Genomic DNA, 70,916 nt, shown 5'->3' on the forward strand with positions numbered 1-70,916 from the left:
CCAAGTCCAATGTCAAGCTCCAGGGGCGGAAACTAGGCCCAACCCCAGCTTTCCTGATGGATAGATAGTAATGGGCTCATGGGCCAAAGAGAAGCTCAGAACACCATGCCAGTTTGTTTGTATATGATTTTAGGACACCATATAATATATGAAATATGAATATATTATAATGGATTGGTAATAAATAACTTTTGGCGATGTGATTGACGGAAATGCCATAATTGATTGAAAATGGTAATCTCCTAATGATGCCTAAACAGCAGTATCGAATTCAGTTTTTATCTTAATTTTGCTGATGTTATCTTGGGATTATAGCATAATGACCCTTATTCACTCATAATTTTAAAAAGAATTTAATAATGATATCTTTTAAACACAATCATGGATCATCATTACTATCACGATTATTACCCTTTTGCAAGGATATTGTTGTCACACATTGGATAGTAAGTGTTTCTAATTGTTCCCCAAAATAAATATTTTTTTACATCAGGATATCTGATATCTGTAAGTCCCTGCCACTAGAGGGTAGTGATGTCCATCCTGATATCTGATGTGCTACAGTGCTGATATTTGTCCCAATATATGATATCAGCATTGGATGTCTTATTTGTTTCCTAAAATTGTATATCGGATATTGGAATGGATGCAAAGGTCAACTTTAAGGGTCTGAACGTGATGATGTACCTCTTTGAGAGGAGCTTAGAAGAGTAATGCCTTAATGAGTCTAAAAGGACAGCTGAAGGGAGTGTCTTCCTCATACCATCATGGAGGAATTATTTCATACCTTTATTTTAGGGTTTCAGGAAAGCTGATCTCCAAAAGGAAGAGAGGGGAATGATTTCAAATCCCTGTTAAAAGGGTTGTGGTAGCTTTCAACATTCACCACATAGATGGGATCTTGGAGGGGCTGCAAAGTGCCAATGGACTTTATCATTTTAGGGGTTAGATATGCATTAAAATTTTAATGGACTTTCTCCCTATTATAAATCCAATACTTAAGCTATAATAATGTGTTACGTTTGAAAGTTTTATAAATAAGTTTTAAGATATAGATTTTCTCAATTGACTTGTAATAAAGGATATGAAAGTTCCCTATAATACCTATATAATTTTAGTGAATCTTAAAAGATTGAATTTATTGCTCAAAGCACAAATTAAATGGTCAAACATTTTTCAATGCAATCTCATCTTGAAAAAATTATGCTCTATTATGGTTTTATTTAGAGAATATCAGATGCATATCTAATAAGAAATAAATAACTTTGGCACTAAACATATTTAGTACCTCCTTCACTCATCTTTGTGAAGATAGTCTACCATTCAAATCATGATTAGAGGGTTCTACACATGATTTTTTGAAGTTAAAATGTCATGGATATCTTAATAGGTTACGATTTATAGACTAAAATATATATTACTTTTGATTAATTTTATAAGTCAATGTTCTGGCCCAAAATCCTATATCTCTATTAGTCTATATTAAGAAAATCATTCAGTTAATTCGTATTATCAAATTATTGGGATGTAAATTAATAATGGGGAATGCAAAGATGGTAAACATAACATTAGAAGATTTTTCTGGGAAATTTAAGATCATTTGAGGATGCGCTCAACAAAGGAGGAAGCTGAGGAAATGAGGATGGTTATATATTTTTTTGATGATACTTACGATATTTAGATGTTATTTTTTATGTTTGAGGTGATTATTTTATTAGTAAATATTTTGATCATCATATAAACATAATTCAAAGTCATAGAGTTCTTGATGAACCTCAAGATAATTAGGAATCATTCGCTTGATCTTCATTTAGATGACCAATATCCAGTAATGATTGTTTCCAGATTTGGTTTCCCCTTGACATCTATTCTAATTTCTCGATACGCGAGGCAAATTGTTGTGTGGAGGAATCAATATCTCGACATGAGCAAAGAGGGAGATCTTATGCCACTCCATCAGGTCTTATGAACATGACATGCATCTTGGCTCATGGAACTCCCTTGGTTATTTGAAGAGAAATACTAAAAGAGAAGTGGTTCAAGAAACATTAAATAGAATAATTTTTAATAACTTTTAAAATATTTATTATAATGAGAAATGGAGCTCTCAAAAGATATATTTTAAGTTAGGGTTGTTTCGAGTTGTTACCTATATTTTCACTAATAGGCTGACAATCTCTATTAGTAGTTTTATTTGAAATCTACTTTTTGTTATCATTCTTTAATTTAATAAATGGTTACATAGCCACTATTATATCATGACCCCTCTCTACGGATTTTGTTTCAGGATTAGAAAAATGTAAAAAAATAATTTAATAAGCACAAGGATTTAAGGAAAAAACATTTGGGATACCGGATGTTTTAGGGGGTGGGTGAGAGGACAACATTCTACTGTTCCAAACATTTTTAATGTGTGCATCATTGCAAGTTGAGTTTATTAACTTATTAAAAATAGTGAAAATTTTTAAACATTTGTAGGCTCTCCAAAATTTCCTACATGAATTTGATCATGCCCACCTTGGAAAGCCCATTTACCTTGAGCCCTAGAAGCAAGAGGATTAAATGTGGCGCTTGTAGCCAATTGCATGCATCTCTTGATGGTATGAGCTATGGGTTTGGACTCATGTGGTGTTCTCTAGTGTGGATAGGATATTTGGTAGCATGATAAAAAGACATCAAAATCAAAGGGCTCAAGTATTCTCTTCCTTGAAGGGGTTCTGAGTGAATGACTCATCTTACCACATTCCAGTAACCAACCCTACTAAGTTATTTTGGATCTCCGTGGATTGGAATATTACTTAGGGTAATGTGTTCATTTCTTCAAGTCTTAAAGCACTGAATCAATTTTCTTTCAGACACCTACAATATCTTTGAAACCTATCATGTATCCAATTCACCACTTTCTTGGCCTACCTTACGCAATTTCTTCTATTTTTGCTCATTGCTACTGGATCATATCTACACTTCATCATCCCTTATAATTAAGATATGCTTTACTCTCAATATTTCTCTTATTTCCCTTTGTAATAACATTTTTCATCATACATATTCTTTCTTCACTACCCCATTGTCCTGATCTACAAATTCTCATTCATTTTGTCATTTCCTACTAACGCTGCATGAGCTTTTTACTAAAAGCCTAATTTTATCAATACTGACTTTTTCTATTATCAACATTCATAAAATTCCATCCCTTATTCAATGCAAATATAAAAAAATACAAATAAATCTAAAAAATAAAATAAACATAAAATTCATAGAAGTATTAAAATTAAAACATAATTTTTTAAAAAGTTAAAAATAAATTTAACAAAAAAATTAAAAATAATAAATGAAAACTAGATAAAAAAATGAATGTAAAAAGGAAAAATAGATATATAAAAATAGAACCAATATAATTAAATATGGAAATTAAAAACTAAAATTTGAAATATAAATCTATGAAAATATAAATATAAATATATATATATATTATTTAAATATAAATATAAATAAATTACAAAACATCATAAAAAATAGAAATTTAAAAATAAAAATAAAAGTAGAAGTATAAAATAAATACAAAATAATATAATAAAAAATTAATATTAAAAAATTAATATATAGTTATAAAGTTAAAAATAAAAATAGTTTCAAATAAAAAATACATACAATTGAAATAAAAAATAAAAATAAATGGAAAAAATTAATCGAAGTATAAAATAAATAAATAAACAAAGTGTCAGATAAAAAAATAAAGGTGGAGTTAAAAAATAATAAAAGGCAGGTATAAATATAAAATAAAAGTATAAAATAAAATTACGAAAAAAATGAGAGATATAATCATAAATTTAAGAATATGAATATAAATTAATAATAAAAATAAATAAGAATAAAAAATAATACAAAAAAACATTTTTTTTGGGTTTGTTTGTATTTTTGAAGAAATCATGGTGGTTGTTTGAGGACCTATTGATCATTGCATTTATATATCTTTGCTTTGGTAGACACACACAACTATAATCCATTTTTTAAAGGATTTTACATTCTCATTTTTTTCTACACCTTTTGGTGTATTCTTGTATTTTTTCTATCATTGGAGTAAGTTTTACGCATTTATTTATCTAATAGTCGCATTCACCTATTGTAACATTTTATAATAATTTATCTATCATTGAATTAATTGAGCCATTTTTTAAGTTTACATTTTTAGTACAAATTTTACATAATTTGGAGGCCCAATACATTTCCCATTAAACTTATGCTTATTTAGAAACTGTGATTTTGGGCCTAAAAATATTTTGGCACTAACTATGCCACAAGATTTTCATGATATGAGAAGAAGCAAAAATACTTAAGTCAGCTGTAGACCAACAATCACAGAATGCTCAAGCCAGCCAACAGCTGGTGAGTGCAAGCAAGCAAGCATGCAAAAGAAAACCAATGAATCAGCAACACATAGAAGGTTCAAGCAACGCAAGCCCAAGGGGCCCACACAGAAGGTGAAGTAACAAGAGGCAGCATGGTCTTGCGCGCAGAGAAAGTAATGTTTAAATTTGACAAAGATCCAGGATCTGCAATTATTCATAATTTCTTTGACATGAGATCAAATTGTCTTTGTTTTATTTCATCTCTGCACCGGGCTAGCTGACCAAAAAAGGAAATAAATATCAAGTATGTTAAGTTTATTTAATTTTCTTTTTATTGCAGGCTTCTAAATGATGAGATGCCCCTGAGACCAACAGTGGGGCTGTAGGAAGTCCAACTAGAAGGTTAGATGTTGATTAGGGGGCTGACATGGGGAGCTGACATGTGAAACAAGGAGCATCACTATGATTTAATTACATCTGTTGACCCTATTTTAAGTAGGTCGAATGGCCAGGAGCTGGGGGTAGTCTTGTCATTCCCCTCCTCCTTACCATCTACAAATAAAGATAGCTATCTTTTAATTACTCTTATTATTTTCTACTATCTTCAATTCCCTCTCTCTTTCTAATTTCTTAACTCCCAAAATTAAAATAAATTATGTCCTTATGTATCTAATTGATTAATCTCCTACCATAGATATATTCCTCCTCCATTTCATTGGTATAAATATAATAATTAATCTCTTATTCCAATATATGGTTTTCTTATTCACATTATTCTCTATTATTCCCCTTCTCTTATAATAAAACGAATATACATTTTCACTATCTCCCTATATATTAATATTCATTTAATTACATCTATATCTCATATCTTACATATAACCTAAATATCAAATAAAATAAATATTCAGACTAAGAATATATCCTATTAAGCATACTATATTTATTAATTTTTTTAGCTTAATAATCTTATGTTTTAACTAAAATTCTAAAAATAACTCTTCCACTATCTATCTTACTCTATTCCTTTGTTATAATACTACAAATAAATTACAGTACCCCACTTACTCATTAATCTTTATTATTAGGATTAGTATTTATAAAAAAATATCAATCCAAATAATCAAATAAACAATATCTTATCTTATATAAACCACACTCTAACTTTATCTAGTTCTCCCAAACTTACCTATAAAAAATTATTTTTATACATCATCCTAAGTTATAATTTACTCTCATTACCTGCTTCTACTTATTACCTATCTTCTCGCCTTTCATTATCTTCTATTTTATCACACTATCCCTTCTTTTATTCTGCTACATAACATATTCCTCTTATTAGCATTATTTTCACTTTACTCCTCTTAATCCTAACTCTAGCATTATATCTACCTCTAAATGTCTATCCCTGGGGAGACAATCATACTTGCCACTATGCATATTAGAGTGATTTTAGATAATGAATTTTATTTGATCTAAATTTTTTTAATTTAAAACAACTGTAAAATTAACACCCTAATTTGTGCTCAATCCTTACACTGAGATATAATTGCATAGAGTTGTAACTGATATATTTAGTGCATCATACTCATGTTTTTGGTTTCACAAAATGAATGGAGAATCCAATTGAAATTCAAGGTCATTGTTAAGGGGCTGGCTACAATTTAAGTGGGGGATGTCATTATTTATGAATCACGAGGTTAATATCATGAAATTTACAGGTTGCAAAAAAATGATTATATATTTAGGTTATCATGCTTGAAAATGATTCAATATATTTTTCGATAAATATTCAATTTTTGTGAATTTTTCATATATTTAATAATTTTACTGACATCATATTCACAAAGAAAAAAGTTTTAAGATAATATTATATTTTACTAGAATTTCATGACATTGAACTTGTGGATATATTATTTATCTTAATTAGTTTATATAATCTATATACTGTTTGAATTATCATTTATTTAATGAAAAATATTTTAGTTTTTTCATTGTTTTTTTCAACACTACCACATGTTGCCATTTGCTTTGATCGAATGATGACCAATTACATTTATCAAGCTGTTAAAGGTAAAGATGCTGTGGTGTTGATGAGGATCGAGATATTATTTAATCAAATCAAGGACCAGGATTTCTCTAATTCAAACATTGTTGAGATTTTGACAGCTTTTTCTTTCTCCCCTCTTTTCATCTGTGCTTGGATCTGTTAGATGAGACACAAATCGCTACAGAAATTATCCTTAAACTTGCTTCCTATAGTTGTATGCATTTTGAAAAATAGTAAGTTTCGAGATTTACCAAGCACGTGCCTGGTTTTCAAACGTGATTGAGGACGAGCAATGGAGAAATGAAGAAGCTTACCTGTATCTAAAAATATTGGAGTCCAAGCAAAATGTAATGGCTGCGCAGAATATAATGGTTGCGGGTGAATCTTCTTGACTAAACTGTTCCATCCTCATCATTTCTATGAAAATTCATTATCACTTTCTTCATCAAATCACTTCTACTATCTCCACTGCCTCTTAAATCTTTCTATCACTTATTGCATTGTCCCACTCAAGGATACTGCGTTAAGTGATATGGAAAGATTTTCATCCATTATGTATACATACTCATCTATCTCTAAATATGCCTTCATATCTCATCATCATCACATCACTCCGCCTCTCTAAATAATATTTGTACCATCTTTGTATCATCTTCCTACTCTACTGTTACTCTCGTCTCAGTTTCTTATATTTTATAAGTATCCAGTCTCACCTCTTAAATCATCATAGAAAGAGTACTAAATTTCTAATCACCGTTGCATGTGGAGACAATCCTTACTCATCGCTAGCTAGATATAGTTTCATTGAGTAAAGTTTTTATAAGTGTTGCTGACTAGTATCAATTTTCCTAGATCTACCTGGCCAAGCAAGCAAATACTTTAAATAATAATATTTTGTTGATGGATAGGCCATAACCATACTACTTAAGTGGAGTGAATTTTCTCAAGAAAGGGCTGTGCTGGCTGAAAGGGAAAATATAAAGTTCAAGATCAACTCAAGAAGCCTTAATGACAGGGGCAAGGGACATGAATCTCCAAGTTTTAAGGTAGTATTTATTGGGTCTCTTGGATTTTTTTCCCCTGGTAGAACTCAGGCCTTTGTGGCCTACAGTATTGAGAGGGTCAAAGTGAGAGAGGGGATGTAAAAAAGGGAGTGCCCAAAACATGATAAGGGAATAGTCGGAATTTGAGCAAAAAAAGTCATTTTGTATCTCTTACTCTCTACAATTTTAGATATATAAAGATCAGTACTTGGTGGATAGCTAGATCTACCATTGATAAAAAAATTAAGTACCTTATTCCTCCCCTTCTTAGTATAAAAACATACCAAAACCTGAAACTTGGATCTATCTAAATCAACCCAAATTGCCAAAAAATGATTTATAATGATGAAGATAATAATAAAATTTTCATTTTTTCATTTTTTTCTTTTTTATTCTCATTGTTTGTGTTACTACCAGGATGCAAGACCTATTAAGCATATTATTTAGTCAAAGAGTTTAAAAATGCTTAATTCATTTTAAACTTTCCAACCCCAAAGGACGTACATGAAATCCTTCAAATGAAGTCAAGTTTGTAACATGAGCAGCTCAGAAATATTGCTACATATGTCAAAGCAACACCAAAAGTTTGAGAACAAATTTGTGCCACAAGTAGGGATCGGGGTTTGGATCGAATCGAATTCATCGGTTTTTGATAGATGAAAGGGAGAGAGAGTTATACCCTGCATCTCCACCATACGACTTCTTGTTCTTCTTCTTGGTGCTTCTTTTGACCTCTGATTCTCATCGCTCTTCACTTGATCTTTCTGTCACAATTTCAACATACTATCAGAGCACGCTCTGACGAGCCTTGAAGACGCGAAGTCAGATGTAGGAGTCATTCAACGTCAAAGGCGATGAAGAAATTGATCGCCAGAAAAGCCCCTACGCTACATATTCCTCAAGTTGGGATCAAGCTCACCCGGACAAACTATCTGGTGGGGAAGCGCTGCGTGCAGGCCACCGTCACAACCCAAGGCCTTGGTAAGAATCTCACTCACGAAAGACCATCGTCCAAACCTATGTTTTCAGATCTAGAAAGCGACTAGTGGAAGAAGGATATGATGGTCATTGCCATCTTGATGTCATCCATAAAAGATGATGTTCTCCCTGTCATCCAAGACAACGTTACTGCTCTGGAAGCTTGGAGAACTCTCAACAATGAACTTTCCTCCAGCTCAGAGGCAAGAGTCATGGAGTTAACCAATAAACTCCACAATATCTGGCAAGGTACGCGCACAGTCGACAACTTTGTTCAAGAAATATGCAATATTTCTACATCACTTGACGCAATAGGATGCACAGTCCATGAGCACACATTGAAGTTTGTTTTTCTTCGAGGATTAGGCCAAAAGTATCAAGCCTTCATAACTAGCGTAAATACACATTCCAGTTTTCTGTCGTTTGACACCATTTTTACTATGCTTCGAGCCAAAGAAAACTTATCGACATTTGATGACGACGAGGAATGGAAGACCAGCATCCACCAGAAGCAAATCGAACCCACACTGAACAACCACCTAGGTAAAATCAAGGACGAGGTGGCTGTGATAGAGGGCGTGGATGACAAGGAGGAAATCAGTCCACCATAACAGGTCCAAAATACTAAATATGTGGGAAAATTGGTCATCCTGCTAACATTTGTTACGATCAATTTGGCCCCGGAACTCTACAAAATCAGTCACCAACTCCACTCACAAAATTTAACTATCCACCTGTTCAAGCTTATTTTCTATCTCCAAGCAGACCAACATCAACCCCATCAGCACCAACTGCCAATATGACACACTGGTACCCAGACAGCGGAGCCACCCATCACGTCACTACATATCTGCAGGTCGTGAATCCCTTAACTCCTTATTCAGGCACAAATAAGCTCTACATAGGAGATGGATCAGGTTTGTCTATTAAAGCCATTGGTGATTCTGTCTTATCTTCAAATACGGATACAATACAACTGCAAAAAGTTCTATATGTCCCTAAAATCATTAAAAATCTACTATCGGTCAGACATCTTACGCTTGATAATAATGTATGTGTTGAATTTATCCTCATGCTTGTTTTGTAAAGGACCAACAGATAGGAGAAACCCTTCTCAAGGGTGATGTGCGTAATGGACTTTATCATTTGGCTACGACCAGATTACCACAAGTTTTTGCTTCGCAGGCATCCTCAGAACTATGGCACCTAAGACTTGGTCATTCTGCTTTTAAAATTTTGCACAATATCATCTCTCATTTTGGGGTTCCATTAATTGACTTGCCAAGAAATAGCACATGCGAATCATGTGCCATGTCTAAAGCAGAACAATTACCTTATGAACAATTGAATCATATTTTGTCCAAACCTTTGGAATTGATCTACTCGGATATTTGGGGACCTGCCCTTGTTATTTCTCAGTTTCATTTCACGTATTATGTTACATTTATTGATGCATATAGTCGTTACACATGGTTATATCATCTTAAGCGAAAAAGTGATCTCCTCAACACTTTTATCGCGTTCTAAAAGTTAGTTGAAAGACAGTTGGACTGCAAGATTAAAGCCTTTCAGTCAGACTGGGGAGAATAATACAGGTCCCTTCATCGACATCTGCACACAAACTTCATTCACCATCGAGTTTCCTGCCCGCATGCCCATCAACAGAATGGAGTTACAGAACAGAAACATAGACATGCCATCGAGACCGCCCACTCGCTCATGCATCACGCCAGTGTACTGCAATGCCAATGGGATGAAGCAACTGCCATCGTAGCATATCTCATCAATCAACTTCCTATGGCCAAACTACACTTTCAGTCTCCCTATGAGGTACTATATTCTCAACCCCCCAATTATACTCACCTTAAAAGTTTTGGATTTCTGTGTTATCCAAACCTCAAGCCATATGCTTCCGTAAAGCTAAGCTCACGGTCTGAAAGAAGTGTCTTCTTTGGATATAGCTCTCGCCACCACCGGTACAAGATGCTTCAACCTTCGTACAAATAAAGTTATTGTTTCCAGAGATGTTATTTTTGACAAAAATATATATCCTTTCAAATCGAATTTCATCTCCACGCCACTTTTATCAAATACACCTACTCCCATCTCCTCCACACACCCAGATAATCTTCCTCCATCAAAGGAACCTGAGTCACCATGCCCTCAAATACAACCAATCAAAATTCAAACTCCACCCATGCCTAGTGAAATATCACCATGCCCTTCGCCAACAAACACTTATTCATCAGCACCAACCTCTACAACACCTAAACGTTTTCGAAATATTTCAGGTTTATATTCACCATCTACCAGATATCCTCTCCCTTCATGTTACACCTTCGTTAAACTCCCCTCGAAGCCTCTCACCGTGGCAGCTACACTTGATGATCCGCTATGGCGCCAAGCCATGTCTGACGAATATGAAGCCATCATAAAAAAATCCACCTGGGATCTAGTGCCTCCACCAAAGAATATCAAGCTTGTTGGTTGTAAGTGGATATCTAGAACCAAACTTCATTCCGATGGCTCACTTGATCGCTGCACGGCTTGCCTTGTAGCACAAGGTTTCAGTCAAACTCCTGGTGTTGACTACCATGAAACTTTTAGTCTTGTCTTAAGAATGACATCTTTGCGAATACTTCTCTCCTTGGCAGCTAGCAATTGCTGGCACATTCATCTACTGGATATTTCTAACGCTTTCCTTCATGGTGACCTTGTTGAGACCAAATACATACGTCAACCTCCGTGTTTCACATCTCAACACAAACCAAATCATGAATGTCGCCTCCGAAAATCTCTTTATGGACTCAAACAGGCATCCCGAGCATGGTTTGAAAAGCGAAGTTCCTTTTTTCTTACTGAGAACTTTAGAGGCTCATGCACTGACTCTTCATTATTTTTCCAATAAAGTACCACTGTATATTCTCATCTATGTCGATGATATGTTACTCCTAAGTCCTGACAAACCTTGCCAGTAGTTGAGGCAATCGTGGAGGAGACGGTGAGTTATGACTTATCTCAGTGCTGTTCTCTGAGCACGTGTCATTAACAGGGTCTCCCTCTCATTCTCTCTCTCACTTGCATGTTCTCTCTCTCTCCCTTTGGGTCTCCATCTCGTTCTCTTCATTCTCTCTCTCACTCGCTTGTTCTCCCCCCCCCCCTCTCTCTCTCTCTCTCTCTTTCTCGCTTGTTCTCTCTCTTTTTCTCGCTTGTTCTCTCTCTCTCTTTCTCCCTCTGGCTTTCTCTCGCTTGTTTTCTCTCCCTCGTTCTCTCTCTCTTGCTTGTTTTCTCTCTTTCCCGCGTGCTCTCTCTCTCTGTCTCTGTCTCTCTCTCTGAGGCGTTCTCTATAGAAAATATCATCAACGAAAACGTACCAGAGTCCATCTTCTTGGATGGCTTGGAGTGGATGTTCTGGATCAAAGCAGTGGAGACCGAATCCTCTTCTGCAGATGGGGGCTGGAGGGTCTTACGTCTTTTCTTGATCCAAGGACCACAACTATTCTTTTATTGGCCTTCATGGGCATATCAGTTTACAAAAATACAATCCTAACCAAATATAATCAAATCTTACTCGGGTCTAATCGAGGTTTGGATTTGATTGAACATTCTAACGATCAGATCAAGTCCCCTGATACCTGACGTCTCAAGACGGGTCATTTGACAAAAAGATGAGAAATTGACAAGTCCCCATCTCAGAATGGACCTCGGCGGAGATGGGTCTCCGTCCCGTTCTCCATATATCTTCCGCAGAGATCGATTTTCACCGTCAAACCCAATTTTCTCCGCGGCAGGGGAAGCTGGAAAATGGGAAGGAACGCCAGCTCAGCCATTCAGCGGCGCCGTTCCGTTCTCTCCTTCCTGGGTATCGTCTTCTTCTCTTGCGTGATTCTCTGGGATTTGGGATCGGTAGCTGCGATTCCTGCCCAGTACGATGGATTTGCTTATCCTGTGGGGAGTCCTGTGAAGGATGACTCCGTCGTTGTGGAGGCCTTCTTCGATCCGGTCTGCCCAGATAGCCGTGACGCGTGGCTCCCTCTCAAACGGATCATCCACGAGTACTCGCCCAGAATCTTCTTAATCGTTCATCCCTTCCCCCTTCCGTGAGCTACTACTCTATCCCGCTTTTTTGCTCTTTCCCAAACGAGTTGAAGTAGCTTGGGTCCGTGACAATTTCTGCTCGTCTGATCTATTTTTGTAATGAAATTTCCCTGCGTGCTATGATCGTAGGTAGAATTTGAGTTTGTTCGATCTTCCTTTTTAAACTTTTTGGTAAAACTTTCGTTTTTGTGCTCTCTGAAGGCCTGTTTGGGTTTTGATTTTCACGATTTGGTTATGAAGTCATGATAGTAAATCACTGCGCTCCTGGTTTTCTATGGGTTTATTTCAACTTTCTGGGAAGTTACTGAGAAAGTCGTTTTATTTAACTTTTTCTTCATCCGTCAATACAGTTATTTCTTCGGTGTTTAATGGTCTGTGTCCGGATTTTATTCTAGCTAATAAGGCTTTTAATATTTTTGGATGCAGATACCATGATAATTCTTTTTTCTCGTGCCGGGCCTTGCATATTTCAAATAGTCTAAACAAATCTTCGACTTACCCGTTGCTGGAGTTGTTCTTTGACCGGCAGGTAAGAAAAAACTGCATATCTGGAAGGCTCAATCTTTGCTATTGCATTTTTTTTGCATTTTTATCTGCCTTTTCTCACCGCCTGTTCTTTTCAAATAGTTATACTTTTGTCCCAGATAAACTGCTTACTTAATCCAATAAAGCCCTATATCTTATCAATCGGTGAATTCATGATGGGTTTTAATAAGTCCACTGAAAGAACATCAAATTCACAAGAAAAAAATTTCATCTCTCTTTTATACTTGAGCTTAGTTCATTTCATCTTTTTGAAAAATTATTTAAGATTGTCAACCGACAAAACGGTAACCACCCAAAGGTACATGTGAAGAGGGCTAAAGCTCTCCTCTTATATGGTCAACCCCTCCCTTATCTGTTTACATCCAAAGGTTCATTTTCATCTTTTGATTGGATTAGGTCAAGGGAGTGGTAGAAATCATTGCTGTCACTGCTTAGCGTTGTTTATCCTTCTGTTTCCCATTCTCCCTCCTTTGTTATTTTTAACTTGCCGTCTCTCTAATCCATACGCTGGATCAGGAAGAACTCTATAACGTCCCCACCAGGGCCATGTCTAGGGAGAATATCATCAAGCTGATTGTTGAGCTTATTGCTGAGGTCACTAGTGACAAATTGGCCATAGAAAATGGCTTCAAGGACGTGGAGACTGATTTGGCAGCCAGAACATCTTTCAAGGTTTGTGTTGCTAACCCGCGTTTTATGTGAAATTACTGGTACTTTATCAGTCTTTAATCGTGCTTAATTATCCACTCTTGGCAGTATGGCTGTTCAAGAGGGGTGATTGGGACCCCCTTCTTCCTTGTAAATGGATTTGCACTGCCAGGGGCTGGCTCAGCTCTGGACTATGAGCAGTGGCAGAGTATCATCAGCCCCCTGCTGGTTAAGTCCTCGGAAGAAGAGGAGAAGGCCTCATTTGCTTTGTTTTAGGTGCCTTTTGTAATTCTGGAAGGGCCTATATTCTTGCTTTCGGTTGTTTATGGTGTTCATATTCCACCGGGGAGGAGCGCTTTTACTCTGTTAACTCTCTGATTGAACCCCAATTTATACTATCAATAACGATGTGATTCTCAAAAGGATTCTCAAGATTTAGTGACTAAAATATTTTCTCAAATGTCTCACAAGAACGACAGAGAGGGAAGAGAGATTGAGAGGAGAGATGGGAGGATCATTGTCTCTGAGAAGGTAAGATCATCTTCATGAAAGATGTGTGCGAGAGAAAGAGAGATAACCATTGAGGGAAATTGGGACTCTTGGATGTCCTCCCTGAAGAAGTTGAGTTTTAGGGATATCAATTTGGGCCTTCTTTCTGGGCCCATAATCAGGTCAATATCCTCCCCCCCCCTTCTTTGACCAGCTTGTCCTCAACCAAAAGTCCGGAAACTATTGGTGGATGATGGCAGCGAGTTCCCATGCAGCTTGGTGTTTGGGCAGATCCTTCCATCATGAGGACTCGTAAGCCTCTTGTAGATGGGTGAAATGTCATGATTGCCACGGGTACTGGGTGCTACAGTCCAGACATCGGATCCAAAAATGGATATCAGATGTCGATGTTGATACGGGTTTCTAGCAAAAACTGTTATGTGATATCCATTATTGAATAACAGATCTGGATAACTGGCAGTTTTATATGGTACCTTTATTGAACCTGTTATCCACGAGTGTTTCTTATATCCATTGGTTGTCATGTTTTGATATCCAATATCAGGAAAAGGATATCAGACATAAAAAGTTTGAACTTTCTTAATTTTTTGACAGAAAAATTGTACTTTCTTAATATATTGGTATATTTTGTATGTTGACTTGATACTGGAAAGGTTGAGAGCTTCTTCTCAATCTCCTATGAGATAGTGATGACGCAATTCACCCTCAAAGATGAGGAGTCTTTCTGCATCTTTCTGAAACCATCATAAATTATGATTAGGTTAATTTTCATGATTAGGTTAAGTTTCATGATTAGTTTAAAAGTTATTCTTTATCAATCTTATGTCCATTTGTTATGCGATCTTGAATGGTTGGTGACATGTGGAAAAAATTACAATGAAAGATAGAAACTAGTCCTGCATTGATAGGAGCTAACTGGAGCAGTCAACCGTGGTTTATAAGGGAGGGTTCTTCCTCTATGACCTCTCTTTGTGAAGGTTCTTCAGCTAGTCAAATACTTATAAATTCATATATTTCTTCATCTATGGGATTGGAGAGGTGGAGAGCGATGGCAGTGGCAGCGTTAGGCAAGCTGTGTCCAGAGGGTTGCGGGGGTGTGAGGCAACGTTAACGTTGACCTGTGGGTCGTGGCAGACAAGATGGTAGCAAGTTTTTTCTTGTTCACATTATGTGTTATCTATTATGTTCAGATATCATTACTGTTAACATTATCAGTTCACTAACACTGTTCTCATGGTATTCTTCACATAGGGATGGTTTTGTGGTGTGGTACGAATTTTTACACCAAGGGTGCAAAATTGATTGCACAGTAAATCTGTGCAGTCTGCAGTGTGTAGTGAGATTTTTGTGAAGAATTCAAACCACACAACATGCAAAATCTCACGTCCACAGGAAGAAAGATGGAGAAAAAAGGGGGAAGAAAAGATGGCATGCGGCTATGTTGATGGCGCAGGGACAGTGCTTGATGGGGGAGGTGGAGAGGGCATAATACGCGGAGGGACTGTGATTGACAAGCTGGTGCTTGTGTTCATCAATACGCGGAGGACAGTGAGCCAGGCTGAGCTCCCCATCAAGCTCGTGCACACGAAGAGAGAAGGTGTCGTCACCGTGGAAAATGTTGTAGGTCCACGAGTACATGGAGAAAGCCTCACACCAGTCCTGGTATGTGCCAATGAAATCCCTCTTGTAGATTATGGTGAGAGTGTCCACACCGATGACAGGGATGACATTCATCACCCATATGCGCACATATCCACGATATTCTGGTGACATCCTTTTGCAAATGCCAGGATGATTTGCTTCTAGTGGGATACTTTGAGCTGCCATTGCTCATCGTCTTCAAGGAGCTTAACCGGCATGACATCAGGGTCAGAACCATGCTTTATGCGAGGCAGCATGGCAAACAAATATGCCTGTGGGGTCCCAAGCTCACTCCCAACAGTGGGCTTACACAGTAATCCATTGTTAACTATTACAGGTACTCTCCGTGTTCCTTTCTGAAATTAAGCCATATAGATCAGTCATGAAGAATTCATGATGGAAAACTGAGGCCGGCCAGGGAAGATGAGCTAACTAGGTGGCATCACTGGAATTGGAGGAGCAAAAGTTGGGGAAGGTGTGGTGATTAATGGGCTTCTACCGCACAGTAAGATTTTCCTTCTCAATGTCCTTGCGCCAACAAAGGCAGGGGTTGAGGTACTCAACCTTTTCCTGATTCTTGCATTGCAAGATCGGCATTGGCTACCACTGCCTTGGCAGTATCACGCGTCAGGCCAAATTTCAACCCTCGACCGTTGAACTTGTGATGGGGAGGATGACGATGGGAAGCAAAAGGAAAAATATCTCTCTTCTGTATTTTTGATACAAACCTGGTTGGTTCGTATCGGGAGAAGACGGGAAGGGGAGAGAAAGGGCGCCGGGATGGACGTCCGCGTGCCGGAATGGACTACGGCAGGTGGGGGCAGGTGGAGTGGACGTCGCCTATGTGAGGGGTCCGGCGAAATGGACGTTGCCGGAGGGAGCCAGACACATTCTTGATGATACTTCTTGGCTGCCCCCCTCAAGGGAGGGCTGTTCTATTTAAAGAGATTACAAAAGGTCCAAATGACCTAAATGTCCCTAGTGGGCTAAATGAACAAAAAGGCCTAGATATGTTGGGGTCGTATCAATACTTCCCCCCCCTGAAAACACAGCTTGTCCTCAAGCTGGTGCTGAACTTGCGGCGTGTCCACCCGTGGCTTGTGGCGGGTCCGCGGGCGGCTCATGGATTGATGCGCAGCGATCCCCGGGCAGCTAGCAGTAGAGCCGCCGATGGCAAGCGGCGGTTCCCCAGCCGATGCACGACGGTTCCGCTAGCGGATCGTGGCGGCACCGTGGGCAGCTCGTGGCGGACCACTAGCAGCACCCGGCGGTTCCCCGGCCGGTGAGTACGGCTGAGACCTTCCCCGGGGAAACATTCGGCCAAGGTTTTGGCTGGGCTGGCCTCGGTTAGAAACCCATCGTCTGCTCGTTCACTGGGTCCCCTGGTTGGTTTGGGCCCAAGGGGATCCAGGGTGGGCCTGTAGTGGAGAAAATCCCACTCTTGGGCCCTTTTTCTGGGTCGTCTGCTCGTTCACTGGGTCCCCTGGTTGGTTTGGGCCCAAGGGGATCCAGGGTGGGCCTGTAGTGGAGAAAATCCCACTCTTGGGCCCTTTTTCCGGGCCGGCCTGGGGTGGAAAACCCACGCCCGGCCCGTTTCCCTGTTGAGGAGGCTCGCTAGCTTCCTGCTGGCGGGCCCTCTCGCAACAAACGGGCCGGCATGGCCTGCCTCCAGGGCCCGTCTCGCCCTAGGGCAGACGTCATCGTCGAGGGCCACCCAGGGCGAGCCTGATGTGGCGACCGTCGTGGCGGCGCCAGCTCCGCCCGCGTCGGCCACCGTGGCCGGGGCTCCGTCCGCGTCGGCCACGGCGGCGGGGGCTCCGTCCGCGTCGGCCACGGCGGCGGGGGCTCCGTCCGTGTCACCCACGGTGGTGATGGCTTCGCTCGTGTCTCCCACGGCGGTGGCACCTCCATCTCCGACGCTCAGGGCGGCGGCGGCCACGGGTGTGGCGGTCGTCGCCCCCCCTATGTCGAAGGGTTCCCAGAACAGGCCTAAGGCCGTCAGGACTGCGTCCGTCGGGGTTGCGGCCTTCGGGGCTGCGGCCGTCGGGGTCGTGGCCGTCGGGGCTGCGGCCGTCGGGGTCGCAGCCATCGGGGCTGCGGCCTTCGGGGCTGCGGCCGTTGGGGTCGCAGCCGTCGGGGCTGCCACCGTCGGGGTCGCAGCCGTTGAGGCGGCCGTCAGGGCGGCCTCCTTTAGGGCCGCAGCAGTTGGGGCGGCAGCCGTCGGGGCTGCGGCCTTCGGAACGGCTGCCGTCGTCGGTACGGTGGCCGTTGGCGTCAAAGGAGTTGGCTCCTGAGGGAGCGACAGGGGCAGATCCGAAGGTGGAGAAGGCGCCACCGGAGGCGTCTCCTGAGGAAGCGGCAGTGGCGGGTCAGACGGTGGAGGATCAGATGGTGGAGGCGGCACCACCGGAGGTGGCTCCTGCGGCAGTGGTGGTGGCGGGTCGAACGGCAAGGGCGGTGCCGGCTCGAGCGAAGGAATCGGAAGTTGAATCTCCAGCTGAAGGAGCAACCACTCGAGCTGCTCTTCCAGGCGCTGAAGGCGCATCTCCATAGCCTGCTCTTCCAGGCGCTGAAGGCGTGAGTCCATTACCTCCAGGAGAACGGCTCTTATACCAATTGATACGAACCTGGTTGGTTCATATCGGGAGAAGACGGGAAGGGGAGAGAAAGGGCGCCGGGATGGACTGCGGCAGGTGGGGGCAGGTGGAGTGGACGTCGCCTACGTGAAGGGTCCGGCGGAATGGACGTCGCCGGAGTTAGCCAGACACATTCTTGATGATACTTCTTGGCTGCCCTCCTCAAGGGAGGGCTGTTCTATTTAAAGAGATTACAAAAGGTCCAAATGACCTAAATGCCCCTAGTGAGCTAAATGAACAAAAAGGCCTAGATACGTCAGGGTCGTATCAATTGTTAATTATTTAATTATAAATTTTCAGACCAAATTGTGCCACCACACCACTCAAAGGCTTGTGTAGTGTGCAGTGCAGTTCCTCTACGAGGTGCGTGATGTGCTGTTAGTAAAATCACACTCCACATCACACAAAAATTCACCCTTCGCATTGAAGTGAGCATGCCTACATTCAGAGACTTTAGATATCCATTTTTGTTATCCGATATCCGCTATTGATGTTGATAACATATTTGTGTTTTATGGAAATCGGATAGCACCCAATCTGATATCAGATATTTATTCTATTAATACTACCTTATATGGTGTGACTATCCATTCTTTAAATTCATTGGGCCAATGACATATCAAAGCTGTGACATGTAGAACATTAGATGGATGTATACCTTGGGGGGAAGCTCTAGGAGACATGCTACTGTCCCAATGCATTTGACAATGTGGGAGGGATCAAAGAACTTGGGCTCAAACTTATCTTTCCAGGTCAGGCTAGAGATTGCAAGTGCTAGGGCCACAGCTGTGTATACAATTCGCCCTCTTGGAATTCAACATCATGAAATGTCTTGTCTGTTTGGAGTTTCATATATGGCCAAGTCTGAGAAAGCTGTGTCTTCAATGTCTTCACCATGAGGTCACACTCCAATTTTTTATCTCGATCATCAATTGGAGACATCGGGGACCCATAGTGGGGGTGACGGGAGGGGATATTGTTTAGACATTACCTTAAAGGGTGATATCTTGAAGCTGATGTGGTAGGTGGTAAAGCTCAATTGATGTAACACGATGAGCGCCGGGATTGGATGGCTTGTATTACAACACATGACAGGCGGTAGATGGATGAAATGAACAGTTGATGCAATGTATCGAGAAAGTCAAATGAGAAAAGTACCGGCAACTGCTGACTAGGAAAGACGATCGACTAAAGATTTGGGAGTGGACCATCACGGCCAGACTCCCAACGACCCGACTGGTTCGACTAGACGACTACAAGGTGGGGGACCCATCGTGTCCAGAGGCGTCTATGTCCTCTTTTGCTAGATGATCCAAGTGCTATATCAGTAAAAAGAATCCTACCACTCGACAAAGGGTGTCTAATCCCATTGAATCATCGACAAAATCCGGGCAGCGGAGCAAGTAGCGGAAGACGACACTAAAACAAGAAATAATACTTCTAAAGAGGAGGGGATACTGAAGAACCTGTATGGGGGCCGTAGACCCAGACGTCCCGAGCGAGGAGTCGTTTTCCGGAAGATGACTGTGGTCGTGGGGTTACTGCAGGCATGGGCGGGTGATAAGCGTGGGCGTGATCCTGCGCGCGCGGAGCAGCACGCAGAGGTACTGAGCGTGCAGAACGCGCAGGCGCGCGCAGCGCGCACGCGGAGTGCACGAAATGTGCCTGGCGCACAGAGCGCGTGCAGGTCGCTGGTCAGATGGCAACGGCGACGACTGTGGCCGACAAAGGTCAGCGGAGGCGCTGTGCGTGGTCACGCAGTGCGCGCGGACGAGGACGAGCGAACGTGGGCGAGCGGCGCGCAGGTGTGGGGTGCGGGCGCTGATGCGCAGGTGCGGCGCGGGGGCGCACGGCGTGCAGGCGCGTGGGCGTGGGGGCGCTGATGCGCGGGTGCGGCGCGGGGGCATGCGGCGCATCAAAGCAGGGGCGTGCGAGTGCTGTGGGCTGGCGCACGACACTGTGGTGCTCGGCACTGAGGGTGCTTTACGAGGCGTGACAGGGGCACGACGCTGGCGGCGCTTGGGCGGCAGCGGGGCTGCCAAAAAATCCAAGAAAAAGGTTCTTGGACATTCAACCACCCAAGAATCAGTTTCTTGAAGTGGCGAGGCGATCAATGGCTGCCTGTAGACAGTGCAATGCGGGCGTGCAGAGGTAGGCACCGTGGACACACTTCTTGCAGGCCGGTGATGGGGACGAGGTGACTTTCTTGAAACTGCTCCAAGAAGAAGAGGCAACAACAACGATAAGGGGAATGAGAAGTCGATGACGAGCAGTTCTTCAATGGAGTGATCTCCACGTGGTAAATCTGGTGATGTGCAGACGAAGCTCCCACGATCTCCATCTAGAAAACGGTAAAGATAAAATCCCAAAGGGAGGAGGCGGGAGCCCAATCGAAGAAAACTTTCCAATTTGCAATTAAACTCCAAATGGCTCCTTTGGCATGCCTCCCTTTATATAGGGTAAGGAGGATGCCCAAGTGGGCCGAGTTAGGGGAAACCGTCTCGTGACGAGAAATCGGGGTCACGCGCGTCGGCCTGAGCTTCATAACGAGTTGTGTTGGCATCCCATGGTTAGGCTGGTGAGATGGTCCCCAATAATCAATCATACTCAAGGAAAGTGATCTACTATTGAGATTGATCCCCATCAAAACTTGTGAATAATTCTCCAAACTATGGCTGGCCACCTCGATTTGACCGTATGTCTCTGGTTTGTACATTGAATTTTGAGGGCAGTCCCTTGGAGGATTGGTACTTCGGTCCAGGAGGCCCTCATGAAGATGCTTCCAAGATCCTCATGATGGAGTGGGTACACTCTCTCCTTGATGAATTCATCGACGACTTCCTTCTCAAGAATGGGTGGCGCTACCATGACCATGATTGAATTCTACCCGCCTGATGTAGTTCGGCCCTAAAGCTTTTTCAACCTCTCATCAAGTAGTATCTAAATCAACCCATTAGCTCATTTCAAATTAGATGAGGTGCGGCTTGGTCGACGAAAGAAGTTAAGAAAAGACATTAAAGGCCTTATTAAACTTCATTATAAGTATTTAGCTTTTCAAGAAGGCGATAATGCTCTTCCTTGACCTCTTGCTACTTGAAGACTTGCTTGTGGCTGCATTGATCTGTTTGACTGACTGACGAACCCACATTTGGGGGGTTTATTTTGTCACTAATGATTGACTTAATTAGCATCATTTATGTAAAAACTTGACTCTAAAAATATGATAAACTAGTGATGAGCAAGGGTTGTCCCCATATGTAATGATGTTTATGAAATTAATGACTATTTTAAATGCTTTTAGAGGACAAGAAGAGATATTTGATAAGATGACACAAAATGGTGTGAAAGAAGGTGATAGGGATAGATTGATGTAATAATTAGTGTACATAAATATTTAAGCACATAGAATAATGGGATAAAGTTGATGACGATAACAAGGAGTGGTATTAAATAAATTAGATGAATGGATGTGGATGAATTGAAACTGACAGATGGGTGTTGATAAGAATACAAAAACAAACTGCAAGGAACTCACAATAGATCATTATATTCTACTAGGATGAAGGTGATTTGTTATTGAAGGAGAGCCCCTCAACTTTTCTTTTGCCCTTAAAATCAGTAAACAATTGAAACCATGAAACTTGATGGATCTCAAAACCATTTACTTTCACTTTTCACCAATGTAAAATCAGTTTTATGAAAAATTATACATGCATAAGAGTTATATTTATAAATCCAATACTCAAATCTAAGTTTCTGGCCCAAACTTCAGTTTGGATCATCAGATATCACATTCTGAAGTTGGGTCATCCTCTATCCTTGATTTTTCTCTCCTTTGTGATCCATGTGTCAGATCATCAACAAACTAGTGGAATCCTTGGATTCTTCATATACTGTCAATTTTTTTAATCTCACCTCTGATTTTACGTGTATCAGTAGATAAAAAGAGTCCTCAGATTTTATGACATGTACGCTTTGTTAGCCTCATAAAATCCATTTCATAAAGTTAATAAAATTCCATGTATCCATCCATTTCCCCACAGTTGAGTTGCATTTATGATGATTCAAACTACTAGATTTTTTCAGTTTTTTATAGTAACACATATTGTGTTATCCAATAGCATTTATGGCAATTTAAGTCACATATTTTTGTAGTGCTGACATGTGTAAGATGCACGCATTAGATTTCTTGTGAATAAGATCAACTGCTTTTCCCCAAACACCACATGTCCATACGCCTTAAAAAAATTAGCTTGTGATTGACCTGTTGCAATTTGTGATGCCATTACAACATTTTTGCCCAGTAATTTGAGCATCTTATCATTGGGAAAATGAATGATTAATCACCATCACGATACCTCGAAGGAAAACATATGGCAGAGCCTGATTTTATAGTGAGAAATCAAGTTAAAACCAAATAAAAACTTTAATTAATTCCAAGAAATTAGGCTGACGTAAAAAAATAATATGTATATTAGTGTGATGTCAATAATCCCAGATGAATATATTCTGAATTTTAAAATGAATTCTCCTAAGAACTATGGTGGGATAGAATTCTGCAAAACTCTAAAATGCTATAAAAAATGAAAAATCATTCATAAAGTAGATTTAAATATTATAAGATCATGAAAAACACATATCTGATCAATTTAATGCAAATAAATGTAAAAATCATAATATTTATACGAGAATTATCGTGTTATCAATAATAAAGTTTGAAATATCAAATAGTGCCATTATTTTTTATGGCCAATACAATTTCCATGAGCTCTCATTTAAAAGTGAACTTGGACCATGCAGTACAAGAGGGACATTAACTGAAATAAGAGATGGTTCAGTCTGGTTGGATAGGAATCTCCCCCTCCCGGGCCCTTGAAGCATCAAATTCCAATGGAATTTCATGGGAGATGTATGGTAGGGTGCGAATGGGCATCATTTGCAATGCTCTCTCGAGTGCCATGAACGGTGACTAAGCTTCCTCCATCCATAAAAATCCCTTTCTTGAAAATTTGAGTTAAAGATTATGCAAGGATGGCTTAACCAGACATGAAATGCCAGTAGCTCCTTCTAAGGCCCCAAAACCCTTGCCACTCCTAGATATTTTCAAGAGGTGCCCATTCACAATAAATTCCACCATTTCAACTTCAGCCTGCATTCCTTCAAATAAAACCCAATATTCTAGTTGAGAGTGATATGAAAAGCACACTTTGGGTTAATGTGCAGTTGGTCCTCCTCTAAGACTTTCCTAGCTTGGTTCACATGCTCACAATGTTTTTTGATAGAATTTATGTAGATGAATATATAATCAAAGAAGATCAGGATGAACCACCAATGCCTTGAAGGTTTCAGGCATGTTGGACAAAACAAAAGGAATCACCATACAATTATACTGCCCTTGATGTGTCTTGAATACCCTCTTATTGATGTCCCCTTCCATGATCTCGATTTGATGCTAACTCGACATCTGATTAAATGTTGAGAAGCCTTCCATACCATGTAATAATTCTTATAATCCATCCACCACAGGATACATAACAAGTTTCAGTTTATTACCTTGTTAAGGCACCAAATTCCATCCATAAACTCCATAAATCATACTTATTCTTTGATGAGTAAATTCGAGCTTGAATACAAGCATCATGAAGGCTGAATGATGCCAACAACAAGCTACCCAACTACTAGTTTCACTAGCTCATTTCTTTGCAAGTATGAATGTCGATAGGGCCAACAATTGAAGATGATTTGATAGTACATGCAGGAGGTAGAGATTTAATTGTGACAAAAACCAGTGAAAAATGATACAAAAGGTCTGTGATAACACACATCATTAATAGGTTAATATATGGAAATTTACATTTTTATTTGCACTAAATCGGTCATATATTTTTTCTGTAAAGACTACAATGATGAAATCCATTTTTAGGGTGATGTTTGGAATGTTTTGAATTTTTAATTACTTTTAAAAAAATTCTGATGTGATATTCTGAAGGGGAATTTTTTTTGATTTGGAATATGATCTTTCCTTAATTTTGTGGCATTATATTACTAAGATGAGAGCGATGCATAGAGGATATCATGAACACAAATTATAGCACATTGTGGAACTCATAACCAGTAGATGATGATAAATTTTCCCTAAGAAAATCTGAGATCTAAAATGCTAAACTCTTTCAATCTTGGTGTTCTGGTCCATACCTTTTACCAATTTCCCTAATTTTTGGGTTGTATTTGACGATAATGAAACTCATAATCAGTAGGTGAGGATAAATTTCTCCTAGGCAAAACTGAATTCCAAAATCCTGATATCCATCAATCTTGGTATTTTTTCTCCATACCTATCAACAAGATCCCTTATTTTTCAGGCTTTGTATTTTTCCCCTAATGAAATTCATAATCACTAGATGAGGATAAATTTCTCCTAAGAAAATCTCAATTCTGAAACGCTAATCTCAGTCAGTCTTGGTATTTTTGGTCATACATATTACCAATTTCCCTTATATTTTGGTTTTGTATTTGCCCATAATTAAGCTCATAATCACTCAATTAGGAGAAATTTTTCTTAGAAAATCTGAATTCTGAAATGCTAAGCTCCATCAATCTTAGTTATGCAGAATGACTAGAGGTAACGAGATGGGATATGATGGACATAGTATGTTGGGAGACTAAGGAAAGGGTCGGATAAAACAGACCACAAATTACACGGTCGAGTTCGAAAATTAAGTCTAGTGAAAATACTGATGGTGCAGCCCCTTTCCTCGTTGAGGGCGGGAGTACTGTCATACAACCACCGTGGTGATGCAAAGCACCAAAATCAATGACTTCGAATGGGTGATTCGATTAGAAGACTCAAATCCAAATCTAATCCAACGGCAACGGATGAACACTCGAAGAATACTGGACGAAGAATACAGCACCAAAGAGTGTAGGAGTACCTCGGCACTTAATAGTGCGTGAAGAGATTGTGGGGTCAGTTGTGACTCAAAATCTTGATGCGTCATTGGTGGGATGATTGACCTGCGCTTCAACAGGGTGTCGCGGATCCAACTGCGCGGTTAGTTGGCGGGGGGTCCTTGCGGGGTGCGGGGCAGCGGGCGCGGGCAGCCGGCGCGCGGTGGGCGCAGGGGCGGGAGGCCGGACGCGTGGTGGGCGCAGGGGCCTGCGCATGGCGAGCGCCTGTGTGGACGAGTGCCTGCGCGGGGCGAGCGCTTGTGCGGCTGGCGCCTAGGGCACAGGGTGGCCAGGACACAGGGTAGCGGCCAAGGAACACGGAGCAGGTGGCAGGGGCGCTGGGCGCGGGCGGCCGAGGGGCAAGGTGGTGGCCAAGGGCGCAGCGCGCGGCGGCAATCAGCAGCCGTGGTGATCGGCGGTGGCTGCGACCGGAACGGGATGGGGAAGATAGGGTGAACCTTCCAAGGCGAGAAAAAACTCAACTCTTGAAATAAACTCGCTAAGTGTTCTTTTGCAACATTGGCCTACATATAGGCCTTGGAGGAAAGAGAAAATAAGAATTAAAATAACCGTCAAGGACGAGGCGACGTGTCGACTCGTCACGTCACGAATGGTTCTGCAGTTGTCGTTGGCGACGTGTCATGACGCGGGATATGTCCTGTGTAAGTGGAGACGCGCCCGTCGTCGGTGCATTGATGTGGTCGTCATCATGGCAGTTCTTCAGTTGACGTTGATGACGGGTTAGCATGTGAGGCGTCTCGGATGACGGTGGCGGCGCGTCTGAAGATGGTGCGTTGACGTCGTCGCCAGCACTTAATATTTTTGTTCCATACCTGTTACCAATTTCCCTTATTTTTGGGTTTGTATTTGCCCATAATGAAGCTCATAATCACTAGATTAGGAGAAATTTCTCCTAAGCAAATCTGAATTCTGAAATGCTAAGCTCCATCAATCTTAATATTTTTGTTCCATACCTGTTACCAATTTTCCATAATTTTGGGTTTGTATTTGCCCATAATGAACTCATAATCCCTAAATTAGGAGAAATTTCTCTTAGCAAATCTGAATTCCGAGATGCTAAGCTCCATCAATCTTAATATTTTTGGTCCATAGCTGTTACCAATTTCCTTTATTTTTGGGTTTATATTTGCACATAATGAAGCTCATAATCACCAGATTAGGATAAATTTCTCCTAAGCAAATCTGAATTATGAAATGCTAAGCTCCATCAATCTTTATATTTTTGGTTTATACCTGTTACCAATTTTCCATAATTTTGGGTTTGTATTTGCCCATAATGAAGCTCATAATCAGTAGATTAGAAGAAAATTCTCCTAAGCAAATCCAAATTCTGAAATGCTAAGCTTCATCAATCTTAATATTCTTGTTCCATACCTTTTACCAATTTCCTTAATGTTTGGGTTTGTATAAATGCCCATAATGAAGCTCATAATCACTAGATTAGGAGAAATTTCTCTTAGCAAATCTGAATTCTGAAATGCTAAGCCCCATCAATCTTGGCATGATTGGTCCAAACCCATCAACAATTTCCCTTAATTTTGGGTTTATATTCGCCCAGCCCTTCCCTCCAACCAAACTAAAAAACTTCTTCCCAGCTTGCCACTGTTCATTCAATGGCGGGGCAGCCAGCGCAAATCGCCAATTCGGATGCGCTGGGCGATGGAAAGAGCTTCATCGGACGGCCGAGTGATCTTTCCGAGGAGGTTCATCGCCCATCCAAGCGGGCAAATTCCACAGACGATTTTTCTGACAGAGATTTCGACCGGCGCCGATCGAGAGACAGAGATCAATTGGAGAAGGACAGGCATTGGACTGCAGACGAGCGTGGAAGAGGCAAGGAGAGACACAGAGAGGGCGAGAGAGACCATGGCAGGAGCAGAGAGAAGGAGAGATCTCGGGAGGGTCAGAAAGATCAAGACAGGAACAGGGAGAAGGAGAGACACAGGAAGATTGGCAGAGATCAGAGTTGGAAGATGGAGATGGATTCGAACAAGGAGAGAGTCAGGGAGAGTGATAGAGACAAGGGCAGGAGCAGGGAGAGGGAGAGGAGCAAGGAGAGATATAGAGAGAGAGACAAGGAACGAGACAGGTACAGGCATTGGGACAAGAACAGAGATCAGGAGAGAGGAAGGGAGAAGATTAGAGAGAGAGATCGAGAGAGAGAACACAGAAGATCTGGGTATAGCAAGAACATCTATGAAAAGCGTCATGATGAGGAGCGTGATGGGCACAGGGAGAAGAGCAGAGAAAGGGAACGGAAAGAACAGGAGAAGGAATTAAAGGGAAGAGAACGAGATTGCAGGTAAAGATACCCTTTTTATGAGAAAATTGTATGGATTATCGTCCGCATAAAAGCTGGATATCTTGGAATCAACTAGTAAACTTTTCATTGATCACACGGAATTGAATCATGTTGATGGTTGGGGAATTTTGTTTGAAAAATGCTAGCGGATGTTTGGATCTCGTCTTACTAATGATTACTCTTTCATGTTATTTTTCATCAGTCATTAGACTAAGGCTGACCTTCTCTTCTTTCCCCGTTGGAAATGTAGTTGTAAATCAAGCTGTGTGAAAATTTGTATATTAACGGACGCTGAATATCATTTCCTTCCTACATATGGAACGCTGGGTACGACTTGAGTCTTCATGATCCAGATGTTTTAACCATTGTAATGAACCTTCAGATCTTTACGAGATAGAGTGAGATTCCCGCTGGTTGTAGCAATACATGGATACTGTATGCTAATTGATTAGTGGGAATCGTGATGGAGACCATAATGTAGGTCTCTGTCAAAGGAAGGATTTTAAGGGAAAGAGATAGAACCGTAAAACAATAGAACAATAGAATAGGAAGGTCATGGATGAACAGTGAAATACTCTTAATACGCTTGTACCTCTCTGGCAAGCATCTCCTGTGCCCAATAGTTTCCATTCACTGTATCTTTTGCTTCCTTCCTCTCCCCGTTAAACTGGCAAAATGCAATTTGTGGCTCACCTTGATCAATGCTCTGCCGCTATGGGTGCACACTGAGTAAGAGCTCATGGCATTGATATAAGATCTGGTATTTGTCCCACGGTCGCATATCATTTTAACTTTTTTGTCATTTTTTCTCTGAAAACGGCCAATTTATTGTTGAGATTGAAATAGATAACCCCGGAAAGCAGTACTTGGAAGCTGTATAAAAATAATCAGAACAAGGACGGTGAAAGGATGTGAACATGAGTATGATGATGTCACAAGTTCGGTGTGCCATCCCCAGGTGCCAACACCAGGGGTTGGCCTCCCATCTTATCCCTGACCTGCAGCCTACTGTTTGAGATGTAATTCACATTCTTTAAGGGTTTTATTTACTGAAAAATGACATTGATCCCCTCCTAGGGTTTGATGTATAAAATCAAAATTTATTCTTAATAAATTGCTTGATTTATTTAGTTGTGATAAATTACTGACTAATAATCACTGACCAGGCATAACTTACATATGAATCAGTTAAGGATACCATTGAGTAGGACATGCAGTTCCAAGAGACATTTTTAGCTCTGCAAAAACCATCTCTCTCATGCCGATACTTGAAATATTAATTTTATAATGAACATTGAATATTGCAACGGACGTTTCAGGCCACAGTATTGGGTCTCTATCACTGCATCGTGAGGATCCATTTCCTAATCTAGTCAAAAGCTCTATCCTTGGTAAAAATCTACCTTGGGGTATGAAAGAGAATTTGACCACAACTTGGGATGCCGCCCCCAAGCACATACATGAGTGACTACTCTGCAGCCTTCATCTCCCAAGATTATCGTCAGAACCAATGAAAATTGGAAAACCCTAATGTCTTCTTTATTGCCCTGATTTATAGTTCTCAGTAATTGTGATATTATTGGGATGTGAGGCCAATAATCACTTCCCTTCTCTTTCTGTTTATGTGATAAGGGAGACCTTTCCAGATAGCTCTTTTTTATTTGATGATTGACTATGGGAACTACATAGCATTGAGGCTCCCCTTCACTGAGCTCCAAGTTCCCAAGGTTTCTCTTAAGTGGCCCATCTGCTTGACATTCCCAAGAAATGCCAGAAGAGGACAATCACCACAAGCAACTTCTGGAAGGAATTGTGCTCCTTACATAGCTTTTAACTCTGCATTGAATTCTTCATACCATCCTCAGGCAGATGATCAAACTGTGGTTCTGAATCCTTCACTGATATTTGGGCTGAATATTTTTATGGTACTGAGTTTATGCAAGGTTTTGGTCCTATGCAGCAATTAAAACCTGACCCAGCCTTAGTACACGAACAGTGTAGGAACACAACTTGAGTCCACAAGCCTTGCTCTACTTGAAGTAGCTAAGTCCTGAATCCATAGAACTAGCTTCTTCAACCCTTGAGTCCACAAGGGGTTGTACTTGAATCCACAAGCACACAAGCACTCTCTAACAAAGAGAACACTCAAAAGGGGAGAAACAACAGTTTCAACAAGACAATAGATTTCCCTATTGCTCATTCAGGGGTACATGGGGTTCTTATATAGGCCACAAGAAGTGCAGGGTCGTCCATAATGACTGTACCCATGACAAGACAAGTCAAAACATTGAGAAAAACAAATCTGACAAGCTAAAACAGAGGATAAGCAGCCTGACAGGCCTGAGCAGAGATATCGTACAGATTCTGGGGCCTGTAGAAGCTGTCAGGAGATATTTGTGTGGCTCAAGAAGATCCTGATGGGACAAAACATAAGATATGCAGATCTGACAAGTTAGAGCAGAGATCCTGGCAGAAGAAGAATCTTGCAGAGGATTCTGTCAGAAGATCTTGTCAGAGGAAATCCTGTCAGAGATAATCCTGTCAAAAGATCTTGTCTGGGAAAATCCTGTCAGAAGATCTTGTTAGAGAAAATTCCTGTTAGAGGATTTTGAGGGGCTCTAGGTATATTTCTGCAGATACTGTCAATTCTAGAAGAATTTCCTTCTTGGCCCACAACTTGCTAATGGGCCTCAGAAAATGGGCTTCTTGGCTACATCAAAACCTCTTCTGCTGACTAGGACTTATAAGTAGTATGGTACATTATCCCTAATAAGTATTGAATGCCCAATCAACCCCCTGGGATGGGACATCCTAATTAAATGGCAAGACTTCCTATCTTTTAAAGCTAATTGGAAATAAAAAAGACCGTTCTGTTGTCAAACTTATTTTACACTCTTTTTGTCTTTTCCATTTATTTACAACTTTCACCCTGTAGGGTTTGTGTATAAATACTGAGGGGTTTACAGCCCAGAGTAAGCATTTCATTTCCTCTCTTCTCCTTTCTCCTTTAACTTTGCTGTGTCCTCTGGTTGTTGGTCCTCCACCCTGTGTCATGGGCTTCTACACATTCATCTTTAAGTCCCTGAGTTTTACCTTGGAGTCAAGGTGATTCTTCAGAGGGGGATGAATAACGTGTCCTCAGGTGGCCACTATCAACCTGGTGTAATGTACAGTAGAAAGAAAGAATGCTCTTTACATGGCATACCAGTTAATGGGGATGAATTGGATGGTAACATTCGTGAACAAGCCTGTGATTCTTGGGATATGTCATCATCATAATGTTAGCAATGGCAAAGGGTTGCCAGGTGGGATATCTTTGCAAATTACTTCTTGGCGATTGGGACATGTCATGAAACAGTTACTGCTTGGCAGAGAGGTCTCTCGTTGGCTGACTCTTCCTCATATTCTCTACCGTTAGATTTTCGTTGGTATTGTAATATTTCATTAACCTCAATAATTTTGTCAGAAGTGTGAGTGTGCAGGTTCTCCTCAGTATCATTTCTTATTTCAGATTCCTTTTATCTCCGTGATGGACTCTTCCTCATTTTTATACTCAGCAGTTCAGACAGAAAAATACAAATTATTGATATACTAAGGCTTTAATTTTGTTACTGATAGTACAGTTTGCCGTTTGAAAACTCCTCGATGTAGAGTGTTTGTTTCCATCTCTTAGTAGATGCTTTAGAACAACTCAGCAGTGGAAATTTCCCGTCGCACCCTTCTTTTCCTTTTCTTTACTTTCCTTTTTATCCTTTCTATTTTATCGTATCTTGATTTTTTTTTTTGAAATATTTATCATATCTTGATGGGCCCAATAATATTTGGGCCCACTTGTAACCCCATAAGTATGGGGATAACAAGGGAAGCTATTGAATTCTTTTATTCCCTAAACTGATATGATCCCATGTCGAGATCGAAGAAATCCACGCTGTAATTAAACCTTTGACTGAAAATTGATACTTACGATTGATCACCAAACATTGGTAACGTTCACAGATCATAAACCCTTGCCTTAGAAGCCCTAGCTGCTGCCAGGTTCATCGCCAGCTGGAGAGGAAGTTGGCCAAACCATCAACAACTTTAGGGATATGTGAGGAGTTCTGGAAGTTGACTGAAATTGCTTTATGTATCCCGCTCAAAGCATGTCCACATGTTTTGAAGCAATGGTAGCACATCAGGCTTCAGCATGATGTTTAAACTTGAGTTATCCCCATATTAGGCTTCAGCACATTTGGTTATCTTGTATCTTGTTAGGGAGGCATTTAATTGCATTTATTCTGTTGCAGACATGCTGGTGGGGAAGTCTTCCGCTTTTTCTCTGCCTTCATCCTCAGATGATTCTGAGGGAATCCCTTTTTTTTCCAAAAATATTATTTTTCCCTCTTCCTCTTCTTGCAAGATTTGCTGATATAATCCTTCTTGGAAAGTATCGATTTAGAATGAATTTCGATAGATGTATGACTTCAATATCAAGAAAATGCCGCGAGTTACCGGAATTAGCAGTACTCGAAAGATGAGTGACTATCCACGGACAGTGTAACTTCAGCCAGAGAGAGATAGAGATAGAGAGAAGAGTAGAGAGGATTGAGCGGAAGGGATAAGAGGTTTGGAGACGATGCTGATCGTTCTTGTCTGCCTCTGAGAAGGAGGATCTCCCGCTCAGCCCGATGGTGTCGCCAACAAACTTCAAGAAGTGCCCCGATGACTTATTGGTTCCTTATTTATAGGCCTGGATCTCCAACTATAAGGCCTTTACACGTTGTCTGACGTGGCATTGGTCAAACTTCTTCTTTTCTTCCTTTTCTCCATGTAGATCCAGAAGACCCGTATCAATACTCCCCTTCCCCAAGACTAAATTGTCCTCAATTTTGAAGTTGGGAAACTGTCTTTTCATTTTAGGGACGTCTTCCCAGGTTGCCTCACAGTGTGGTAGATTCTGCCATTTAATCAGCACTTGCACGCAGTTGCGATTGAACCTGTATGAAAGGATGGCTTTTGGGGCGAGCTGCCATTCTCAATCAGCAGAGAGATTAGTGGTTAGTGGTAAAACCTTGTGACTTTGATAAGTTCTACTCTCGGAAATACCAGAGAAAGAAGAAGAGGGTGCCTGGTCAATGCACCGTCGACCCAGCAATCTAACTTCAACCTCTTTCAGAGCGACCTATAAATAAGGGATCGACAGACAGGTACGGGGATATAACATTTCTTGTAAGTAGCTGCCGATTTCCACATCGGGAAGGCCAGAGAGGAGGAACGCGCTTCTGTCGCTTTGGAGGGAGGAGCTCTTCCAGGTCGGAGGAGTCGCCCGAGCATCGAGAAGGAGCTCCACCGAAGGATACGTCTCGATCGTCACCACTGAAATTGAGCGTGTGATCTGTTGCATTTCAATTCTCGGAACTCAAGCGTTAAACGACTTGTCATTTAGCATTGTTGGAATTTCGATACCGATAGGTTCGGACTTGAACTTATCAGACTTTCACCTAGGATCTTGCGGAGTTGTGACACATGGAAGACGGGATGTATCACTCATGTTGAGGGAAGATCTAATCTGTAAGCGGCAGGTCCATCTGTTGTATGATTTTTTACTGTCCAAAATATTTGGGAGAAAGTTTTTCAGAAGGATGTCTTGCCAAAGATTTCATTCTGTACGGTCTGAGTTCGCATAAACTAAATCTCCCACTTGCAGTTGATGTCTCAATGTGCTTCTCAATGGAAAATTTATAACTTGTTTTTTTATAATAGAGCCTCCTGGGAAAATTTTCAAATTGTATATTTTGGACAACTTCATTGATTATGTGGTTGCTGATGCATCTCTCCACTGCTACTTTACGATACCTATATATACCTTTTTATTGAACCAGATGTGTGAGATCTTGATCGATGATCTTTCTTCCATTTTGGATTGTGATTAATATCAAACCCCATGGACATTAGGTCATACATATTTTGAAGATTGTTCAAAAAATTTTTTTGAAGATTGCGATGAAAAATATTCTTTGGATGTAGTATGGAGTTGCTATCAATTGACTGGCTGGGCCTATTCAACCCTCTGTTTTTATGATCCGTTTCTATTTTTAATCACTTTAATCTTATTCGACTTTGTGATCATCACACTTGTTATGATTTTAACGAAACTAAGCATAATTGTAGTTATAACCTAGCAACGGATCCTGTAATTGAGTCAAGAGCTCATATCCACATTTAAATGTGTTCCTCACGCTCCTAAGCTGACGTAAAAACTATCTTACCATTCCATTCTGCAATTGTTTTGGATTACAGCTCCTCCATTTGGAGCAGGCGTCCCAGGAACACAGATTACAAACCTTCAGATCATTTGGCTAATCAAGATAAGGATCAAAGGACTATCTTTGCTTACCAGGTTACTTTTTGTAGTTTTCTTCATTATACTGCTGTTTTTCTTTCTCTTCTTTTGAGGACGCTGTTCATCTTTTTTTTCTGAGCAGATAAACTTGATGGCAAATGAAAGAGATGTATATGAATTTTTCTCAAGAGCTGGAAAGGTTGGTCGTTTGCAATTTATTGAAATTTTGCCTGTTTTATGTTTACTTTTAGACAAAGGGTATTAAAAGTCGTCCTGATAGTGGCTACTACTTCAATTATCGATCTGGTTGGTGGTTCTGATACGCAGGAGTATCTAATTTGATGTGGTTGCAACTGTAGGTGCGGGATGTCCATCTCATTAGTGAGCATAATAATTGGCGCCCGGGCAGAGTAGGGTATGGCTTTGGATTTTTAATTCATTCACAGATATTTCATTACATTTACATGTTAAATGATACAAACCCAGAAGTTTGTGTCGTGGAAAGGAAGTAGAGGTGTTGAGATGGGATTTAAAAGTGAAAGTGGGTGAAGATCCGGTGAGGCCGCCCAAGTAGGAGACAGAACCACGTAACCTTTTCAAATGATTCTTCCTGACTCACACCCAATGGAGGGCTACATAATATATAAAAGAACTATCTTTAAAGGAAATTACGAAAATGACTTTAGGGTGCTGAAATGGCCAAACCACCTGGTAGATGGAGAACATATCATTACATCTTGATAGAAGCTCTTAATCATCAATCAGCAGTTAGCTTCAAAGAATATGTGAGCAGAACACGTTAGGGCAGAAGTAGACTTTCAAATCGATTTGGGCAAAGATCCCTGTGATTAATGGAAAGAGAAAAAAGAAGAGAGAAGAATTTGGGGCAAGAAGGAATAATTTTTATTGCTGAACTGGGCCCCCTTTTATAGAAGAAAAACTTCACTTGTTAGAAAGGGAATATTCCTAAGGAATATTCCCTGTTTCCAACGGTCATATATTTTGAATATATGACTGTTTGAAACAGAGAGGTCCAGCTGCTTTTAAAGCAGCTGGACTCTCCAACGGCTGGGTTTCAGCCGTTGGAGAGTTGAGCCTGACTGTGGTCAGGCCCAACATATATTAGACCCTACTGGGCCTAATATATGGGCCGTACTGGGCCTACACTAATGGGCCCTTAATGGGCCCTTAGTGGGAAGTTAGGCGGCCCATGTTGGGCCTGAAGTAGTTATTTTTATTAATATCTCCTAGGGTTAGGCTATTACAGAGTACAAGGCCTCGGGCCCATTAGTTAGCTTAAACCCTACTAAGTATCCTCCATGACCTAACACCCCCCCGAAAGTTGGGTATAGATGTTGATCATGCCCAACTTGGACACCAACACCTGGAATTGTGGGCCTGGGATGCCCTTCGTGAAGATGTCCGCGGTTTGTTCCAACGTAGGAACATATTGCGGGACTATGTGTCCTTCGTCAATGTTCTGCTTGATGTAATGCCTGGCCACTCGTGTGTGTTTCGTGCGCTCATGTTGGACGGGGTTCTTCGCCATCGCAATGGCTGATTTGCTGTCTGACTGCAAAATCATACCTTTACCGTCATATAAGCGTAGGTCCTTCAGGATGCCTTGGAGCCACATGCCCTCGCAGACTCCCTTCTTCAAGGCTCGAAGCTCTGCTTCGGCACTTGAGAGGGAAACTTCCTTTTGCTTCTTGCTGCGCCATGTAACAAGGTTGCCAGCGAGGAAGCTACAGTACCCGGAGGTAGAGCGGCTGTCTTCAAAGGACCCTGCATAATCAGAGTCGGTGTATAAAGTAACACTAGGCTCACCTCCTGTCCGGAAGTACAGTCCCTGTCCAATAGTTCCCTTCAGGTAGGCTAAAATTCTGTCTGCTGCGCCTTGATGAGACTCCCGTGGATCGTTCATGAACTGACTCAGGGAGTTAACTGCAAACGCAATATCAGGTCTCGTATGATTGAGGTATAGGAGTTTACCAATGAGCCTCTGAAACGAGGTCCTGTCCACCGGAGCATCCTTCTCATGCTGTTGTGCCTTCAGTTTGACATTAATGTCGACTGGTGTGGCGGTTGGACGACAGTCCAGCTTACCGGTTTCTTTCAACAAATCTAGAATGTACTTGTGCTGAGACAGTACAATCCCAGTCCCTGAGTATGCCACTTCAATTCCTAAAAAATACGTTAGAAGTCCAAGCGATTTAATATCAAATGATGAAGACAGGTACCTTTCAAGGTTCTGAATTTCTTCGTCATCGTTCCCTGTTATGATTATGTCATCCACATAAACAATTAATATTGCTACCTTACCTTCCTTACCGTGCTTTATGAAAAGTGTATGGTCTCCTTCGCTCTGGAAGTATCCTGCTGTCAACATGGCCCGAGAGAACTTACGAACCATGCTCTGGGGACTGCTTAAGTCCGTATAGGGACTTTCTGAGGCGGCAGACGGCGCTGGGTTTGTCGCTTACCTGATATCCAGGAGGTTGTGCCATATATACCTCCTCTTCAAGTTCTCCATGTAGGAAAGCATTCTTCACGTCGTACTGGTGTAGTTTCCATTTGTAGATTGCTGCTAGTGCAATCAGGATTCTGACCGTGTTTAGTTTTGCGACCGGGGCAAACGTCTCATTGTAGTCAATCCCATATGATTGCGTATACCCTGGGCCACCAATCTGGCTTTGTGTCTTGCAATTGACCCATCTGAATGGTACTTAACCGTAAAGACCCATCTACAACCTACTACCTTTTTTCCCATAGGGAGAGGGCCTACTTCCCAGGTGCCGTTCTTCTTAAGTGCTTCCATCTCCTCGTCCATTGCCTCTCTCCATTCTAAGGATGTCAGAGCTTCTCTGACGTTCTTTGGGAGAGACATAGCTATCATAGCCTGCACAACCTGAGTGTATTCTGGGGAAAAACGACTGTAGGAGACATAGTTGCTTACCGGATAGATTTTGGTCTTCGTACACTTCCGGGTTCCTTTACTAACCGCAATCGGCCATCCATAGTTGCTTCGGTTTGGTTCTTCTGCTGGTATTTGTTCTTCACTTATGGCGTCGGCTATCGGGCGTGGTCCCTCATTTTCCGTCAAATCCGGCACAGTGCCCTCTTCAAGTTCCTCTGCACTATCCCTATGGGAAAAACAACTAAACTCCATACCTTCGGCATCTCCTTCCTCTGATTCCAAGTAGTCCCCGGATCTGTCTGTTGTCTCATAAAACATCCTGACCTCGTCGAATCTTACATCTGCAGAGATGTACACTTTCCTTGACTCCGGATGGTAGCACTTATACCCTTTCTGCATGGTAGAGTAGCCCAAAAATACGCACTTTACTGCCCGATGATCCAATTTACCTGCATTGTGGACATAAACATACACAACACAGCCAAATACTTTGGCCGGCAGGTTAGTCTTTAATGTTATGTTAGGAAATTCAGCGGATAATAGGTCGATTGGGGCCTTGAGTCCCAATGTCTTTGACGCTGTCCTATTTATGAGGTGTGTGGCTGTAGCTACTGCCTCAGTCCAGAGATGTTTAGGCAATTTCCTGAAATAGGAGTGCCCTGGCCGATGTCATAATATGGCCAATTTTCCTTTCAGCAAGTCCATTTTGCTGAGGAGTATTCACACATGAAGATTGATGAACAATTCCCTTCATTTCCATGTAGTTATTTACTTCTCCACAGAAGTATTCCTTGGCGTTGTCTGATCTCAAACATTTAATCCTTTTCCCAAACTGATTTTGAATCATTTCGCAAAATAACAGAATAATAGATGGTACTTCTGCCTTGGATTTCATTAGATATACCCATGTATACCTTGTGAAATCATCTACGAAGAGAACAAACCATTTCTGGTGGGATAAACCAGATATGGAGCAGGGGCCCCATACATCACTATGAACACACTCGAAGGCCGAGGAGGCTCTGTGGTTCGTACTGACGTATGGGGATCGTTTGAGTTTCGCGAATTGGCAACTCTCACAAATTAAATTTTCAAAAGGAATTCCTTTAAACATATGAGGATGCAACTGTTTTAAGATATGAAATGAGGGGTGTCCTAGTCTCCTATGAAGAAGGATGACCCGCTCCTCGTTCTGGGCAGTATAGACCATCGACTGCCCTTCTCCTTCCCGTGATTCATCTAGCATGAGAAGACCACCTCTCCGGTTAACAGATGAAATCTTCTGTCCGGTGTCCTTTACACATAAAAAACAGCAGTCAGAATCCAAGGAGAACCGCCACCCGGTATTCTCCACTAGCTGAATTAGAGACAAAAGATTTGCCTTTAATTCAGGAACGTGAAGAACACCCTGCAAGATTTTTCCTTTAATGAGGATTGTTCCTCTTCCTTCTACCCGTAGGACTCCACCATTGGCGGTAAAAACTTTAAGATTCCCCTTCTCAGACTCATAAGTCTGAAATAAGGACCTGTGGGGTGACATGTGATCTGTCGCCCCTGAATCCAACACCCATGATACTGAAATTGATTTAGTATTTGTAAAAGTGGTAAATGCGAAACACTTACCAGACTGCACGAGGGATGTTGAGCTCATCTTCTGCAGGATTTTGCTTATTTCCGCTTGAATAAGCTTCTGAATGTCGCTCCCTGATTCCTCCTTCTCGGTGGAGGGTGGTTGGTCGCCTTCGCTGGCCACGTAGGCCTTCTTCTGCTGACCTGGGTTCCAGGTCCCTTTCTTGATCTGCTCCTCCTTCCACGCCAGCCTTCGGCAGTCCCGCTTGATGTGCCCTGGCTTTCTGCAGTACCCACAGATCAGTTCTGAGGTGTTACCTTCCTTTGGAGGGGCTTTGGCTTGCTGAGAAGATGGTGCCACAGGCTGTGGTGGTGCCCCAGGTTGAGACTCCTTTTTCGCTAAGTGAGCAGCAACGGTAGGTTTGGAGGTTTCCCCTCCCTTGCTACCCAATTTCTTCCTGCTTTCTGCTCCTTGGAGCTCTGAAATTGCCTCTCTGCTAGCGTGGGAAATCTTTCCGGTGTAGCAGCTGACTGGAGGGTCTCCTACTCGGAATTGAGGCCCATCAGAAACTGCAGAGTTCTGAATTTTACTTCACGGAGGTATGAGGGGGAATTTTTATCACCTGTGGGCCACAGGAGATCTAATTCCCGCCAAATCGCCTTCAGCCTGGCCGAATAGGTGGAGATCGTCAGATTTCCCTGCTTTAGCGTCCGCTCTTGCTCGCGGAGATCATAGACCCGAAAATCGCTGTGCATTTCTGCACATGACTTGTTGACTTCTAACCAGAGGTCCTTGACGCCGTCGATCAGAAGGTAGTCATTCTTCTGTTCGTCTTCCATATTCTTCAACATCCAATTCATAATGAGAGCCTCTTCCGACTCCCATACTTCCCAACCGGCTTCGTCTTCTGACGGAGCTTCTTCAGTCAGGTGTCTCCCAAGGTAGGCTGCCTTGAGAGCCCTCTGTACCATAGTGATCCATTTTTGGCCATTTAGGCCATTGTACTTCATGTCCAGGTCGGGTAGGACAGGCCTTCCCTGGACTGGTGTGGTGAACTGCATGGCGGCAGGGGCTGCTGGGGCAGCAGCTTGGGAAGCCAGCTCCTCAGCCTCCTTTTATGCTTTGGCTGTGGCTCTGGTTCTTCTGGTGGGCTTCAAACAGTGCTTCAGAAATGCCTCGAACAGGGCTTCAAACAGTGCTTCAGGAATGCTTCGAACAGAGCTCTAATGGAGACTTCAATCAGGGCTTCATAGGGCTTCAATCAGGGCTGCACTAGGTTCAGATCAAACCTTGCTCTGATACCATGTGATTAATGGAAAGAGAAAAAAGAAGAGAGAAGAATTTGGGGCAAGAAGGAATAATTTTTATTGCTGAACTGGGCCCCCTTTTATAGAAGAAAAACTTCACTTGTTAGAAAGGGAATATTCCTAAGGAATATTCCCTGTTTCCAACGGTCATATATTTTGAATATATGACTGTTTGAAACAGAGAGGTCCAGCTGCTTTTAAAGCAGCTGGACTCTCCAACGGCTGGGTTTCAGCCGTTGGAGAGTTGAGCCTGACTGTGGTCAGGCCCAACATATATTAGACCCTACTGGGCCTAATATATGGGCCGTACTGGGCCTACACTAATGGGCCCTTAATGGGCCCTTAGTGGGAAGTTAGGCGGCCCATGTTGGGCCTGAAGTAGTTATTTTTATTAATATCTCCTAGGGTTAGGCTATTACAGAGTACAAGGCCTCGGGCCCATTAGTTAGCTTAAACCCTACTAAGTATCCTCCATGACCTAACAATCCCTTATTTAGGTTCAGTTCCTAAGATCAGAGTTTAAGTTATTACAACGTTAAAAAATACTAACAGTTACATGGGATATAAATGAAATAGTATATTTTCCTCAAAAAAGATATGTTGTCCTAAGAGTTTAAGCTGAGCTTCTAGTTCTAACACTCCCCCCAAAAATTGGGAATGAAAGTTGTCCATTCCTAGCTTGAAGACGAGCCTCTTTGGTGAAGGACTGTTCACTCCCTTTGTAAGTAGGTCTGCACATTGTTCTTTAGATTTGACACAAGAGGTGCAGTTGACGTCTCCCTCCAGTTTCTCCATGATTAAGTGTCCGTCCACTTTTAAATACTTTGTTCTGGCATGTTGAACTGGATTCTCAGTAAACACTATAATAAACTTGTTGTCATAGATCAGCATTATTGGCTTGGTATGAGGTATCCTGAGTTCTTCTAGCGGATGTTTGATCCACAATAACTCGCAAATTTCAAGGGCTAATGCTTGAAGCTGTGTGTCAGCACTGGATCATGACACCAGTGTCTGTGTCTTTTTTTCCCAGGAGATTAGATTGACCCCAAGAATGTCACAGTAACCATAAGTGGAACTTCTGCCATTAATTTTCCTACATAATCTGCATCAGTGTAAATTTTTCCAGTGCTATCTGTGGGTCTAAAAACCTTCCCAAGTCCTGTCATACTCTTCAGACATCTGAGTACACAACACACATTATATTCATGTACTTGCCTGAGATCCTGCATGAATTAGCCTACAACATAGGATATATCCGGCCTAGTGTGAGTTAGGTATATCAATTAACCTGCGAATCTTCAATATCTCCATTTATCAACCGGGGTACTTTCTTGCCCAAGACCTAGTTCTAGTCTGGATCAACTGATGTTGGTGCTGGTTTCATCCCAACTAACCTATCTCCTTTAATGAGTCTCAAGTATACTTCAACAGGGAGAGATGTATTGATTGAGGTGAGTATGCTACTTTTATTCCTCATAAATATTTTACTCTACCCAACTTTTAATTTCGAAATTTCCTCCTGATCTTCCCCTGCCAAAATCATGTTGTACACATACATCAGTAATATTGTTATGACCGGAGAAGTATTTTTATTAATGCAGTACGATCCCCATTACTTCGTTTATAATTCATGGATTTTATAGCTTTGGGCAATTCTTTGAACCGGGCCCTTGGAAACTGTATAAGCCCATATGAACCCTTGTTTAATTTGGATACCAAGTATCAGTTATTTTTGTTCTTGCATCCCAGGGGAATATGCATTTATATATTTATTTCTCCAAATGCCCATGTGGAAAAGCATTTCTGACTTCCAACCGGTGGACCAAATGGAGACAGAGAGACATATAAAGGGACAAATAACCAAGTCTCATTCTTATTCAATGCTTGAATTCAGTATTCATGGCTGTCTTCCAATTGAGATCCTGTAAAGCCTCCATATATTTGTAGGAATATTAACAAATCCTGCTTTTCATATAAATGCCTGATACTGGACAGTTGAGTAACTAGGAGTGACATATTTCTGAAGTCGATGGAGAGACTTCCCAAAAATTGGGTAAGTTGAGAGTACTGAGTGGGCTATTTTAATTTCGTCTTCTTCAGATATACCATTCCAGATTGTGCCTTTGTAGCAGAAGTCCTTGGTGAGTCTAGGGTGGACTTGACTATCCCCTCCCCAATGGGAGATCTTTCTGATGACCTTTCCATCATAGAAGAGCATTGCTCTCCTTTAATGAGGGTGAATCAGAGGGTTTTTATGCATTTATACAATCTGGGCTGTCAGATATTAGTATAATCTAGCCCCCTGGACTAGATTTCCCTTCCACTGCATTTTCCCTCAGTACAGAATCCCAGTTACCATTGTTCCTGGTGACACCGAGTACCCCTGCACAGCTATTTTCTATAGATCCATTGTACTCCACAACAAAAAGTGACTTATTTGGTAATGAAGTATTTCTTTTCTATGGGATCATAACATCGATAGCATTTCTGTGTCATCGAGTAGCCAAGAAAAATACACTTCAGGGTAGGAATTTCTCTAAGGTGGAGATGAACACAAATCCTACACATCCAAAGACCCTAAGTGGTTTATCTGATTTCAACCGTAATCATGAGATAATGTTTTTCCATTACATCGATAGGACTTTCCCCCTTTAGAACCTTTGGCCACTGGTTAATCAAATGAATACCAATTAACACAGATTCTATTATGATCCTCCCTAATATCGAAACTAGAATTCAAGAAAAAGGAAGAGAGAGAGAGAGAGAGAGAGAGAGAGAGAGAGAGAGAGATAGAGAAGAAGAAGAAGAAGAAGAAGAAAAGAGAAATAGGTGAAGGTCCCTGGAATCCGCCTAACATGTTCATATTTTTCTCAATCATTTTCCTTCCCATTGTATGGGTGCATCAGGGGTATTGAGTTAACCCCCAGTTATTCCAGTTGGCAGTGATTTCTCACCATAGTTTAAGTCAACTATTGAGCCGTCTTTGACCACAATGATACAGAACTTATTCAGGACTGTATCAGAGTCACCCCAGAGGAAAACAGGAACACTACTTTGAAGCATTAATAGGCTAGTAACTTCAAGTAGATTTTTCTGTTTTTCCTCTCTGCCCTCCCATTTTGGTGGGAAGTGTTGACACAGGACTTCTCATGAATCACCCTTTGGTCCACATAAAACCTTTTAATGGTCTTATTTATGTAATCTTGGGTATTATCAGATCTTAAGTGTTTTCTCCCTTTGTTAAAATGTAATTTAATCATCTTAAAGAAGTTCATTATAATCTATGATGAATTTTACTTGAGGCGGTAAGGTAATATGTGTGTCCTACTGATAAGGGTCACAGATCACCTTTTTTGTCATTAGTTGGGAAAGCGATTTGGTAACTTGAGTATAAGACTTACCAGAAGGAGCTTTGGAAGGGGCGGCAATGGAAGCTGCAGTCAGGAGCTGTCGCAGGTGTCCTATTTCCTAATGCAGCTTCTCCACGTACTCAGCTGATTCCGCTGATTCCGCTGATGATTGTCCCGATACTGATGGTTCTGCAGAGCTTCTCTGTAAGGATGGAGTCTCACCAGCTTAAGATCACTGGGGAAGCCTTGTGCCTGAATAAACTTCGAGACTGACCCGTTGTCAGTCTGGCTGATGAAAGCCTTTTTTTGGCCAGGTTGAGGTTCGCCATGAAGCTCACAACATGTTTCCCGAATATTGGTGAGTTTCTGGCAATAGAATCATCAAAGCTTGGCTTTGGGGTCTTCCACTTGGTTGACAATGCCCTGAATGATATTCCGACCTCTGGACAGATTTGGTGTTCAAGAAGAGGTCTGTGCCAGTGATGGTGGTTTATGACTTCATATCACCCTGAAAACAATGGACGTGGAGCTGAAAGCAGTGGTCGCCACAGTGAGGCCAGGACCACCCAGAGATTTCAGATGGCTTTAACCAAATAGTGGGATAACTCTCTTGACAGCTTCAGCAGTGGTGGGATAATTGTTTTTATTCAGCAGCATTATCTTCAAGGCATCAAATTGTGAAACGGAGCCCTGTAATTAACTTGTGAATTCAACCTTCTAATACATGAGCATGTTCCACAGAATCAGGATTCTCTGCAGGCCGACAATAATCCAATTAATTCCTAATAGATTCCGAATCAGAGGCATATTTAAGCACCCTGATATCATATCACCCTGTGTTAAACTGATAGATTTCATCACAAGAAATGTTATATGAGATTTTTCATTACGTTTGAATTGCATTTGATGTGCTTGATCCCATTTAACCTTAATAGACAGTAGTGTCAAGAGAAGGTGTACTATAGTGAGATCAATATTTCTATCTTCCAGCCATCAATAAGGACTTCAGATTCCAACTAGATCACACTTTAGAGGAGGCATAATTAGAGGCACCTTAGTGACGTGTGTGAGCTTACGCCATCCAAGGAGGATCATCTTCACACAGTTGGCCATTCCAGATGGTTTGGTCCTCTAGCTTTGTATAGCTCAGTGAGGTGTCTGAGCTTGTGCCATCCAAGCTGGAGCATCTTTACATAATAGGTCATTCCAGAAGGTTTGGGCCCTTAAAGCAAATAACTCACATATTTTGGGACGTTCAAATACATTCTTAGCAGAATCATGATGGAAGTTCTGATGACCAGATCAGCAGCCAGCTTCAAAGAATGTGGGAGCAGAACACTTTAGGGCAGGAGGGTGAGAGAGATCAAGCAATGTATGCATAACGGGCTTTCGTGTATTCGGCCAAACATCTTATCTATAGCATATATCAGGTTCGGATCCTAAGATCCAAATTTATATTATTACAGGGGTCAAATAAACTAAACTTCACATGTGATATAAAACCAAATAGTAAAACGAAAAGGCTTAAACCGAAAGAAGGATGTGAAAGAATGAAAATGCCTTTAGTGAGCCGTATCATTATATCTCAACTACAGTTTTTTGTCTCTCCAGATACGTTGAGTTTGCCAATGTTATGTCAATTCCCATTGCAATAGCTCTCAGTGGCGAGTTTCTTGCTGGGGAACCTGTCTTGGTCAAAACTTTAGAAGCTGAGAAGAATGATGTTCAGTCAACCACAACCACAACCAGCGGAATGATGGGACCATTTTCTGAAGGATCAAAGACACTTTACGTGGACAATCTCCATCCTGGTATCACAGAAGAGCAAATCCGTCAGGTTCAACAAATAATTTCCCAATATTGGATAAAACGCAACTAAACATTCTTCTATATTCCGTGTAAATCATTATTTTCGACTGTTTTTCTTTTTTGAGAAAATTTTTATTTTCGGGTGTTTAGCCATTGTGGGAGACATTTAGTTTGGTGTTGATCATGCAGGTGTTTGAATCTTTTGGTACTGTGGAGCTGGTACAGATGCCTCGAGAGCCAGACAGTATGCAGTGCAAGGGCTTTGGATTTGTTCAGGTAAGTTTCCAATTTGGATTGGTTGACGATGATGTATATCTATATCTTGTCATCCACTCATCAGTGACACTGAAACCGTACTCTGAAAAATCTTCCCTCATTTGCTGGATGAATAAGGAATTAGTCACCATCAATGTCATCTGGAATTTCGTCGTTGTCACTCATCCTTCTCTAGAATAAATGATTATGATGAATTCTTCATCGACAGATGGATGACCATAATAATTATAACTGTGATTTGACATCATCATCGTCCCTGTCCCTTTGATGATTAACCCAATTTCCAATGGACAATATAGTTCACGTTATCTTCTAAGGACAACCGGTTCTGCTTCTTCTGGCAGTTTACCAATCTGGAAGATGCGAGATCAGCTCTGCACTTGAATGGACAGTTGGAGATTGCCGGAAGAGTCATCAAGGTTTGCGGAAATAGAGACATATTAGTTTATGGATTATACAGCATACCCAAGCACTGTAATTCAAAATTATAACCCAAGCGTGCTAGCACATCTCCCCTTTTTTCAGGTGTCCTCTGCATCTGATGACCAAGTGGGAACGCAAGAATCTGTTAAAAAAGATGTAGATTTGGACAACGATGACAGTGGTTTGGTGAGTGCCACTTATTTGTCAAATTATCACTCAATGTTCTACCTTTAATTTCTTAAAATTATTTTTAAAATCCTGTGCTCAAAATAAGTTAAGACTTAGTGGGATAACCGTCGCCTTTTTCTTGCCCCAGGCCCTCAACAGCCAAGCCAGGGCTCTCCTCATGCAGAAACTGGCTCGTAGCATCGCCTCCAGGTATAGAACATTATTTGCCTTTATTCTGGAGATATCTTTTTCTTTCTTAATTGTAATGATGGTATGGGCACTAAAGACAGAGATCAGATCTTTTCTTTATTGTAATGATGGTATGGGTGCTAAAGACAGAGATCAGATCTTTTCAACCTTGGGACTTATATATTATTATTACTTATCTGTTATGGTTGGCTTCTGTCCCCCTCACACTTATTCTCTCCTTTCATATCATTGTGTTGCTGTATCAGTGACTAATGATTCCTCTCCTGTAAACAGTACTTCTGGAACTCTTCCTCTGAATTTGCTGCCAGCATCACAGCTTGATACAATTGGCGTCCCGAGCGAGTGTCTGCTTATGAAGAACATGTTTGATCCGGGTAGCAAGGTCTGTATTCATCTTCCTTCAATTCATAATTCTGTGTTGTCATCGTCATCATTGTCTTCATCACGATCATGGACATCATCGTTGTTGTCGTTGTCATCTCTGTCCCTGAGATCATCCCTCTTTAAGTGTAGACAGCACCTGATTTTGACTTGGACGTCAAGGAGAACGTTGAGGATGAGTGCTCTAAATTTGGCCTGGTGAAGCATATTTTTGTGGACCCGTGAGTTCCCTTCGTGATCTATTTACAGATAGATGGGATTTCTGTTTGATTTTCCTTTGATTTCACAAGAGACTTGTTTCTGGCTTGTGGGTCAACTTTTGGCAGGAACAGCTGTGGATATGTGTATGTACGGTACGATTGTACAGCCTCCGCGACCAGCGCCCAGCATGCCCTCCATGGTAGATGGTTCTCAGGGAGGATGATCACTGTGACCTTCATGGTTTGGCTCTCTCCCATCTTTATATCTCATCTTTATCTCTCTTTTCTAATGGATGCACCTTGATGTCCATGCAGCCTCCCCAGGCATACAGCATCAAATTCCCAGGATTTTAGCCATCTCAGGGGCGATTTGAAAATTGAATCTGTACATATCTCTCTGTTAGGGTTTTCAATCGACCCAGCTTACCCACCCAATTCAAGGGAAAGGAGTTTAGTAAAGCAACTGGCTGAAGAGCTTGTTCGAAGATTAGATCAACTGGGAAACCAGCCGAGTTGGCTGATCTAGTTTCCCCAGCCGATCCAGCAACTCATTATTCATGCAGTTCACTTTTTTGTCATTAATCCCATCAGCCACTAAATAAAAATGTGTACTACATTGCAAGGATTGAATCAGCCAAAGTCTACTCTCCCTTTCCCTCTCTTAAGAATCGCCTTCCATTCATTCAGCCAAATTAAATTAATTGAACAAAATTGTTCTTAATGGAAATAAATTGAAAAAAAATGAAATTTAGAACAACTTTTGATGGAATTCATCAAGAACCTCAGCTCCCCAACTGACAATTGCCACCACTCTAGCCTGGGGATGTCCTGTATTTGTTGTAATCGTCCCTCGTCAGGAAGGAAGTGCTCATCTTTGTCCAGTCTGCAGGTTTCGGCATGACAATCGCGATGTATCCTTCGCGCTCCGACTGAGAGTTTCAGAGATGGTCAACATATGGGGACCAACTGAGGTTGAATCATGGTTATATGGTCAAATATAACAAGGAAATTATTAAACTTAAGAGGCCAGAAAGGAGAAAATGAAAGTAATTTTTTTAGCACAAGGATATTGTGAACTCCAATCACTCCATATCCCCATCAATAAGATGTAAATGGAGAAATCGTCGAAGAAAATGTCATGGGGAAGTCTCTGTCAAAACCTTGGCCCTCTCTCTAATAGCTCTATCTCTAAGTAAATGTATTTAGTTAATCCAAATAACAACACGTTCCTTTTTCTGGGATATCATTTGTTTCCTTAGTTTCATCAAAGTATCAGAATTCTATATCATTCAGTTCATATTCTTTGTTCCATCTTGTCTGAATACAGTCCAGTATATTTCAGCACTGCGTTCATAGAGAAGAAGTCCTCGTTCAAGTCCTCGTTCAATATATTTCAGCACTGTTTGAAGGGCCAATTAATTTCAGTCTTACTTTTACTGAAACCAGTCATGAAAGCAATCAAACTAATTATAATAACTAGTTTAAGGGAGGACATCTACCGCAGAACAAGGTTAAAGGTAGATATTAGCCTGATAGATAGATAGATAGATAGATAAACGTGGATATCTATCTAATAATAAGCTTTATGATGAGTAACATTTTATGCCAATCCAAAAACTGACGCAGTTCTGGATGAGCCATAATGTTCTGGGGCTACCTCTTCACATTCCCAAACATTGAGCTTGAGTGAACATTGTCGGGAGAAAACAATGAAAAGTGAAAAAGACGAAGAGTCTCACTAAATTGACGAACGAAATCGTAGCCAAACTAGTTTTGAATTTCATTCAATCAAGAAAAGTGAGATCACTTACAGAAGAATTAAGCAACTCCGGATGTTCAACGAGGCCCTCATTGACCTCCAAGAGGGATCCCTTAACGCAGCACCTGCAGCAGAAAGTCAGAAGCCAAAAATCAAACAACTCTCTTAAACTTATCGCTGGTAGAATTCACACTTGGATATCGCACCTCACTATGTAAGAATCTGCGCTGGTGTTGACTTTACACAACGCAGAATTCGGTTCCAGATGCAGCGCGTTCTTCATGGAAAAAAATGAAGGCGAGATTGAAAAAAGAACAGTTATTTCGATCCCAGATGTGTTCAATTCGATACCCTTTTGCGCTTCCCTGTGACTTTCATCCCGCTCCGATCAGACTTACCAACATTGAAGTCAACCGCAGTCACCCCACCATCATCAGCCAAGGAAACATGACTCGAAGCCAGGCCAACCACACATAATCTGATGAAAAAAACCCCAAAAATCAAACCCAAAATACCCAATCGCGGGTCGAAAACGAAGATGCCAGTCTTTACCCGTTGGCGTGGCGATGGATGAAATAATCGTGCCCGGGCTTCATGAAATCTTCTCACCGAGAGAAGAAATTGCAGTGAATAACAAGCAAAATATGGTATTTTGGATATGAATGGTAGGGTTTAAGATTAACCTACGGAAAAGTAGGTGACGAAGTTGGCCTCGACTGCGGAAGGAGCGTAGATGGGCAGATCATTCGGGTCGGGTTTGATGAGACGAAGAAGCTCCACGTCTCCATTTTCGGTGCCTTCTGCCGCTGGTGGCTGCACCTCTCCTTCCTTCTCTCCCTCCACAATCTGTGCCATGCCTTCGCTAACTCTTCTTGCTATTACTCCCCTCGGTATTTTATACCAATAAGAGGTCTCCGAGTGTGATATTCATATAGTTTTGTCTTTACGTTCATTTATATATGCATAATTCCACCTTGGCTATTACTAATTGTTATTCTCTGTCAGAGATAGGGAACGGCAGCCGTCATCCGTCACGTCACACATCACGGTGACGGCAAGGTGACGGATGACATGACGATGACGGTGATGAAATTAGGGGCCGTGACGGTGACAGTGACGGATGACATGACGATGACGGTGATGAAATTAGGGGCCGTGACAGTGACAGTGATGGATGACATGACGATGACGGTGATGAAATTAGGGGCCGTGACAGTGACAGTGATGGATGACATGACGATGACGGTGATGAAATTAGGGGCCGTGACGGTGACAGTGACGGATGACATGACAATGACGGTGATGAAATTAGGGGCCATGACGGTGACAGTGACGGATGATGAACTGGACGTGATGGTGATGCAATAGTGACGGGGGCCTTAGACGAGTGACATGACAAGATGGCCATCAAGGATGATGGCCGTGACGGATTTTTAAAAATGACCAAAAAAGGTAAAAAATTGTTAGATTTAAGCTTTTCGACGGCCGAGATTTCACCATGTGGTGTCGCTAACTCGATTTCTTGGCATTTTGCAGAAAAGTCCCTGCATAAATTAACGCGCGCAAAAGGATGCCGTCCAAAGATAGTTGGAGATATGCCCCTTTAATTCTCTCTCCTCCGCATGGTTGTTTTTCCATCACACGTAACAGTGATGCCGTCCGGTGACGGGACGTGATGGGGACGCCGCAAACCATGATGGTGATGCAAACATGACGAAATTTTTCAAAATTCTCGTACGATCGTCAGACGAGACGGTGATGTGACAAAACTTTGTCAGGGATCTTTATTCACGTCACCATCCATCACGATCGTCATCCGTCCCGTCACCTCTGGGGCGTTGAAGTTCCCTATTTGTTGATCTCCTCACTATCAAGTTACATTTGTAGAATGAGTAGAAAAATTAGGGAAAGAAGAAGAGGGGTGGTACCCAGATCTGGTTGTCATGGGTACCTAAAATGGGTGCCCCCCTGGCCTATTATACTTCGGAGGAACCTTTTCACAGAATCCTTATTTATGATGTATACCTTCTAACGTCCTTTGATAGTGTGCATATGACACTAATTTAAAATATGAATCAAGTTTTTGGTTTTCTAATTGAGGGCCTAAGTTCATATCCAAACATTTTACTAGATTTTCTAAATATAGTTCATCCTCACAAAATCTTTAGAGAAAAATTTCCCCACTACCTTAGAACTTCCCATAAGACTAGTAGGAGACCAAATCATTCTACAAATTTCATGTTAGTATCCAAAGTATTTGTGTTTTACTTGTCACAGAAAAACTTTGCAAGAACACTGGGCAAAAATCTAGAAATTAGATTTTTTTTAAAAAACTTGAATTATGTTACTTTAAAATTTAGCTTTTTCTCCACAAAAATATACCAGTTAAGGTAAAGATTTTCAAATCAGTTTTTTTATTGTTATATACCTCCCTTAGTTTTTTAATTTTTTTAGAAATTATATAAACCCACGAGATGTAATTTTTCTATATTTATTTTGTATAATATTTTTCAAAAATGAATAAAGTATTACTAACAAGCAGCCCGTCTAGAGCAGGCAACATCCTAGTACCAAACCAATCCAGAAGGTGGTCAGGCCATCATGAGCAGCACATCAACATGTGTGTGGCCTAGCATGGATAGCCATCAAGTGGGCAGCTCATCTAACCAACTGTTGTTTCATGTTTAAAAAGAAAATATCAGTTTAATGTGTAGGAAAGGCAACCCTTCAACATGCCAAAGTTAGATTTACAGCTCCATCATGACACCCCCTCCACCAATTGGTGTATGGATACACCATTTATATAAAACCTCTATTCACTATTACATGCATTGTTCTACATTAAAAGTCCATAGTCCCAAAAAGGCACCAGATCTGTCTGCTATTGAAGGCACACTATTGCCTACTCATCTGCATGTTACTATAAACACCAAAACTACAGTGTGTTATCAGTTTTGCCTCTTCCTTGTAGATTAGCCATATTTTTTCTCTGCATTCACGATTATGCATGTTATTTATATGAAAATATATTAAGGACACATTCTTTTATTGTAAAACCTTAAGAGAGAAATAATGTCAATATGCATCAAATTTGGAGGTGACAGACCTTGGATAATTATCTAAAATTTTCCTATTGGGAACAGAAATATAAAGACCAACATCACTCCTCCTCCATTTTTATGCCATCCCCATTGCATCAGGAATGGATAGGAATAGAAGGAAAAGTGAAAATAAGGGAGAGGCACTTAAAAAATTCTCTTAGGGGTGAACTTCGATCAGAGCTTCCCCCTATTTATACTATGGACTTTTTTCATAAAACCAGTAAATTAAGCATATCTTCATGCATCCAAAAGATCATCTATGTGTGACCATCTAGACCCATGTATCATTCTACTTAATGACTCTATTGGCCCAAGAACCTTTATTAGCCTTACAAATAATCATTTGTACCATTATACATATTAAATAATCCAATTTCAATTTAACGCAATAGATAGATTAAATTTCTTGCCCCTGGGTTGCGAAGCTACACCTCATGTTCTAGAATATATACATGTGTTATTGAATCATTCATGGAAGCTTTTTATGGTTGGTCACCATATAAGAATTTTACCTCGAGGCTCCTAGGATGACTTAGTTTGCGGTCAAATGTCAAATCCTAGTCTTCTTATCATTTACTTATACAACTGAAAAATCAATTTCCCCTGAGCCTAGCCCATTTACTCAGTAAAAACTTACTCACATGGCTTAATATTGATTGTATACTCAACTAATGAAAGTACTAAGACTTGATAGTGTTTCCTATTAAACATAAGCTGAAAAATAAAAAGCTCTCCTTTTTTGTAATTTTTTTATTCTGCTTTTTTAGTCATGACTAAAATATGAATTCTTATCTCTTACTATGGTGGATATGAATCTCATAGTTGTCTCTTTCTTTATCTCTGAATGCTATATTTTAGAATAAATCTAAAATATTTTGATTTGTATCCAAATCTTTAGTCTTTTTAAACAATATGGATCATATCGAATCACAAAGCACATTTTTTTTGAGTTTTTTCAACTCTTCTAAGAAAATGAGTGTCAGCATAGGGATCCATGAATGAATATTAAAAAAAATTATAATCATAACTAAATATTCAATTTTAATCATAACTAAATATTAAAGGATAGGAGGAAAAAAGCTAGAAAATAGTGGTTTTGGTTTACAAGAGCCATCAGCATACTATTCAACTAGGAAGAACAAAAGCTACTTTTTTCTTATGATTCTACAAGTCTAAATAAATAACCAAGTAACTAGACAGATTTGGAAAATTTTTCCTCTTCTATAAGTGATATGAAATGGCGGTTCGGGTTTGAACGACCGTTTCAATGTCAATTAAGTGGGTGAAAATGCAGATGCGTGTGCACGTGAAAAGTGACGAGAAGTACAAACCGAACGTCAAAGGACGTGCATGACCTATAATTAACAGTAAGAGGGACCTAGGAATGCCACTAGGCTCCCCATGACCCAGACATCAGGCTGAAGACCAACGGCACGAGCAAGGTTACTACCCCTTGTGTGCGCATCTTCAACGAGTCCAACCAAAGACGTATCTGCGGACTTCCTTCCTCTCAGAGCAATATCCCCATCTAGGGAAGGACATGGTATGGTCTCCGTCCAGTTTTACGAAAAATGTAAACCTATACCTGAAGTTCGGTCCAGACTCGGTCTCGGTCCCGTATCGATCCGGACCGGTCTTCGGTTGGTCAAGTTGACTAGACAATGTGCAAGTCCATGTTAAGTTGACGTGGCCGTCTCGCTGCACCTAATGTCGCCTCCAGAACCGAAGCAGTTTTTGATAATGAGAGAGAGAGAGAAAAAAGAGGAATATAATTATATAGTGAGAGAGTGTGAGAGTGCGAGAGTGCGAGAGGAAGAGAGTGAGACTGAGATAGTGCAAGACAGAGAGAATACTAGAGGGAGATAGTAGTACATTGAGAGAGTGAAAGGGCGAGACTGAGAGAGAGAGAGTGCAAGAGTTATGGAGGGAGAGAGGGAGTGGTTAAGAAGAAGAGTACAAGATGGAGGGAGCAAGAGAGTGAGAGAGGGAGAGAGGGAGAGCCGGAGAGGGGAAGTGAGAGAGAGAGAGGGAGAGAGTTCAGTAGGGAGAGAGTGTGAGAGGGAGACGGAGCAGGCTAGAGGGAGAGAGTATGAGAGAGAATGAGAGAGGGAGAGAGTTCAGTAGGGAGAGAGTGTGAGAGGGAGACGGAGCAGGCTAGAGGGAGAGAGTATGAGAGAGAATGAGAGAGGGAGAGAGTTCAGTAGGGAGAGAGTGTGAGAGGGAGACGGAGCAGGCTAGAGGGAGAGAGTATGAGAGAGAGAATGAGAGAGGGAGAGAAGGAGAGCGAAAGAGAGGGCGAGCGAGCAGAGAATGAGAGGAAGAGTGGAGAGTGAAAGCGGGAGAGGTTGGCAAAGAGAGTGATAGAGAACGTGAAGGTGAGAGAGGAGGAGAGGGAGAGCGGGAGAGAGAGAGGATGAGAGAGAGAGGGCCATGAGAGAGGAGAGGGAGAGAGGTAAGAGATAGATGGAATGAAAACGAGAGGGAGAGAGTGAGAGCGGGAGAGTGGGTGAGAGGGAAGGAGGGAGGGAATGCTAAAGAGAGAGAGTGAGGCAAAAACAAGGGAGACTGAGACAGGGAGTGCGGGAGAGAGAACAAGCCGGCGAGGGGGCTAGAGAAGCAGCTGGAGAGAGGACAAAAGAGAGAGGGGAGGGAGAGATAGAGGAAAATAAAACGAGAGGAAGAGAGTGAGAGCAGGGGAGATGGCGAGAGGGAGGGAGGAAAGGAGAGCGAGCAAGAGGGAGACTGAGACCGGAACTAGGCGAGAAAGGGGGAGAGAGAGAGAGGAGGAAAGAGAGAGAGAGAATGAGAAAGAGAGAGGGGGATAAAGAGAGAGAATGACCGAGAGAGAGGGAGAGAGAACGAGCAGGAGAGGGAAGAGAGGACGAGAGAGAGAGAGAGAGAGAGAACGAGAACGAAAGAGTGAGGTTGAGAGAAAGAGAGAAAGAGAGAAAGAGAGCGAGAGTGGAAGAGAGTGTGAGAGAGAGGTCCGGTCTTTCAGTCCGGTTCAGCGTGCAAACCGGACCCAGATCGGAAGGTTTGGTCTGCCCTAAAAAGGCTGACCAAGGGTCTGGTTCGGTCCGATCTGATCTAACTTTGGTTCGATCGTCTCCTTACCTATCCCCATCAATCTCTATCCTAACCCCAGCGGTGGAGACAGGTTTGGGGGTTGATGAAAGAAATAAAGAACACTCAAATAGGGTAGATGCAAGGGTACCAGTTGGGGGCTGAGGTTTGGTTGACTATGACGGTGACAACGGGAGCTTGTGTGCGACCTGTCAGTAGTGTAGTGGCACGTAGGGCGGCGCACGATAGTTGTGAGGACTGCGCGGTGGCAGCACAAGTGGCGCAGCGGAGTGGGCGGAAATGGCGTGGGCAACGACATGTATGTCGACACGGGCAGCAGTGGGGGCGAACACCCGGTGATGGCGTGGGCGACGCCTTAGGTGTTGGCACGAGCGGTTGCATGTGAGATGGCGACAGCGACGGTGTGGCCAGCAGGTCATGCAGCAGCATGGACAATGGATAGGGTGATGGTGCCGACGGGGATGTGGCAACAGCTCAAGCAGTGGTAAGGGCAATAGCGCTGCGATGACGAGAACAGTGCGGGAGACAAGCAAAGCGGTGAATCGACAACGGTGGAAGATCTTGTCAATGATGCAACACTAGAGGTTAGAGGCACAGCGATGACAAAGTGAGTTGTTTTCTGGACAACCTGATGACCTGGCATGAACAGCATTGCGCCTAGCAGAGGAGGTGAGAAGATGCCGTGGGCCGCTTGGTAGAGGCGGCACTCGGTTGCGGATATGGCGCAATGGAGGTAGGGATTGTCGAGAATCTAGTGGCAGAGATCCAATGACAACAGCGGCGACTCTATGGTTTTTTGACAAGGGGCGAAACGAAAGGGGACAAAATGGGAATGTTGGGCGCAAACACTCACGGAAACCTACTTGGACGTGCACAACTACATAAGTTGTGAAGGATGATCCCAAGACAATACGAGGAGAAACACTAAGGCATAGTCATTAGCCTCATCACATCCCTGCGTTCTCAGCGTCAAGAGAGCACCAACTGAGAGAGAGAGAGAGAGAGAGAGAGAGAGAGAGAGAGAGAGAGAGAGAGAGAGAGAGAGAGAGAGAGAGAGAGAGAGAGAGAGAGAGAGAGAGAGAGAGAGAGAGAGAGAGAGAGAGAGAGGGAGGGGGAAGAGGGAAAAGTTAATACATCACGGTTTGTGTTGGGGGTGAAGAAAACAAGAGGGATGGGGGGGATTTTATAGGCACAACCCAAGGCCTGAATGTAAAAACTAGGCACGATCCTAGAAAGTAGGCATGATCCTATTCTCAAGGATGTGCTAGGTCATCCTACTTTCTAGGATGTACCAAGTAAACCCCACAATCCTAAAACTTAGGGCTGGGGGTTTGACATTTTCAACAATCTCCACCTTGGCAAACTTCCCAGCCAATGCACATGTCACTCCATCATCTTCTAGGTACTCCACCTTCATCCAGGTACCTCCAATGTAAAGTATGTGCAAACACCAGTGGAACTTCTCCATCGTGACCACCTTTGTCAACATGTCTACGACATTCTCCTCCGTGTGCGCCTTTCAAAGAGAAATCTCTCCCCAATTCAAAAACTCTCTAATCACGTGATACCACACATCAATGTGTTTTGAACGCTCATGGTACACCTGATTCTTACAAATCCTGTAGTAGATCTCTGATTGTCCAAATCACCTACAAAATCAAAGTCAACAAAACCCATTTCGGATTGAGACCTCTCCTTCTCAAAGAAAATCCCCGTGCTCACTGAGCCCTTTAGATATCGGAGAATCCATTTGACTGCATTCCAATGCTCCTTCTCAGGGTTGTTCATAAATCTGCTCACCACTCCAACTCCATTAGCAATGTCTGGTGTCGTACATACCATAGCATACATAAGAGAGCCAGCGACACTAGCATAAAGAATTTGATTCATCTCAGATAAGTCATCTTCAGTCTTCGGGAAATGAGCTTTAGATAGCTTGGAATGATACACAAGAGGAGTACTCACCACTTTAGCATTGGAAATGCCAAAGAGATCAACAATCATCTCAAGGTAGCTCCTCTGAGTAAACCATAAGAGACCTCTCTCCCGATCCCTATGCATCTGCATACCAAGAATCTTTCTTGCAGCTCCAAGATCCTTCATGTCAAATTTCTTTCCCAATAGTGCCTTCAGTCTTGCAATCTCATGCAAGTTCTTCGACATAATGAGCATGTCATCTATATAGAGCATCAATATAATGCATGATCCATCTTCACACCTCTTTATGTAAATACAACAATCAAACTCACACCGACATCACTTTCAGCCACTTATCCTTCTGGGGACAATGAATCGCTTCTTTGAATGATGTTAGCTCACCGTCTCCTGCAAACATAGCAAAAACAACAAAGTCTTCTAAATGAGCATGAGGTCTTGTAACCCATCGGCCTCGCCTAGATGCAATGCTCTCTTCCACGACCTCTAGAGTCTCCATTTGTTCAACCATCGACTTGGAAGGACTTTTCACTTCCTCCACCTCCATCTAAGTCGTCTTCTCTACATGAGTACCCTGTAGTTTCTGAGACAGCGTCTCAGTAATGGATGCCTTCAAGATATGGTTTTCATCAAACACCACATCCCAATTGACCACGATCTTCTTTGCTTCAGGATCCTAGAGCCTATAGCCATTTACTCCACCTCCATAGCCGAAAAGAATGCACCTTTTAGACTTCAGATCAAGCTTCAATCTCTCGTCAGCAGGAATGTGAGAAAAACCAGGACATCCAAAACTATGTATAATGGAATAGTTAATAGGCTTTCCATTCCATAACTCTTCAGCTACCTTCCCATCAAGAGTCAAATTGGACGATCTATTAATCACATAAACCACTGCATTCACTGCCTCCGTCCAAAACTCTTTGGGCAACTCCGCATTCAACCTCAAGCACCACGCCCTCTCTATAATAGTGTGATTCATGCATTCAGCTACACCATTATGCTAAGGATTCTTCTTCCCTATAAAGTGATGCTGGATCCCGTGCTCATCACAAAACTGATCAAACTCTGAGTTCTTGAACCCCGTCTCATTATCAGTACACAAGACCTTGATCTTTCTCCCCCGTAGATTCACCGCCTTAGCACACCATGTCTTGCTCAGAGAGATTACCTCAGACTTGTGCGCCAAGAAGTGAACCCAAACCTTCATGGAGAAATCATCAACAAAGGTCAAGAAATAGCGAGCACCTCCTCTCGACATCACATCAACAGGATCCCACACATCAGCATGAAAGTAGTCAAAGATGTTCCTAGTAGTGTGTTTTGCCACGTTGAAGCTCACCCTACACTGCTTGCCCATAACACAATACTTACAAAATTTCGATTTACAAGATTGAACTCAGGGTAGGATTCCACATTCATGACGCATCTGCTTTGATACCATTTGTTGGGCGCAAACACTCGGAGAAGTGTGCTTGGGCGTGAACAAAATGCAGAAGATATTGAGGATGATCCCAAGACAATACGAGGAGAAATACTGAGGTGTAGTCATTAGCCTTATCACGTCCCCACGCCGTCCTTGTCAAGAGAGCACAAATTCCAAGAGAGAGAGCGAGGAGGAAGAGTCTTCTAGTTCAAATGAACTTTCAAGAAAATATACTCAACCCGAGAGAAGAGAATACATCAAGGGTTGTGTTGGGGATAGAGAAAACAAGAGAAATGGGCGCCTTTTATGGGCACAACCCATGGCTTAAATGCCCCTAAAAACTAGGCATAATCCTAGAAAGTAGGCATGATCCTATTTTCAAGGATGTGATAGGTCATCCTACTTTCTAACTGTACCAAGTCAACCCCCACAATCCTGAAACTAAGGGCTAGGGAGTTTGCCATTTTCAACAATCTCCACCTTGGCAAACTTCTTAGTCAATGCACTTCTCAATCGATCATCTTTAAGATGCTCCACCTTCATCGAGGTACCATCTCCTTTTTCACTATATTGCCTAGCCGCAAGTGCCATATAGGGTGTCATTGGTTGACATCTCATGGGGTGTTGCTGTTGCAGCTCCACCTACAACGGTGATCCCTTCAAGTCTGTAAATGTTGGCTCACTATCAAGTCTGCAAATGTTGAGTACCCCGTTCTCAGCCTAATAACAATATTCATTCACCTCCATCACATCAAGTGAAATCAAATTCTGACACCAAGGCCGGTGCATGCCGCACATTCCCTAGCATTCTCACCACGCCATCAAACATCCGAATCTTCACTCTCCTGATGTCAACAACCTCGCACGGAGCATTGTTTCCCATAGAAACAGTCTCCGTCAAACTCCTATAGGAGTCAAACCAGTCAACATATGGGCACATATGATAAGAGAAATTGGGATCAAGGATCCACGTGTTTGTCAACTCTGCATCCACAACTATGGCAGAATAGACTTCATCATCATCACTATCCTCCACCTTTGCGACATTGGCCAAACTCGTCTCTTCACATTCTCCCTTACCACCATTCAGTTTCGGACAATCGCGCTTGAAGTGCCCCTTAGCATGACACTTATGGCATTCATGGTTTTTCAGCCAGTTGATCCTTTACTTGGATCATCCCTTCTTATTCTCTCCGGTCTTGCTTCCCTCCCTTGTACAACCTCTTCCTTGGCCGCCTTGCATGAACAAACCTTCAATGTGATCAGAATCATATGCAGATTGCCCCTTTTCAAACTCCATCAATGTCGAAATTGGCTCATCAAGACTCACCATGTTCGTCCCATAAAGCATAGTCGTCATAAGGTTCTCGTACTTTTTGGGCAACAAAATCAACAAGATGATCGTCTTGCTCTCCTCAGACAAGTCCTCAAACTTCTACAACTCAATGCAAAGGCTTTGGAAATGATCAATATGATCATGTAATTTGGTACCTTTGGCCATCCGGAGTCCAAATAACTTTGTTTTAAACAAAGCTTTGCTCATAGACGTCTTGCCCACATATCTTTGAGTCAATGTCTTCCACATCTGGGCAGGACCACCAAGATAAAAAATATGATATCTCGCACCATCCGACAAACATTGACAAATATTGCTGGCAGTTTTCTTTTGAATCCGTCTCCAATCAGCATCCTTGACACCTTCAGATTTTGAATCATCCAAAGCCTCAATAACATTCTTTTCAATCAACATGTCCTTCACTTTTTGTTGCCACAAACTGAAGTTGACCGAGCTGCTCGATTTCTCAACTTTGTTTCGAGAAATAATGGAAGTTGTCATTTTGTACGCTGTAACATGTCCCCTCCAACACGTAGCTCTGGTACCACTTGTTGGGCGTAAACACTCAAGGAAGTGTGCTTGGACGTGAACAACTTCAGAAGATGTCGAGGATGATCCCAAGACGATACGAGGAGAAACACCGAGGCATAGTCATTAGCCTCGTCCATCCCCCCGTCGTCACCGTCAAGAGAGCACCAACTTCGTGAGAGAGAGAGAGAGGGAAGGAGGAAGATTCCTCTAGTTCAAATGAACTTTCAAGAATCTCTACTCAACTAAAATGGAGAAAAGAGAATACATCAAGGGTTGTATTGGGGGTGAAGAAAACAAAAGAGATGGAGGGCCTTTTATTGGCACAACCCAAGGCCTGAATGCTCGCTAAAACTAGGCACGATCCTAGAAAGTAGACACAATCATGTTCTAAAGGATGTGCAACGTCATCCTACTTTCTAGGATGTACCAAGTAATCCTACTTTCCAGGATGTACCAAGTCAACCCCCATGATCCTGAATTATAGGAATAGAAGGTTTGCCATCTTCAACAGGGAAAATGCAGAAAAAAAAGATGTTTCTTTAAAATGCTCTTCTTGATGCTTTCTCTCTTTTTCTTTTTCTTACCCCCGGCCCTTTACATAGGGAATAAAAAGCCCCCCCCCCCCCCCCACAATAAAAAGGGAAAGAGGCCCACATAGAGGGTCCTGTGGGCCCTCTAAAAGGAAGAGAGGCCCATACATAGAACCATACATAGGCCTAAACACACACACTCACACATCTTGGGCCATATTGAAGGCCCGCAAACAAAACAGAAGTCCCAAAAAAATGATGATGATAATGTCAACCTCTGCGGGCCATTCACTAGGCCAACTACTTTAAGGCCGCATCTTTTACTTCTGCCCATGCTCCTTGGGCTGGTTGCGACTGGTCTTTGGTGCTAGATGGTCCCCATCAAGAAGGATCATCTATAAAGCTAGTATAGGAAGCTGCCATAGCTGTTATGGATATCACTTTTCAGATTTATGATGACTCCCTTTTCATACAATCAATATGACAAACATAATGTTTATGTTTTATGTATGAAAATCCGTTTGAGCATGGATGTTCTTATTTGGACATCTTTTGTGGGCTACTAGCTTTATGTTTTTAATTTGCTGTCGTGGTTATTGGCAGGAATTAATTAAAACTTTAAGGTGAGCTCGTGTGTGTACACCTTTAGCAAATTTGATTCGATGGAGGGATAAACCAACTGCATTTTCTATTTTCCAAGCAAGATTGGTCAGAATGGCCCAATGTTTTGTAGGCTACGTGCACTTATGCAGCTTAATCGTTGAAGCATTCTTTTCTAATACTCCACAACCTCGGCCACGAACTTCATCACATCATGTTCCTTGAGCTGTATCCTCTTATACCAAAGGTGAAACATACCATTTGACTCCTCAATCCTCCTCGTGAACTTCTTGCGTTAATGAGCTAAGGCAGATAGTAATTATTGGTCATAGTCAAGATACAACAATATGTGCGTAAGACATATTTTGTGTCTCAAATAGAAGATTCACTAACATAAATGTGAAGCGAATCAACATGATTTGCTATAATAGTATTCAGGGATATATATGGATCAATTTATTGGACTCATCCCCTATTGAGCACCTAGTATCTATATTGATGTCTCCACGCTTGGCAATGAGATCAGCCATAATCATCTTCTTAGTCAGACTAGAGAGCTTTATGCTATTTTCTACATCTTGTGGAATGAATGAAGCATGTTTTCACTATGAAAGGGAGTTACCTTCTCCATTTTATTGATGATACTTGTTATGTTGATTAGTTTCTTGTCAACTTCTTGTGTGTACATGTCAAGAGATCATTACATACTAAAGAAGAATGAATCTAATTTAGTTTAGAAATATTAATTCTATGAAACCGAAACCAAAGAAGCTAAAAGAATTAATTTTTTTAATATTTTAAATATTTTCAACACTATTTTTTTATCAACAGATATAATACCTGAGATTTTGTGTATGTTTACCACCTTGTATGATCATTGACATGAAGATCATTTTTTCCAGTGTTGAGAATTTTATATATTTTTCCATAAATGTAAATTCATCAATGGCTCCATTTGACAGACATTTCCTCTCTTTTTGTTAAATTACGAAATGGTTACACTAGTCCCTACATTTGAGGAAAAATCAAGGTTTAGAAAAATATTATCACTTGAATTTTTCCCTATTTCTAATCAAGAGGGATAATTTTTTCACATAATTATATTAAATAACTCCATAAAGTAAGGTTATATAATAAACAAATTGATGTTAATTTATCAACGATTAAATTAAATTTATTATCATATTTTATGATGGTTTTATCTCCTTCAAGATGAACATTTGATACCCTACGAAATGGCTTAATTTTTAATCATAGTAAGAGTCATGCTTATGATAATAAATTTGATTGAAAGTAAATGGATATTTTCCTTCTACAAGTTTGGATATAAACTAAAAGAGACATGTATTTTATTAAGTCATCTATTTTGATTATAATGCATGGAAATATGAAACAAGAGAAATAAAACAACACTTTGATGCAAAATCATTGCATGGATTTTTTTCTATGAAGGATATAAACTATAATTTCATCTTTCTTGTCATTATGGTCTTTTAGTGTAAATAAAAATTCTGTAAATATATATCTTTCTTCATGTTGAACAATTGAGTTGAACCCATTTTTGAGAAATCATACAATATTTTAATGGCCAAACTAATCAGATCTATCTAATTTTGTAATCCTCAAAATACAAAATATACACTTACAAGTTTTTTGATTATTTTTCTAATTTTTCACAAAAATGATCTCCTTTTTTGAATTAATTTATTCACTAATGGGGACAATTGAACGATATTCTTGAAAGAAATAATAAAAATGATTTTTTTTTGGCGAAACTAAAAGATCAAAATACTGAAAATTTACAAGTTATTTCCTGCCCCCTAAATTTATTCTATAAATAATGTTCTGAAGTTTTGAACATTTACTCCATACTTATTTATGATTTATTATAAGGAACTCATATTTACGCATGATTGATTCAAATTATGTATTTTTTATATTTATTCATGTTTTATACATAAGGTGTAAGATTATCACATATTCTTGAAGTTATATTATTGCAGGGAATTAAATGCATTAATGCAAATTTGTGGCTTGAAAAAAGAGAAAAGGAGAATCCTAAGCCATGGCCTGGATCAAATGAATAGAGATTCTGTGCTTTAGGATTTACGAGATGCATGCCCCTTCCTCAGAATAAGACCGCTGGGTTTTGGATACAAATAAGGTCTGCTCATAGAAGGTGTAGTGGGGTTCTCTTGAGTCATTTATCTCTCAATATTAAGATTATAACAATTCAGGCCTTTTATTTTCATATGTGTTTTTTCACCCTACCAGATTCCATCATCATTTTGAGATTGACAACATATTTTTTAAAATCATAGTTTGTAGCACTCTATAACATGTTCTTCACTGCCTTAGAAGCCTAAATTCTCGACACATGCTCATTTGGTTTAATGTGCATGTGTAAATGGGCTGCCTAAAGTGGGTTAAAAATGTCAAGGATGTTCATGAGTCACTTCCCACCCAAACTTAGATTACTTCATGAAGTATGGAATGAAAATAAAAATTTATAAAACATGTAATAAATCCCCAAACAAATATTTTACACATTTTCCTCAATGAATCAGAAATAATTAAGTAGATGATTAGATGAATTCCCAACCAAATAGGTAGTCTTCTTTTCCGTGCACCATTATCTTATTATGGTTGTTGTATTGCCTTCCTAGTGAAGATTTTAGTAAAAATATAAATATCTGGAGAGAGAAGTAAAAAATAATGCCAATAAAAGCAAGGGAAAAAACAGAGAAGAAAAGACGTACACAAAATTTTAGCATTAGTTTTATTTGTATAAATATAAAAAAAAGGAAAATGTGAAATGAATAAACTGAAAAGAAATGTTAAATCATTTTTTTAAAGATGTGTATTAGAGATGGTCAATAGCCATGTGGAGAAACTCACTTCCTCTTTTACCAAAAACATTGATTCACCAAAGACATGTGCTTTTGAAAATCAGCTGGAAAAATATTCAAAACATCATTTTAAATAACAATGAATAGTATCTGAATGTCCCTAGCATCCCAAAAATATGAATGTCCATAAATAATGACAGTGAATGTAATGGTTATTTTAGAGAATTATTCTATCTCATTAATCATCCCAAAAATCTGAATGTCCAGAGATAATGACAGTGATGATGAAGTGGATGATTCATGCTGGTCAAAGTAATGGAAATTTTAGAGAATTATTCTATCTCATTAATCCTAATATCAAATAAAGTTAATTTCATTTAAATTATTCTTACTATGCATGGTAAAAAGTTATTTTTCCTTAGTGACCACTCTCCTCAACTGGGGTGATGGCCTTCTAAATGTTTATGTTCTTTAATTTTCTAAGAAAAGCATTACGGTAATAGCATGTAAATTAAGAGAAAAAATGATGCCACTACCATGGCAAACTAAAGTGGATCTTGGCTTACATTCTCAAAACCTTGTTCAAAAAGAGTGGTTTGTTTTTTAATACAAAAAAATCAATCAGTGGGAAATAAACAATATACCTTGACCACCCACGGATATGAATAAAACCCTTGAGGTCCACATGAAGATCAGTCAGAGTAGGAGATAAAAGCTCAAGGACAGAAATTTGTACCAGATCATCTAGAGGTACTTTTACATGCCTTGAAAGCTAATAATAGTCTTATAAGAGAGACGAATGCGATCCCTCTCCGTCGTAGAGTTCACAAGACTTAAAAATGAGAATAAATTTCTATGTCAAGGTAGGGATGAAAACTCTTCAAAATGACAAAGGGATATAATTGAAGCACTTTTGCATGTGCTGATGTCTAGGAAAATGCTCCATCCATAATTCTATAAGAGAGTAGATTTTGTCAAAGACTCCTTGCCATCTCTTATAGAAGCTCCAGAATCAGCAAACAAAGTAGCCCACAAATATATTCACCCAATAAGGCGAATGGGCCACACAAACAAGAATAGGAAGGAGGTGAACGCAAAATGGATTATAGATTACATCACACTTAGGCGCGGTCGCTCTGTTTTTCTTGTGCCTATTTGTGCAAATTGTTCATTCTGTTTGGTTTTCCAAACAGAACAAAAATGAATTCGAACAGAACATCGCACAGACCCGCGTGCGGTTCTTCTATTCGCTTTGTGCAAATTTTGTTCTAGTTTTGTGCGAATGTGCGAATGTGTGTGAATCTAGTTCGTTTTAGAAAAAAAAGAGAACAGAACAAAGAACAAGGCCCTGTGTGGTTCTTTTGTGCGAATTTTTTCTTTTGTTTCAGACGAACAGAACAGAACAACCATGGCTAAATTCACACTACATTTGTATAAAATTATGGTCTACGAGAATTTTTCAAGATAAAAGCATTGTTTGGGGGTATACCTGCAGCAGAAATGCCATAACCCATGAGAGGAAGAGAAGGGTGTATGTATGTATGTATGTAGGTATGTAGGTATGTAGGCTAATCAGAGGAGGAGATGCTCCGTCGCTCTCTCTCCGGCGGACCCTCTCCGTTCTCTGAGCGGCTCCTCCGCCGGCGGGGCTTCTCCGACATAGCCAGAGACCTCTCCAGCGTTCTCAGGAACCCGCCGGGCGGCGCCACCCTCGAGGCGGCCCTCACCCGCGCCGCCGCCGCGGCCGGCGGCGGCAAGCTACTTCCCGCCGCCGCGGTGGAGGCGGTCCTCCGGCAGTCCCCCGCCGCGACCCCTTGCGAGCAATCCTCCCTCCTCCGCTTCTTCGTATGGGCCGGCCTGCACCCCTCCTACCGCCACAGCGCCGCCGCCTTCGCCCTCGCCGCCGACTCCCTCGACCTCCCCGCCGCCGTCCCCCGCCTCTTCCAATCCTACAAGGCCGACCGCGTGCCCGCCCCGGCCAAGGCCTTCAAGCTCGTCCTCAACCTCTGCCGCCGCGGCGGCGCCGGCGGCGCCGCCCTGCAGACCCTCCGAGCCATGCCCGAGTTCGGCTGCCTCCCCGACACCGCCTGCTTCAACCCCGTCCTCCTCCTCCTCGCCCGCGCCGGGGACGCGGCCCGGGCCGCGGACCTGGTCCGGGAGATGGCCCGGGCCGGGTCCGCGCCGGACTTGACCTCCCTGGTCGCGCTGGTCCAGGCGCTCTGCCGGGGGGGCCGCTTCCCCGAAGCTCGGGCCATGGCGGCATCCTTCCCGGCCCCCAACGTGGTCCTCTTCTCGGCCCTCCTCGACGGGGCCTGCCAGAAGGGGGACCTCGGCTCGGCCATGGCCATCTTGGGGGAGATGGAGAGCGGCTCGCTGGGGGAGCTCTGCGCGCCCAACGCGGTGACCTACACCTGTTTGATGAAATGCCTGGTCGGGAAGGGGATGATGGGCTCGGCCGTGGGCCTGCTGGCGCGCATGGAGAAGCGCGGGTGCGGGCCGAACCGGGTCACCCTGGCCACGCTGCTGCGCGGGCTGTGCGAGAGGAAGATGCTGGCGGAGGCCTTCGCCTTGGCCGCCGGCGCGGGGGAGGAGGCCTGCGGCTCGCTCGTGCTGGCCCTGGTCCGCGCCGGGGACCTGGCCCGGGCCGAGGAGCTGGTCCGCGCCATGCTCGACCGCGGCCGCGCCCCCGACGGCGCCGCCACGAACGCGCTCCTCCGGGAGATTATCGGGTCCGGATCCGTTGACCGCGGGATCCGATGGGTGGAGCGGATGTGGGCCGCGGGGTTGACCTTGGACCCCGACGTCTATTCTTCCCTCGTTGACCTCGCGGTGAGGGAGGGACGGTTGACCGAGGCCGCCGGGCTTGTCAGCCGCTTGCGCCGCCTGCGGGTCCCGCTTCCTCCCCCCGTTGACCTTGACGTTGAACTGTCGACTTAACTGAACTAAGGAGAATGTATAAAAAGTCGGCCACCGACGGTTGTTATTTATGAGACTCAATTTTAAATTGAGTTTTATCTGCCGTTGGTGGATGACTGAAATGAATGTGGGTAATTTTTTTTTTTAAAGAAGGGATCATAAAGTTTTCAATTGTACAGCTATGTTATAATTAATTTATTGACTTAAAAACTTATGTAATCTACAACAGCGATGATCTTGGATGATGACTGTGTTGGACTGGGACGTGGACCGGCCCCCAGGGATGGGTATGATGACAAGGACAACTGTGGTTTATGTCACTTTATATCACTATCATTCTTTTGTATTCATTCCCTAATCTGAATTGGCAACAACGTAGATATGGGAACGGATGACGGTTGGGATAAAGATGACGGTGGTTGACGATTCTCTCTCTTTCTCTGTCGCTCTATTTCCTTCATTCCCTCGTCCGAATTTGCGATACGGGACGGATGACAGTTGAGACGGATTGGAATCCCTGAGGACAGTGGGGGAGGGGCGACAACCGGCCACAAATCGTCATCCGTCATCCGTCCAAATTACCCGAGTAAAAAATTAGGGGCGGAGCGGAGCGGCCGTGAAAATAAATGCAGTAATTACGAGCGTAGCACGAGGTCACGTGTCAGGGCCTGACACGCGCGGGGCGCTTCTTCCAACTGGCCGGGAAGAAGCAAAGTAAAAGCGCCATGAAACGACAAGAAAGAAGAAGCCCAGAAAGAAAGCCCTCGACTTGTTTGAGAAAAAGCACAGACAGCGACAGCGAGAGGAAGAAGACGACGACAAGGAAGAAGAAGAAGAACAACAACAAGGATAGAATACAAGGAAGAGATAGAGAGAGAGATAGATAGAGATAGAGAGAGAGATAGAGATAGATAGAGAGATAGAGATAGATAGAGAGAGAGAGAGAGAGAGAGAGAGAGAGAGAGAGAGAGAGATCAGTTGCGGGGGTTGCTGCGGAAGGAGCCGAGGGCTTTGATGGCGGAGGCGCGGAGGACGTACTGGTGGTAGGCGGCGGCGGCCAGGGCGCCGACGAAGGGGCCCACCCAGAAGATCCACTGAGAAGAAAGAGGAAGAAGAACGATTAAGAGAGAGAGATGATAGCTGGAGAAGGAAGGGGGACCAGACTGAGTTTTGAATTTAATCATGGAGGAGAGGAAGAAGGAAGGGTCTCTCACGTGATCGTCCCAGGCTTTGGAGTTGTTGATGATCGCCGCCGAGCCGAAGCTCCTCGCCGGGTTGATGCCCGTGCCGGTGATGGGGATCGTCGCCAGATGCACCATTATCACTGCGAACCCGATCGGCAGCGGCGCCAACACCTTGATTCCCCTCACACGATCAGCTAACCAGAAGACCAATCTAGGCGGATGGAGAAGAAGTAGAAGAAGAGGAGCTCGAGGAAGAAGAAGGAGAAGCTTGGGGAAGTCGGAAGATCGAAGAAGAAGACGCTTGAAGAAGAGGAAGAAGAAGAAGAAGGATCTAGAAGGAGGAGCTAGAAGAAGGGTAAGAAGGAGCTGGAAGAAGGGTGAGAAGAAGGAGATAGAAAAAAGGGTAAGGAGGAGGAGCTGGAAGAAGGGTAAGAAGAAAGAGATAGATAGAAGAAGGGTAAGGGTAAGAAGAAGGAGATAGAAGAAGGATAAGGAGGAGGAGCTAGAAGAAGCAGAAGGAGGATCTAGAAGAAGGAGATGGACATAGAAGAAGGGTAAGAAGGAGCTATAAGAAGGGTCAGAAGAAGGAGCTAGAAGATGGGTGAGAAGAAGAAGAAGAAGAGATAGAAGAATCTATAAGTAGAAGAACCAGAATAATTTAGAAGAACAAGGAGGAGGAGGAGACGAAGGAAGAAGGAGAGACGAAGAGTGCAGAAGAAGATAGAAGAAGAAGAAGAAGAAGAAGAAGGGGAGGAGGATGAGGCTTACGGGGACGTGAGAGTCGCGGGCGTTGCGCTTGGGGTCGGTGGCGGAGAAGACGGTGTAGACGAGGACGAAGGTGCCGATAATCTCCGCGCCGAGGGCGTCGCCGGTGGAATAGCCATCGGCGACCGTGTTCGCCCCCCCCCCGAACTTGTTGAAGGGCGTCCTCATTATCCCCTTCACCAGCCCCACGCCGCAGACCGCTCCCCCCACCTGCGCCAACATATACGCCAACGCCCTCACCAGCGACACCTTCCTCGCCAGGAACAGCCCGAACGTCACCGCCGGATTGATATGCCCCCCTACCGCACCAACAGAAAACCCCCAAATCGAGCGAATCGAGCGAATCGAACGAGTCAAACAACGAAGAAATTGCGAAAATCAATCAGAAATCGAGCAGCGGGGGAGGCTCACCGGAGATCCCGGCGGTGCAATACACGACGACGAAGATCGTGCCGCCGACGGCCCAGGCGATTCCCAGCGTGCCGACGCCTCCGCAGGGCTCGCTCTGCTTCTTGTGGCCGATGATCGTCGCCACGGTGATGAACAGGAACAGCACCGTCGCCATGAATTCCGCGATCACCGCTCTGTAGAACGACCACTGGCGGAGCTCCGCCATGTCGAACAGCGGCGCCGGCGGCGGATCGCTGTAGTCCTTCGCCGACGGCTGCCGCGGCGCCTCCCCAATCGCCTCCTTCGCCATCGCTCTCTTTCTCTCTCTACTGGTCCGCTCTTTCTCTCTCTTGTTTCCTGGTTCAGCTCGATCTGGCCAGCTCGGGACTGCCGCGGGTATTTATTTTGAAAGCTGGATCGTTCCGCTGCGCCTCGGGGACACCCTTCTTAACGTGGTCCGGCGCAACGGACGGCTCGGATCCTCTGGATTTCCTGGGTCGGTGGCTGACGTCCTCTTCTACGGTCCAGGGCCCTGTGTTAGCCACGCGCTCCAACGGTCGTTTTTCCCACGTCTCGTGTCAAATGTCAGCGGCTGTCCGCGGCCGTTGGATATCGTCCCAGCTTGCAATCCTATCCGTTTGAAAATGACGGATTTTCTAGAAGATTAATTATTTTAAAAAGTAGCGGCGCGTTATTTCCTTGTCTTTCCAGTTGTCCATTAGTTTTCAATCTAATTAAATAGATTAACGTCATCTATGACGATAATCTATTTAATTACCAGTCGCGATCGAGCAATCAATGAAGAGGGGAAAAAAATCCGTACTCTGGCATTAGGGGTGGTTACAGGCCGAGTTATGTAAAATGGGCCGGCCCATTGATTTTCTTCATCTTGTAATTATCTTTATTATCCTATTTTTTCATTATTTTATATGGGTTCCAGAGCCCTGGGGACTTCATTGTCATTTATACGACCTGGGTTGTCTTCTATACATTAGTCTTGCACATTGCCAAAACATCACTCTCATGTTATTAGGGTTCGCCATTTCAGACCGAAGTTTGGTCGAACCGGACCGAAATGAGAACTGCTGGCCTGCTGGCTTCAGTAACGGGTCAAAATATATTAAAATAATTTTATAATATTTTGTGTAATAAAATATAATAAGTATTTTATATTTTATAAAACCAGACTGCGAGTTCCCTGATCCTGCCGACCATCTCTGTTCCCCAATGTCTTAGTCATGATTTTAGCGGTCGGTTATTGATCTAAAATAAAAATCCAATCCAATTGGATCGTTTTTTTTTCAATATAAAATTTTAATTAGCTCTATAGCAAGATCTCTCCACAATCAGACTTCAATCCTTCATGTCATTGTCAGCTTACCTTTTTTTAAGAGTTCCATCCAGCAAATGGGATTGGATTGTTCGAAATGGGTCTCGATCAGTCCTAAGGAAAGGATCAGATCAGATTGAGCGATTTGACAGATCGGATTATGATCTCAGCTGAAACACCCGGTCTAATTGTTCTGCATGAACATATTGAATTTTTGACCATAGGGATGATCCAAGCTTGTCGAAATTGTATTCTGCTGATACTCCAAAGGCACTCGATCAGGCCTATTCAAGGCATGAGATTGTGTCGTTTTACTCTAAAGTCATCGCATCATTTTCAACATCACTTAACACTTTATAGAAAAGGAGGAAAGTCAAATACGTATAATTACGAAGTACCTAAAGTCGAATGTCTTCCGTTGGATTTAGTGAGAGGCTACATTTCAGCACGGTTAGTGTGATCTGTTGTCCCTCTTAA

The 70,916-nt window shown here is 42.1% G+C and overlaps 4 protein-coding genes across 8 annotated transcripts; 2 read left to right on the forward strand and 2 right to left on the reverse strand.

Moving 5' to 3' along the window:
* Positions 1–12,118: 12,118 nt before the first annotated feature.
* Positions 12,119–14,172, forward strand: LOC144714931 (Thioredoxin superfamily protein). 2 transcript variants are annotated; one of them, XM_078589745.1, is made up of 4 exons: positions 12,119–12,282; positions 12,945–13,047; positions 13,581–13,736; positions 13,821–14,172. In XM_078589745.1, exons 1-4 carry the CDS (start codon positions 12,134–12,136, stop codon positions 13,986–13,988), a joined length of 576 nt encoding a protein of 191 aa, XP_078445871.1. In that variant the 5' UTR covers positions 12,119–12,133; the 3' UTR covers positions 13,989–14,172. The 2 variants fall into 2 exon arrangements, with proteins under 2 accessions (XP_078445871.1, XP_078445870.1); XM_078589744.1 differs by having other exon boundaries at positions 12,171–12,520.
* Positions 14,173–27,058: 12,886 nt separating this feature from the next.
* Positions 27,059–47,347, forward strand: LOC144714863 (uncharacterized). Of its 2 annotated transcripts, XM_078589656.1 has the most exons (13): positions 27,059–27,770; positions 34,050–34,149; positions 34,235–34,291; positions 34,452–34,507; positions 44,848–45,073; positions 45,235–45,321; positions 45,666–45,740; positions 45,847–45,930; positions 46,061–46,122; positions 46,396–46,504; positions 46,636–46,724; positions 46,830–46,944; positions 47,019–47,347. In XM_078589656.1, exons 1-13 carry the CDS (start codon positions 27,082–27,084, stop codon positions 47,055–47,057), a joined length of 1,788 nt encoding a protein of 595 aa, XP_078445782.1. In that variant the 5' UTR covers positions 27,059–27,081; the 3' UTR covers positions 47,058–47,347. The 2 variants fall into 2 exon arrangements, with proteins under 2 accessions (XP_078445782.1, XP_078445784.1); XM_078589658.1 differs by lacking the exon at positions 47,019–47,347 and having other exon boundaries at positions 46,631–46,724.
* Positions 44,780–49,354, reverse strand: LOC144714864 (Single hybrid motif superfamily protein). Of its 3 annotated transcripts, XM_078589660.1 has the most exons (7): positions 49,146–49,351; positions 49,015–49,063; positions 48,814–48,940; positions 48,669–48,739; positions 48,515–48,587; positions 47,485–47,632; positions 44,780–45,044 (listed from the first exon to the last, which is right to left on the reverse strand). In XM_078589660.1, the coding sequence occupies exons 1-6, from the start codon at positions 49,315–49,317 to the stop codon at positions 47,516–47,518; spliced, it is 609 nt and encodes a 202-aa protein (XP_078445786.1). In that variant the 5' UTR covers positions 49,318–49,351; the 3' UTR covers positions 44,780–45,044; positions 47,485–47,515. The 3 variants fall into 3 exon arrangements, with proteins under 3 accessions (XP_078445786.1, XP_078445785.1, XP_078445787.1); XM_078589659.1 differs by lacking the exon at positions 44,780–45,044 and having other exon boundaries at positions 47,382–47,632; XM_078589661.1 differs by lacking the exon at positions 44,780–45,044 and having other exon boundaries at positions 47,531–47,669; positions 49,146–49,354.
* An 18,162-nt stretch (positions 49,355–67,516) lies between these two features.
* LOC144714791 (putative aquaporin PIP2-8) lies at positions 67,517–69,488 on the reverse strand. The gene is made up of 4 exons (XM_078589577.1): positions 69,131–69,488; positions 68,723–69,018; positions 67,985–68,125; positions 67,517–67,864 (listed from the first exon to the last, which is right to left on the reverse strand). Exons 1-4 carry the CDS (start codon positions 69,417–69,419, stop codon positions 67,745–67,747), a joined length of 846 nt encoding a protein of 281 aa, XP_078445703.1. The 5' UTR covers positions 69,420–69,488; the 3' UTR covers positions 67,517–67,744.
* Between the last annotated feature and the right edge of the window lie 1,428 nt (positions 69,489–70,916).

This window comes from Wolffia australiana, chromosome 18, assembly GCF_029677425.1.
Source record: "Wolffia australiana isolate 7733 chromosome 18, ASM2967742v1".
In the NCBI taxonomy this organism is placed as follows: domain Eukaryota; kingdom Viridiplantae; phylum Streptophyta; class Magnoliopsida; order Alismatales; family Araceae; genus Wolffia; species Wolffia australiana.

Bases quoted from the DNA above. Each gene is read 5' to 3' on its own strand.
- LOC144714864 (XM_078589660.1), bottom strand. From the start codon at position 49,317: ATGGCACAGATTGTGGAGGGAGAGAAGGAAGGAGAGGTGCAGCCACCA. The intron at 48,941-49,014 runs GTAAAGACTGGC...TTTTTTCATCAG, and splicing joins ATCCATCGCCACGCCAACGG to ATTATGTGTGGTTGGCCTGG. The intron at 48,588-48,668 runs GTGCGATATCCA...TTTCTGCTGCAG, and splicing joins GCAGATTCTTACATAGTGAG to GTGCTGCGTTAAGGGATCCC.
- LOC144714863 (XM_078589656.1), top strand. From the start codon at position 27,082: ATGGCGGGGCAGCCAGCGCAAATCGCCAATTCGGATGCGCTGGGCGAT. The intron at 34,292-34,451 runs GTTGGTCGTTTG...TTGCAACTGTAG, and splicing joins TTTTCTCAAGAGCTGGAAAG to GTGCGGGATGTCCATCTCAT. The intron at 46,505-46,635 runs GTCTGTATTCAT...CTTTAAGTGTAG, and splicing joins TGTTTGATCCGGGTAGCAAG to ACAGCACCTGATTTTGACTT.
- LOC144714931 (XM_078589744.1), top strand. From the start codon at position 12,225: ATGGGAAGGAACGCCAGCTCAGCCATTCAGCGGCGCCGTTCCGTTCTC. The intron at 12,521-12,944 runs GTGAGCTACTAC...TTTTGGATGCAG, and splicing joins GTTCATCCCTTCCCCCTTCC to ATACCATGATAATTCTTTTT. The intron at 13,737-13,820 runs GTTTGTGTTGCT...CACTCTTGGCAG, and splicing joins CAGCCAGAACATCTTTCAAG to TATGGCTGTTCAAGAGGGGT.
- LOC144714791 (XM_078589577.1), bottom strand. From the start codon at position 69,419: ATGGCGAAGGAGGCGATTGGGGAGGCGCCGCGGCAGCCGTCGGCGAAG. The intron at 68,126-68,722 runs GTAAGCCTCATC...AGGGGAATCAAG, and splicing joins CCCGCGACTCTCACGTCCCC to GTGTTGGCGCCGCTGCCGAT. The intron at 67,865-67,984 runs GTGAGAGACCCT...CTTTCTTCTCAG, and splicing joins CCAAAGCCTGGGACGATCAC to TGGATCTTCTGGGTGGGCCC.